The sequence below is a fragment of the Zosterops lateralis genome, assembly GCF_965231275.1.
Source record: "Zosterops lateralis genome assembly, chromosome: 3".
Classification (NCBI taxonomy): Eukaryota; Metazoa; Chordata; class Aves; order Passeriformes; family Zosteropidae; genus Zosterops; species Zosterops lateralis.
This window is the reverse complement of record NC_139764.1, coordinates 17,712,239-17,784,327: the sequence shown is the minus strand read 5'-3', so window position 1 is coordinate 17,784,327 and position 72,089 is coordinate 17,712,239. Positions and strand designations below refer to the sequence as shown.

At 38.1% G+C, this 72,089-nt stretch overlaps 1 protein-coding gene across 1 annotated transcript; it reads right to left on the bottom strand.

The window, feature by feature from the left end:
• Positions 1-17,657: 17,657 nt before the first annotated feature.
• CENPF (centromere protein F) lies at positions 17,658-50,781 on the bottom strand (the record flags this gene model as incomplete). Its single annotated transcript, XM_083858529.1, has 19 exons — positions 17,658-18,188; positions 20,744-20,937; positions 22,213-22,692; positions 23,383-23,569; positions 24,876-25,037; positions 25,786-25,962; positions 26,999-27,139; positions 27,689-29,986; positions 30,493-33,932; positions 34,401-34,536; positions 37,123-37,245; positions 38,764-38,892; positions 40,420-40,545; positions 42,604-42,806; positions 44,393-44,654; positions 47,026-47,117; positions 48,126-48,241; positions 49,097-49,293; positions 50,620-50,781. The coding sequence occupies 19 exons, from the start codon at positions 50,779-50,781 to the stop codon at positions 17,988-17,990; spliced, it is 8,826 nt and encodes a 2,941-aa protein (XP_083714655.1). The 3' UTR covers positions 17,658-17,987.
• Positions 50,782-72,089: the final 21,308 nt, after the last annotated feature.

The window sequence follows — 72,089 nt, the reverse complement described above, 5'->3', positions numbered from 1 at the left end:
TCACATGCCTTTGGGCAGTCACAACAGGAAGAAGGCATTTCAAAACTCTGTTCATAAAACCTACTCTGGGGACCTCCTTGACAAACATGCAATTTACTTTACAGAAAAGAAGCAATGTTTTACCCCTCAGATCTTGAAGACATCACATCAAGCTTTTCTTGTAAAATATAGGTATTATAATCCTCCTTCCAGAAGAAGGAGCTCCTCCCTGAGCAGACCATCAACTAAATCAGCAGGCATCAACAACAAAAAGAGAGAAGGCTTGCACAGGTACTGATATTGATGCTAAAAGTTACACAGTTTTGTTTTCAAACACATCATTTGAATCATAACTGTTTCTCACTGTGCTTTTAAACTTTTTAGATTTTTAGAGGATGCGCATATTAGACCACATTCTGCTCAGTTTTCTCAGGAGCCACTTGAGGTGAGTGTACCCAGCAAATTACAAAGATAAAAGGGCAGAAAACACTGCTCATACAGAAAAGTTGTCCTGGTTACGTGGTAATGAAATGGATAATGGATTCAGTGGCTTTGGGGGATCTTTGTTAAATTCAAAACCAAAATATTCAACCATCTTATGAGAGGTGACTAAGGTTGTAATTGAGAAATCCAGCATGCAGGGCTAGATAGGGTCAACAGGCATCTGTGAATAAAACAGGAACAGCTAAAGTAACTGGTCACTCTGAGAAATACAAATGACACACGATGTGATGTGGAAAACAGTGTATCCCAACACAAATCTGCTCTTCTGAAAGCAGAGTTCTTTCCTACTTGACTGAACTCTTGCTTTTTGTTTGGTTTACAGCCTTTCATTCCATCCAAATAATAACTTGGAGCCCAGAAATGTCCAGACGAAGTGCTATTCACTCAGTCTACAGTCACTGCTGTAGAATGCCATGCAAGATTTTGTCTGGAAGTTACATTGCATTAGTCATCTGAATTTTCAAGATGAATGGTGGATTGATTTAGGAATTTTTAGTGCACTTAAAATTAAGGGCTGCTTAACAATAGCCAAAGCCATGCATGATAGAGGAGTTTTGTATAATTCCTTGGCCCACATGCCTGTTTACAGAAGCCATTTCTACACAGCTCAGCCAAGGAAGCACAGGCATTATTTGTGATAGCCTTGTGCTTGATAGTACTATTTCAATCCTTGTTCCAACTACCAAAACATTCAATTAACAATATTAGCAAGAGAATCTCCTACTCTCACTTGTTGATTTTCTGAGTCCTGTTTCAAAAACACTAATGTATTTTGCATGTCCTTCTAATGAAAGTGCTGTTGTATTTGCATGGAATCTGGAAAGACTGTCAGTTTTGGCAGAAATTCTGGTTTTCTTTATATTTGCATTATTTCTGTCAGATTATACAAGCTGATTTCCATTTCTGCTAACATGAACCTACTCAATAATAATAATACCTGTTCATTACTTACATGAGTGATTGACACCCAAGACATTTATTTCACATGAGCTGGAATGTGATATAGTTGTGATTTTGATATGTTGTGGAATCAGACAGTTTCTCCTGGTACTCTGAATGGAAATTAATAATAATAATAATAATACAAAGATAACTAAAGAAATTATTTACTTTCTTCTCCTTTTCATTTTTGTGGCAGAACCATGAATTGTGGAGTCATGATTCTGAAATGCCACTTTCTCCAGGATTACGACTTGAAGAAGTGTAAATCACATGTTTGTTTGTCCCTTTTAACTAGTTTCATATCAAAATATTAAAGTAGAAATCTAGTGGAAAATTGAAAATATGACACAAGAGCCTATTACCAATGGCTGTATGCAGTGAGTAAAGGAATTTTATTGGGAATAAAAGATTCAGCTACTTGCTTGGGAAATGTGGGATCAGAAAGTTGGAAGAGCTTTTCTGGGTCATGACACCCCTCTTACTGTAGGCAAGCTAAATATGTTAAGACTAATTAATAAATAAACAATATTAAAATTATCTTCTGCTACCTACTTCGTTCACTGGAATCATTTTTAACTGATTATTCACAAAAGGCATGGATCTTTTAGAATAATGAAATTAATGTGTTAAAATATTTTGGGAGTTGATCAACAAAATGGTCAAAATCAACTTATAAGCCTGATTAGTAAAAAATGAAGACTAGTGAATAGATAAAGCACTTTTGTTTAATTAGTCTAAAACTACTGCCTCTGTAGTTGATATTTTAAGCCTTATTTATATTCTGTGTATGTTAAAAAAGATGCTGACAGTTTGTGTGTTTGTATAGAGAAAAAGAGTACCTTTGTTTTCTCCAGGATCTTACAAATGATATTTTGATTAGAAGTTGTTACCAAAAAGAGTAAGTGCTTTGCATTTAATATTTGTTCCTTTGAGAAACAAGATTTTGACAAAACAGTGTAAAGAATTGGTAGTTTTAATGACAGCAAAGTGTAACTTTGATTCAGTTTAATTGGATGAATACTTTTGTGACTGCACTGTATGGGAGCCATGATCTAAATTGAGTTGCTGAATAGAAAACATTCTCAGCCAGCCTCGTATTACCCACTGACTTCTAGTAGAAACATGGAAATATTATATTCACTAACCCTGTTCTCAAGCTCATTCCTTTATACAGGATGGTGATGGATATTATTGTTACAACTGTCTCATTCCAGTTCCCAGCCAAACTTGAGCTAGCAACCCATGGAGTCTTCCCTAGCAAAGTTCATCAGAGCAAGATTTTGTGTTTAGAGTTCTTCCTCCTTCCTATCAAAGCAAAATAAATAAATGCAATGATTGCTTTCTTTAGGATATGTGCAGTCTTAAGTTAATGATCCACACATAAAGGTTAGAGCCAAAAACACATTATGCAGCTGGTGACTAAACACAGCAACTTTTTCTGTGCTCATGTTCTGTACATTCTAATAGTAAATCAACATGTTTCTACTATTTAGAGAGCTGTGATAAACCACAGAGCTGTTTATAGCCCTACTAAAAGTGACAAAACTGGGTGCCCCTTTCCTAAGCAATTTCTTGCCTGCATCTTAATTGGAAGAAACTCCTGCTTTGACAGAGAATTTTACCTCAGTATTTAAGATTTTAAGTGCTTTGATGCTAGAGAGCTGCTGACCCCTCAAAATCAATCCAGCTCATCCTAACACCAAGGTATTTCTTTTTCAATTTAGAGGATTTGAGTTAAAATCTTTAAGCCCCTTTTAAAGGAAAAATAAGTGGCCATTGACAGAAGTCATTAGTTTGTTTTCTGAGAAATCTGTTAAGAGTTCCTCTCCTTCCTTCTAGGTATTTCAGTTTTCAGACAAACATAAGGTCCTAATTAGAAGTGAATTTTCTGGATATACTGGGAGGAACACTAGCAGATTTGAAAGATACCAATTCACTTACATTGAAAAGGTCACAAAGTATGGGGCCAGCCCATACATACAGTAAAAAAAAGGTTGAGGGTTTGTGTCCCAGCTCAGGCCTGCAGGGTGAGAAGACTGCTCTGCTGGCTTTAGAAGGAGATGGCTTGGATGCTGTGTTCTCCTCCCTCAAAAATAAGGTTTACTAAAAAAATGTGAAAAATCATTCCATTGTGTTCTCGGATCAACTCTAATAACAGAAATCACTTGCTCTGCAGAAGAAAACTGGACAATCAATAATATCCTTTCATTTCAAGGTACAAGATGAATTTCTAAATAGGTTTTATGTCAAACTAGGAAAGAGACACAACTAATGGCCTTAGCTACACTGCAGGATTAATATTATAGACACATTTTAAAGTTTTCATTTATTTAGGCCAGTATTCTACAGATAAAATCACGAATGCCCTCTCAATTCTAATATACAGTATAAAACCAAACCAGCTCTGCTGAGCCTTCCAGCTCGTTGCAGACATTTCTGCATTGAGTTAGATTGGTTTAGATTTAATTGTGATTGCAGACCTGGAGACCAAATTTCCCTAGTCAAATAGGTCTTTATTTTTACCAGTTCACACATCCTTTGCTCATAGCTGATCATGGCTCTAAAAAAGTTATGGAAAGAACTTTCTAAAGAGCACGAAAGTCCAACCTTCAGTGCTTGCCTAAGATGTTACTGAAAAAGAAACCCAAGAACAAAGAGATCATGCCAATGACCTTCAGAACCTAAAAAGTGCTGCCTAGAGACAGTTCCAAAGCCCTCTTTGAGTAGTACCGTATGTTGGACAAATGAACAAGAGCTATAAATTCATCTAGGAGGCTGCTTGCAGTACTGCCCAGCACCCCCATAGCCCCAGCAGTGTCACTCAGTCAGTGTGATGGGCCAGAACTTGGCAGTAGCAAGAGGGACTTAGGGACCACCAAAACACAGAGGGGGACTACTACATTGTGATGGGGAGCATCAGTACTCCTTTATTTTTATTAAAAGTGGAAGAAGAAATTAGAATTAAGTGCATTAAAGTCCTTCCCTAACATAGTTCCTGCCAAAAGCATGCACTTGGAATGAGAATATTCAACCTTAAAATGGTTAAGATTTTAGTTTTTAAATCCACTTACAGGTGGATGGGGAGGGGATGAGGCAAAAGTGGAAGGTTGGGATGTATTTAAAGTGACCTGAAAAACAGGCTGAGTAGTTATTTTTCATTTTGAAAGTATATAGACCTTGAAAAGTTGAAGTTTTTTGCACTGATGTTCCTTTTTCTTTTTTTTTAAGGGCATTAGAAGATGTATTTCAAATGCACATTAAAAGTAAGAGGCATAACCTTGATGAGGTGAGCAAAAAACATCTAATATTAAATATTCTGTCACCTTCAGTAGAAATGTTGTACATCAAGGCTGAGCAACAATTTATGGCAGATCGACTACTATGTAATTTTAATAAAAAGCAAGGAGAAATTCTCCCTACCAAAGCAGCAGTAAGGATGTTTTCCATAGAGGGCTGGTAAAGAGAGATTTTTCTGTACATTTTTGTGTATTGCTCCAATATTGTTTCTAAAAGACAGATAATGTAGTTAGCATGCAGAATGGCTTTAATTACATAAAACCTGTTCACAAAGAATGTTTGCTGCTGCACTTTTTTTGCTGTGACTGCTATTTTCTGAAGTAGACCAACAAAGTAAGCTTGGAGGCTGTGACTGGATCCAGCAAGAAGACTTTGTGATTTAATAGCTTGAATTTAGGAGTTTGGTCACCAGAGCAGAATGTTAAACTCTAAGTCCAACATTAAGCCTCCCCAGGTGGTACCTGCTGAGAATTATACACCTCAAAATGCTTGTCTGAATATCTCCCACGCTGAGAGGGAAGAAGCCTGTGGAGAAACAATAAGAAATGCCAGGTACAAATACACAGCCACAGTCCTGTCTCTCCTGTCTGCAAGTCTGGCACCTTATCTAGGATGAGAAAAAGCACATTTGCCTGTGTTAATCTAGGGTTTAGAGCCCTCTTCTGAAAACAGAGCTTATAACTGCCCTTTGAAAAATTGGAAAGAAGACACTGTTTTCCTTTTAAAAGTCATTCTCAGAGAAAGTGGCGTTAGTGGTGTTGGCATTGTCTTTGCTGCTATCCCAGTTTGGTTTAAGCACATGACCTTTCTCAGACTCCAAAGGCTGAGAAGTCCCAAATCTGACACTTCATGGGCAAATGGCTCAACTGGGCTTTTGAACTAATTCCTCTAGGTTAGACTGTGGGAGCAAAATGAGGGACACGAGCACTGCAAACTGAGGCTGCAGCACTGATTTAAAAGGCACTAGGTTTTTCTGCTTCCCAATAACTGATAATATAAATGACTTCTTCTTTACAGACTCTGAATTAGAGGGGAAAAAAGAGATAAAACACATTCCCAAGGGCCTGCTGCAGAACTGTGGGCTCCACAGAGGGTGCAGCAGTTCATTCACAGCCTTCCTTGCATTGCCTGCCAACTGCTAATTGGACGGGCCCTGCCCAGTGCACAGGGCTTGGGGCTTTTTCATCCCATGCTTTTCCCGTGTCCCACAGGGACTGAGCCTGCTAATTCCGGCTTTGAGAGGGGTTTGATGCTTGAGTTCCCCTCTAGATCTTACTTTAAAGGCCTCTGCACAAAATGACATTTTATTGGGTCTGATGATCCAAAGGTTTCACGGTCAAGGACTTGGAGATTGCATTCTAAAGCTCATATTGCTGCAGCAGACTCAGGTGGGAACATTTCTGAGAAACTGTCAGAGTGTGGCTTTTAAACAAGCTACCTTGGCTTATTTGTATCTGCAAATTTGTAACCATTATACTTTATACTATATACATTATACATTATAGTGTTGAAGGAATTATAATTCCTTCAACACTAGGCATGTGGGAGTTGCACACATGATTTGCACATTGAATAAACAACAATCAAAGGAATTATAAAATAATTAGAATGCGGAATGTTATTTTGTCTTTTAAAGTGATACAATTAGAGGAGAGGTGGTGTTTTGGTAACTGTTTAGTTGCTGGACTGACAGGCAGTAGGTGGAAAAAGTGTTTAGGGAATGATCTGAGTTGAAACTGGTGAAATTTAAGTTGGTTTTGTGGGAAAAAAAAACTCAGCAGCTGCACCTCAATTTGAAAGGATATGTATTTTACATCTGACTAGAGGATGCTGAGGCATATTTGTAAGGTCAACTGTTGCCTTAGAGATAGAGCTGAGAAACCTTTAATAGGAAACTGAAGGTACGTGACTGCTTCCAGAAGGATGTGTTTGTAAGCAATAGCAGATTTCTGCTATGTCCCACTGCAACATGTTTGATATCTAGGAACACATTGTTCTGCACCTGAGTTAAGCTTAAGCCTGATGTCTTCCCCTTCAAAAATACTGAATAAATATTTTAAAGAAACTCAGAAAAGAGGAATAAAATTGGCCAAGAACTGATTTAAAGATTATTGTTAATCATATTTGCATGTTTAGCCATGCATCAATGAAAGGAAAAAGAACCAAACTACCTCTGAAGAGGTAGAAAAACACAGCACACACAGGAAAAAGAAGTGTTCTTTGGAAAGATAAAATAAGAAGTATAAGCATAACATATACCACAAGAAGCTTGTGAGCAGTGACATTTATTAGACCAGGCACAGCTCCCACAAGGAAAGTAATGGAAGCTGAATCACTTTGAAGCTTTTAAAAGTGGATTGGCCAGTGGATGGAAATTAATTTCATAGTGAGTAGACTTTAGTCCTGCAAAAATATATTTTTATCTTTTATTTTGTTGTCTTCAAAACAAACTCTTTATTTCCTATCACTATTTTCTGGATCAGACAGACAAAATAAGAAGATGGAAACACATTTCAAGGTGTTTGCAGTATCTTTTTTCTTTTACCCACACTGGATGCCTGCCAATTTTTTATTTGAGCACTTCCTTCTCTGGGCTCTGCTCTTCTGTGTACTTGCTACCCAAAACCAATACTCTTCTCTCCAAGTTCCTGCTGGCATTTGCTTCCAGCACAGTGTCTAAGATCTGCTCCCTGAAACAACCTCCATGTTGGTCTACTGCTTGTTAAATATCATGAGGATGCTTAAACCCACCCAAACGTGTTGCCTGACCCACTGTCTGTGTTTGTCCACACACCATGTCCGAGCAATCCTCACCACTTAGTAGGAAATTCACTGCTTTAGAACCTGCAGCCTCTTCTCCAGCTTTGAGAAAGAGAGTAGCACCATTGCTTTTCCAGGGAAACAGTCACACACTCAACAGCATGTTACATGGGGACTGAGGGAAAGAAGAATGCAATTAGTTGCCTAATTCAATTAGGAAACAGAGATAGAAAAATATTTTGTTTTAGAACATGCAATCTCAAATAGCCTGCCCAGAAGAAAGCATGCACCAGTCCTTCCAGCAGAATTTATTTTTGCTGTTCACACTGTTTCACTGCCTCTGCAGACTGCATTCTGTGGTCCACTTAGAACTTTTCAGCTGAAGGTTCTTTTCATCTGGCCAGCTCTAGATATTTAAACATTGTTTTATGATTCACCATGACAACTTTTTTTTCTACCACACAAATTAAGAAACTGAAGAGTTTTTCCAACAAATTTTTACAGAGGAAACAAGTTCCCCATTTTCTGTAGTAATGAAATGGTCTCCGCTCAAAAAAACTTGTAAAAAATGAGTTTATTATCTAGCCACTTGCTTGGATCCAACACTCCAGAGTTTTATACCTTTAGAAGTGCAAGGATGACATATCTGCTTCAGAACCAGATCCCATAGTCAGATACATTTTGAGAAGCTATCAATTCCATAAAAAATATTTCTTTAAAAAGAAAAAAATGCTGGTCCTTGCTAAGAGGTACAAGTAAAAGGGTAGCTCTTATAATGCAAGAAAGTGGAAAATGTATCTCCTGGGCTTGAAATAGCCACTGAAATGGGTATGTAAGTGTATCATTTCAGGAAATTGATGGGAAACTAACACAGCATCTGCAGGGGTGAGGGATCCAGTGCCCATCAGTCTTCCAATGAGCAAACTGTTCCAAGTAACTTATTTCTGGGAATTTTATCATATAAAACCAAAAAGCTTCTGAATACACAAAGTAATATCTTACACTTGCTATATGCCTTTGCTTTTAGGAGGATCATAAAGTGTTCATTTTCAAAAAAATACAGTGTAATGACACCAAATTTTTTTCTCAGGTGAGGGAAAGATGGAACACATCTGATAAATGGCACCCTGTAGTGTTACCAAACATTTCAGGACAGGTACCTAGAACAGCACAGGCAGCTGAACACCACAGTGGTGTGGAAGCTGAAAAGCCACTTTATTCAACCAAATAAAATCATTTCCTTTGATTACTGTGCAAGTATGGCATCAGTGATAAGACCTGGCAGAAAGTGTCATAGGGCCTTTCACAGCCATTAGTGGAAAGGTCTATTTTCACATTTCTAAGGAAAAAAAAAAACAACCTTCTTTTTGATGTACCACACCTCAGCACTATCTTGAGTCATACTGAAGCAGACACAGGAGAAAGCAATCTCTGCTTAATCCCTGGCATTATCTCCTACATGTTCTTGGCCCTTCTCTGAGTGCCATACCCTTTCTACTTAGCCCATGGTGCCTCATGGGACTGCCTAAGGAGACACATCACAAACGACTGTGGTTTGGGATGCTAATGTAATAATTAGCAGCTTAATCATCAAAGTGAATAAGCAACTTGCCAACAGTCCCTTTCAGCCCTGTGCACTGTTACCATTTAAATACAGCTTTTTGTAATGGACCACAATTAGATACTGCACATGGGAAAGTTTTAAAAGTAAACCAGTAAAAATGAAAATGACTGCTCTGAAATGAGCACAGCACCCAAGTTTATTCTTCTCACAACAGAAAATGTCAGCGATCTGGTATGTGGAAACTTTCTTCCAAACCAGTACTGACCCAGCGGCCCCATCACAGGCAGAAGGGGAAATGTCCTGTGAAACAAGTTCCCTTACCCATGTGATTTAAAGTAGGAATATTCTCTCTTGGCAAAATTTTAGAAATTCCAGCATGAATAGTTTATTTCAGTTTCTTAAATTTCTTCTGAAGTTTCAACTGGATGTACTAATTTCACTGCCTGCTCTGGCCATTTATACAGCAGTGCTCATCCCATTTCAATTGTACATTCAGTGGTGTGCCTGCAGGAACAAATACCCTTTTCTTCAAGTTGCATATGTAAACCAGAGTTTCCAAACATGAAGACAACTGGAAAATTGGACAAGTACCTCACAGACACAATTCACCTCACTACCAGAGGACATGTGTACAGTAGATTCTTCGCACCTGCATTAGTTACTTTGGCCATTGAAACCAAGCCTAACCCAGACCATGATTTAGTTATAGCTCACCAAGCTTTAAAGTGATGTCTAGAGGGGAAACTCTCATAGATTCACACTTCACTCACCTAGTTAAACACAGGATCCAATCTGATGGCTCAGCACTATGCAGGCCTGGCCACAAACTCTCACACTTCCTGGCCTTCCACAGCCTTGGCTGCTATACTGGATTTTTCCCTTTTGTTGAAGGTCCACTTTAGCAGTCAAGTCAGACAAAAATAGAACAAAGAAGATATAAAATTACCTTCCAATATTTACAAAGAGCAGCCTGCAGATAGATTTGAATAACTTTTATATTAGTTCAGAAATTTTTGTGAGAATTTCTTTAGAGTCATGGAAGAGGTTTTAAAATTGCTCTTTTCACTTTCTTGGATATTTCTTAATGACTATCATAAGACATTAAGGGCATAAACTTCTCAAAAGAAAAAAATGCTGAAGACTGCAAATCTCATCAGTCAGTTTAGACAAAGCATGTGCATGGAGAAATCCACTGGATTTCCAATCGCAATCCAGTCACAAGTTTGCTCCATATTTTCTGAACACTAATATTCCGAGTAACAAAAGTGACATCTTTTGAAGCACTGGACATTTTGTGTTTCCAGCTCATGGAGAGTGTCCATTATCTTTAACACGTTTTAACAGAACAACTAATTTTCCTTTAAAGTGGTCAAGATTGAATAATTGCTGTAATGACCTTCAAATTGAACCAGTGTAAAAATTTTTCCAGTCAGCTCCTCAGAGTCTGCCCATTTTTTTTTTTTTTTTCCCCGTTCTGTATGACAGCTTCCAGGCTACATTTCAAGCCATGAATACCCATGGATCTTCCTCCATGGAACAAAGAGGCCATCATGATTATCATCTCTTAATAAAGCAAAGCTCAGTGAGGGTGCTCTAGGAATCCTAATTGATTAAACTATAATCCATTTTCCCCTTGATTCATTCTGACAGTGACATTAATAATTTTCTCAGTCTTGAGGAAGTCAAACCACACTGGTCAGGTGCTCTCAGTCCATTCTGCAATCATCTGCCATTCAGAATCCACTCTTGTACTTTCCAAGATAAGTGAACTGTTTGCTTGCTTACTAACTACCTGCATTCCAGACTGCTGACTCCATATTTCATTAGCATTTTCCCTTCTCTCAATACGATTATACTGGATCACTGATGTTTTTTTAATTCCAGTGGTCTTGGCTCTTTCTAAGGCTGAAATAGAGAAACACATGAGGTCACAACAAAATATGGAAAAGCACCTCTTTTGCTCCAATGAATTCTGGATGTTCAATTCTGGTGTCTTACCTATGAGGAACCTGAGCACACAGTAGGCATAACCTTGGGCTACATGTAGCCACGATGCTACATGTAGCTATGTGCCACGATGTAGCAATCTTCCACATTATTCTCACACAGAAAAGGTTAATTTGGGCTACTTTATGCTGTGTGTTCCATGGAGCACTACTCCATGGGAGCTTTTTTTAGGCAGGCACTTCCCACAGAGCACGCTCCACCAAAAGGAGGGAGATAAAGGTGAGAGCCAAGTGCTTTCTAGCAGTTACCTGCACTGTAGATGCCTAAGACACCCCTGTAAAGGCACAGAAGTACCACAGATGATGATCAAGCACTGCTCATGCTGCAGCAGCTGTGACCTGGAAAAGAGGTGCTTGTTTCTAACCTTTTCTGGTATTTAATGTAGATGGGAACTGCATCTTCTAAAATGGGATTTTTTTCCAGGAGAATTTAGCTAAAAGATAAGCTAGACTGCAAAATCCCTTGCAAATGGAAGACAAAGTCTCTAGGACTTGAGTGAGCTACAGGAAATAAATGAATGAGGTAGTGGGGACAGAAGTGAAACACCTACTTAACTGAAACCTCATTTCAGTAGTTTTCTCCAGTTAATTAAGTATTGAGGAAAATGGATGCAGAAAGTACATTTTAAAGCAATCAAGTACTGCCAGAAATCAAACCAGCAATTTGAAAAGAGAACAACACTGCTCTCTGGCATCTGACAAAATAAGATATTTGACAGGGAACAATATGTGCAGTACTGGTTAATTGGGAAGCAAGGAGAAGAATAATCATAGCTGCATTACTGAATTTATAGAAGTGTCTCCAGTGTACCACAGGGATGATGTGAATTTGTGGAATCCTCCTGCCTGCTACTGCAAGCCAGCAATCACTTACATTCCCATCAACATTTTTTTCCAATGTACCCTAGACAGCAATGCAGAAATAGCAACTGTGGTGGCTGAGCCCAGGAGAATTGCCTTTAAAATTACTGTAAAATCCCTCACTTTCCTCTGCCAATGAAGAGATATTGGATAAAAAACAAGTAGGGAAGAATTAACACTTGGTCTCCTTGGTTAAAGCTCACCAGAGTAGGGTACAACCCTTTCCCAGTTATCTGAGTATGGAATATGGTGATTCCAGCACCAGTTCAAGAACAGGTTAGGTTGATTCTGTGTTTTTGCAAATCATCAGCTTTAGAGCAAAGACAAGACTAGTTTTCCCATCTTTTACTTCTAACCTGTAGCTGGACACCATGTAGCCAAACACCATTCAACCCATAGGCTCAGCTACATTTTGGAAGCTCTGGCAGAGCACTCAAGGCTATATTGTCTTCCTGCAGCTGGTTCACTGAGCTTCCATTTTTAACATGCCATTTTAAGCACATTAAAATGATGCTTTCAACACAAAAGTGCTGCTTTGTCAAAGAAGTCAGCAATGGGGATGGAGACATCTGAACAAACCAATCACTTGGTACCCTTCCCACTCATACTTAAAGCAGGGTAAGTAGATGTGCACTTTGTGGGAGATTCTTATTTAGATCCTTTGATATACACCAATACTTTCATGTGTAACTGCCTTCCTCAGCAGTAGATTTGCTGACCTGAAGATAATATCAGGAGCCAGATACCAAACACTTAGACAAAAAAGAGAAGTAAAAGAGCAGCTAACCAAGTTAAACAAGCAGTTAAGCAAGTAGGAGATCTGGGAATGCCAAAATAGATTCTTTCCTTTGTAAATGCTCACAAGAAATTAAAGAGAAAGAAAAATCCCATAGGATGAAGTATTGGTCTTCTCCATTACTACTTCTAGCCTCCATGATCGGAATCTAAGGTAATTACATTAGTCCAAAGGTAAGTTAATCCAAACTATGCTCCCCTCAGAAGAACTAAAATCTTCAATCTCTCAGTGTCAGGCAGTGCCTAAAACCACACATAAGTTTAAATATCAACAACAGTGCTGAAAACAGTATTTTTCAACTTGAGGTCAAAAGAATACAGAACACTTCCCTTTCTCTATACTGAAAAAAAAAAAAAAATTAGGCTGTCTCCAACCACAATTAGTAGCTTCCAGCTTCCCATTTTGCCTCTAAAAGAAAAAAATCAGTGATCAGATGGGGATACGGTCTTCATGAAAAAAGTCAATCTTCCTTCACAAGATCAAATGTATTTACACTGTATTTTATGTGGTACTCAGCAGGCCACCTAAATAAAAGAGCCCTGAAATAAAAGAACCTCTGTATCCAGCACAGAGCAGATTCTCACTAAGCTTCCATCTGTTTAATTTATGAAGCACAGTAGCAGAAAAGCAAAATACAAAGAGCTGCTGATTTTTCTATGCATCCATCAGACCTTTCACTGAAGTATTTCAACAGCTGTATTGTCAATAGAGATCATGATTTGTCTGCTGTTAAAAAAGCTTCCAGGAATAAAACCATGCAAAAGCCAAACAAATTTAGCTGGTTTATAGCTACATCCTGTTTTTCTATGTTCCATAGAGTTTCTGAACTCTACACTGAAATAAGTGCTTGGGTGTGTATATAAGTATGTCAGAGAATCTGCACACAGACAACTATATATAATATATATATATATAATAAATATATAATATATAAATAAATTATATTTTTAAAAAATTTAGAGGTAATTTCCTATCTCCTGTCCCTAGAACTATAGATAGACTAGTCCATATATCAAGCAAATCCACAACATTGCCTTTGAATATTGCTACTGCAGTCTTCTTTCCCCATAGTCCACCTTGCATCTAGTTGTCAACATCATTGAGTTTGAACAGCTGCTTTCAACTGCTGTTTTCTGCAGAAAATTACTGGCAGCCTTTTGTAATTTATGGCTATTGAGGATAAGATGGCCAAAGCAGAGATAGGTGGAATCATTTTAAGGGTTACACAGCTGAAATCTCAAACAGCAAGAACAAGGCACCTGAAACTAGTTCTGGGATAAATCTGGAGTGTTCTCTGGCACCTGAGCCATGGAGTGGCACTGAGGGTTTTTTTTCCTACATTGTTCAGCAATGTTACCCTGTGGAAAGGGAACTTGTTTGTCATGTGTTATTATAAGGAGAAGTTTCCCATTAGATGTGTGTTGCACTTTTATCATTACCTTCAAGGATTTAGGGCACTATTTGCTTTGTTGTTCAATACACTTCTGAGACCAGGCACATTTGGATTCATTATTGCTCTCCCTGGTATTTTTCTTTCTGCTTAAAAGTCTATTAATTTACATCAACTGTAGGGCACACTAACAAAATTAGCTGGATAGTGAGAGTGTGATTCTTCTTTCAGCTCTATTTCTCCCTCCCACTGGCCATCACTGGATGAGCAGACTCTTCCAAGTGGTCCCAGTGAGCCAACAAACGTAGGAATGGCAGCACTGTCCCCAAGGGTGGAACTGCAGGGCAGTGCAGAGAACTCATGACCACCCCTGCAGCCAAGGGGGCTCCACAAGTCAGGGCAGGATCTGATATTTTAAATTGTGACACCTGAGAGACCAGTTCAAACATTGACCCTTAAGAATCAAGGAAGAACAGCCAACAAACAAATCTCTTTTTATGTTTTTCTTTCGTTACTAGATAAAAATGAGAAGAATAGTTCAAAGTCTGAAGGAAGAGCTGAACATCACAAAAAACCCAGACCCTTCCATCAGCTGTGGGAGAACATGGCAGAAGGATGACAGCATTCCTGCAACATGCTTTTAACATACAGCTCTGGGCATTTCAGGGAGCATGCAAAACCACTTGGGACAGCAAACTAGATTTTACACAATTACAATGTAAACCTTGGGTAAACAGCAAAGTGAAAAAGAGATCCAACTAATGCATCTTCCTGTGATGTAACACAGCATCACTATGGCAACAACCAGGTTAGCATGCTAAGAACAATAGCAGAGCACCAAAGACATTTTTACAGGGACTTTCAGTCAGAATAGAAAGCCACATAACAAGTGTCCTTTCATTCATTACAGAGAAATGACAAAACACATCCTATGCAGTCCTACTACGAATCCCGATGAGGCACTCTGGTTTTTTTACTCTGCATGCTTGATATACAGATAGGTTGGAAATTATGTTCTTGATAGAGCTTCCCTCTGTGAATTGTGACCTGAAGTCTCATTAATTTGCAAGGGAATGTAGAATATTAAGTCCCACTTTCAATATATTTAGGCATTAATCTAAGACCTCTTTAAAATCTTAACCTACATCAAAAAGTTAAGATTATTCCAATACACACTAGTTGCTAAAAATCCCTTTCAAATCTTTCAAAATGCAAACATTTCACACCTAATGAAATCTAAAGGCTTATAAAATACAAATGCAGCCAAGTAGGAAAATATGTAACAACTAAAGTCTCAACGTTTTCTTTTACTGATGATAGTCACTTCTTTTATTATAACATAGTTGCTCAAATTTTTCTGGTTAAGATTAGACAGCTTTCTAAAGATAGATGTTTTTTCCACACTCTTCTCCAAGTGGGACACTTTTCAAGGCATCAGATTAAAATAGAAAAACAATGATTTGGATAAATAAAACACAGCAGTTTTGTTTGGGTTTTTTCTATTATCAGCTAATAAAGCCTCTTCATACCCATGCTTTTACCTCAAGACACTTGATTTTTTTTTAATTGCTGTAATTCCACAGATGATCCCTAAATAATTTCAAGATACAAAACTTGGTCTGAAATAATTAAGCTTTTACGAGCTTTGACAGTATCCTGACATACAAGGAGGCAATAAAATGCATCCTTTAAGGTGGGCCCCTTTTAGTGTCTTTGGAAGATGTCTTCAGGCATAGTGCCACAAGGGTTGTTTTAATTACCTAACACTTGAGTTAACAAACAACTTAAGATGTTTAAGAAAAAGCCACAAGATCTACTGCTGTGATGCCAAGCACAGGTATATCTATCTAGTTACTGAAGGATAGCTTACATGGCAAGATTTTGATTTTTTGAACAATGAGAAATATTTTCATTTGCCTGACTCTGTTACACATATTTGATACAAATAATTGAATTTCTTTAAAGAGTGTTTGGTTAGACTGATGAGTAGATCATTTGTTCTCCTAAACTGACTGCATTCTAACTGACAATACTGTAAGAAAGGCAGAGTAACAGAGATTAGTGTATGTAAAAAAGAGAAAACCACTCTGCTTTGAGGGTAAAACCAAGCTTGAAGTAGAAGGTATCATTACACTTTGAAAGTTCGACTTGAAACAAAAATAATCTCTTATTTTGAGAAATCTTTTTCAAAGAGTAGAAAACATTATTACATACTTTTGTTAAAAGAAGTAACATGTTTCTGACACAGTAACAATAACAATGTGAAAATGCCTCTCTGCTGTACAGCTTGGAGCTTTAGGGCACTACTGCTTATGTACAAGAGCTTGATTTCCCCTATATCTGGCCAGACCAGGCCAGGATAATATTAATTATCAGAAACTAATTTCTGTTTAATTGGATGATGACTGATGTGGTTGATGTCACCCTTTTTCTATAAGTGTTAAATTGGTCTGTGCTGCTGAGCAAGCCCAGTTAGACCTTTAAGATGCACAAGCTGGGGTGAGCATTTTTGTAATGAATCATCCTAAATTCAAGTGCACTATCATGAACTGGATGGAGTCACTTCTCTTGTATTGATCATACCAGAAACTTAAACAGTATTTGAATGAAAAGGAGGTAATCTAAGGAATTCCATACAGATATTTCTTGACACCTGACCATTTTCCAACACATCCAGTCTCATTACATCAGGTACAGGTCTTGATTTTCATAGAGACAGATTTGAGGTTAAGCATTGTCAAGGTAAAGGGTAACTTGCAGAGCAGCAGCAGACAACCATTGCTGGTAGAACAAGAACAAATTTGTTGTTACAAGGATCCTTTCTGGCCTGGTACAAAGTGCTCACCCTCATCTTGCTGAGGATTCCTGGCTGGCCAAGGGCCATTTGGCAGATGTGAGGATCAACATAAGATGTTCAGCTAGGGAAGTACATTGTCAGATGCTTAGTTTCAGGGAAAAAAGACAGTCCTCTTTGGCTTTGTTTGAACCATGTCTCAACCCTATTTGTACAGTATTATTCCATTGGGGAGAAGGGATACCAACACACAGGACATTAGACCTGTGCACTGGATGCACATTCTGGCTGGTTCTATATTTTTGTCTTGTACCTAGAAAGTAAAATCACTGCTTCATTTTGAATCATCCAATAGTGTTTGCCACATTGTTCCTGGAAACTGGTATTTTTAGATACTTAAGTGAGTTTATTTTCTATTTGTAAATCAACCGTTGGTACACAACAAAAATGGCAACAATTAACTACATGGCAACATGAAGTCATTTTTTCTATGGTTTAATTTTTTTTAAGATTTATAAAAAAGTATTTACAGAAAATGCTACAATCATAATTCTACAATTACATCTAAGAGGAGGTTATAGCCAGGTGGGGGTTGGTCTCTTCTCTCAGTTAACTAGCAGTAGAACAAGAGGACACAGACTTAAACTGCACCAGGGAGGCTTAGGCTGGACATTAGAAAGAAGTTCTTCACAGAAGGAGTGATTGGGCACTGGAATGGGCTGCCCAGGCAGGTGATGGAATCACCATTCCTGGAGGTGTTTAAGGAAAGAGTGGATGTGGTACTCAGTGCCATGGTCTGGTTGACAAAGTGATATTAGGTTATAAGTTGGACTCAGTGACCTCCTCAAAGGTCTTTTCCAACCTAATTAATTCTGTGATTCTATAAAAAGATCAATTATATCTGTTCATTATTATTATTATTTCACAAGTTTGAGTGACTATTGGTATTAGTAAATATTCACAAAGAATTTCTGCAGAACCCATATACACTTATTCATTGGAGAAGTGAAAACGGTGCCCTCCATACAGTTCAGCTATTTATATTACAAACTGGTTTGGATCACCAATTACTCTGAGTAATGACTAAGTCAGATTTACTGCACCTTACAATTCTCTTTTTGGTCATCTTGCTCAGATAATCCTTGTTCATTTAGGGATTTTTTTGCTTTGTGTATTGTACGACTCTCCCTCGTATTATCAGAGAGAGGTTTTGGGGATTGTTTATGCAGGCAAAGCGGTGACCTTGACGTGGAATTCGTCGGTGGAAAAGCTTGGGACTGCTGCTCATCGTTTTCCTGTAACACAAACAAAAACATTCTTGTTTACTGGTAATGGAAAACCATATTAGCTTTCTGCCTTGGGTCAAAAGACTTGCTGCAAAAGACTAAATATTGGGAATTTGCAAAAGACATAGACATATTGAAAGCAGAAAAACATATTTTTAAGGCACTTATCACTCTGAATACACAACACAGTGAGGCTTGATAACTCTTACTTTGTTGTGGTATGAGATGAAATATCTGCTACACTGCTGGCAAACTATTTTCCAGGAGCAGAAAAAAGCTACATAAGGAACAGACAGTACTAGTACTCTTAAGCTGTTTACTAAACTACCTGGCAGTGTGTACCAAGAGCCGTATTTAATTTTTTCTGTACATATTCTGCAAACATAAAGCATAAGTGTCACTTTTTTTGCTGACATCTGGGCAGAACCACTGCTTTCACATTTTGACCGATGTGCAGTCAAAGCACTCAATTTAAATTCTGCATTAAACTCACAGAGAAAATGAATAAATTTGCATATGAACATGACAGGCACTTTTTAAACACCTTGAGAAATTTGGAACAGTTTGAAACTGGGTATTTGAAATAAAGTAGATACAAGTACCTGTCAAAGAGAAGGAAACAAGGTTTATTTCACTTTGAAAACAAGACACACCATTTACTGTATTAATATAAAGCATGAAACAACATGTTTTAATGGTTTCAACAAATGATGAAACAATATGAGCAATTCCTCCGGAAATTCCCAGATGTACATCATCTTGAAATAAAACTAACACACATATTCAGCAGTGTCCAAGAGAGAAGGGCACAAATTCCTGGAGCTGATGGCTTTTGCATATTTACACTTGGGGGGAACAAAACCAACACTGAAATCTTAATTACTGCAATCTAGTTGAAGGTGAGGAGTAGCCTGTCCTTGGACCTAGACAATATAAGTTTAGGCAAAGAGGAGGAATGTTTGGGAAATCCCTTCTCCAGTTAAATTAGAAAATACTATTACTGATTAATTTTGATTTGCTATAACCCTGACTATGCTCAGCAAGAGTCTACAACAAGCTTACACCATGCTGGCAGGTGGTTACTACACAACTTTCTGTGATAGAGGCTTCCTTTCTTTTTTGCACTACTCAGATTCTTTACAAGCAACACCATTTGTTTCTAAGGTTGTAGGGAAACAGACATAGAGTATAAATAAAATTTATTGGCATCACTTAATGAAACAATAATAAAACACAGACCTCCAGGCAATGTCTGTAAGAAGCAGCAACTCTTGGCAAGTGGGGTGATTATCCCTTGAAACAACATACACAAATCCAGCAGATTCACTCTCACTGCAAAACACCAATTTCCTATTGCTATAGCTCCAAAAAAAATATGGGTCTGATCTGATTTGCTTCCACAATGGTGCTTTCTGGCCTCAAAAGCTATACATCCACTAAACTATGTGGCATTTGCCTTTACTTACTTTTGGTATCTTGCCAACATACTCTATATTCTAATACAAAATAACTTTTTTTTAAAAAAAAAAAGAAAAAAAAAGAAAAAACCAAAAAGTTACGTGCAAGATTCTGGTCAAAAGAATTTGACCACAAAAGATTGTCAAAAGAATATTTTTGTGTAACCTGGCAAACTAGAAGGATTTTTGTCTACTGACATATTTCTGTGTAGCCCTAATACAAAGAGCTAGCAATAACTATTCTCTTACTGCCAAACTTGAGATAACATGGTTACAAACTTTGGGGGACATTTTGGATGGCAAAAAGTTTATTTCTGTCCTAAAGTTGGAACAATTTTCTATAATCTGCAAAGCATTTGCATCATCTTAGAAAGAACACATTGCTCTGATGTACTGTGAAACATTCAGCAATGTGTCTATTACTGAAAATACAAAGTTGATGTAAACTTCAGTTACTAATGTTTTCTTAATAACAATCCACTTTCAAAACATAACTGTGTCATATTTATTTGTTTTGATAATATCAAAATTTGGTAAGGATGAGCAAGCTAGTCTAGTGGAAGGTGTCCTCATCTGTGGCAGGGAGGTTAGAATTAGCTGATCTTTAATGTCCCTTCCAACACAACCCAATCTTTATCATCCAAATGTTCCCTATTTACATGTTTAATAGCCTCTCAAATATCTGTAGTTGTTCTATAAATTCCAAGAAAAGCTGTTTGCAGAAAACTGCAAGCTCAAACTCCCAGAGGTTAGTCTTTTTGATGGTTATTTTCTCTGCAACCTAAGAAGCCACAGTATAAGGAATATCTGCTCTTTATTATCCATTATAAGAAATTGAAAATATACCTGTATTGAATTTACAGTTCTCACTGGTTGTTCCTATGAGCTCACAAATACCAGCACATGAACAATTTGCAGATTGTTACTATGGTCAAGACCTATGTCATGTTTCAGCCATTCAGTATTTATGATCTTCTCTCCACTCTATTGTTGAGGAACATAAAGAATGATACATCCTCAAATTTATTTGGCAAGATGAATACATTTAGTGAATGCATTTAGTCTTCCCCATGACTTTCATACCCAGATAAAATTTTTCCAGGTTACCTTTTGTGGTTTGCTGCCACCAGGTGTTGAAGAGCAGCGCTCACCAAGATGGCCTGGCCTGCACTTCTGTGAGTCCTGCGCAGGCAAAGGCCTTTTCTCACTTGAGGAAGCCAGACGGGGACTGGATCTGAGGTGCAGGGTTGTTCTACGTAAAATGTAAGGGCTGACCTTGACACTGGGGATGTCAGCAAATCCTGAAAAATAAACAGCTTCTATAAAAACCAGCTAAGGCAATCACACTTCCTCAAATGGATTTCTTTTTTCACAATAGCAGTAAAATAGCTGATTGAAATAAATCATCTGTTCCACTGGAAAAAATGGAACAAAGAGATTGCTGAATAGATCTTGCATATTCTAAAATTCAAATGCAATACTTGGATATCACAGAACAACCATTGATTTACAAGACCAATTCTATAGAGGAAAAAAAAAATCAAAAAAATGTTTGGTCTTTTTCTTTACAGGTACATTATTATGTGGAGGGTAATTTCAAACAGAAAACCATACTGGTTAATTCAGGATACCGTGGCATGATGCTCTTGATTTTTAATACTTTTCTCTGTGTAAAACTATTTAATTATAGACAGTTTATTATCTCTCTATCTAGCCTAAAAGTCAGACATGAACTGGCACATATATCCTCAGAACAGGGCTATTTTTAGCAGATATAGTAATGCTAGTAAGAAAGTGAAATGCAAATAATGATTAGCCTTAGAAATCCTGACTTCTGGGAATGACCACCAAAGCTGAGGCTATTCAGTATTCCTATGGTTTTGTCCTTTAATGATGGCAATTACATTAATTATAAATAGCAACTTAATAATAGGTAGTTGAACTGGATATTTTTCAAGCCCTGATTTGTGCAGTCTTCTCAGTTACCCTCTGCTGCAGTGAACCCTCACATGGAACACCAGGCTACCTAATTTCATGGCATTCATTGCAGATGGAAAGTGAGCTCTCATGAAGATATTAACGTCTTACTGCTGTGGGCAACCAGTTTCAACTCAGGGAATTTTAGTCAATTTAATGTTTTGCAAATTAACACACTTTTAATTACTGGTATTGAAAGAAATAAAAGAACACAAATAAACAAACACTTCAGGAACACACCTGGGCTTCCCTCCAAACACCAATACTCCCCAGTGTCTGGTCTCCAGTTGCCTCACTGCACAATACACCTGTGAGTGAGGTGATGGTAGCACAGGAGACTGCCACAAGCATTTAACTTTTAGCAGAATGGGAGTTATTAATCCAACAGAAACGTGTTCTGCTGGTCTAACACCAGTGCTCCACAAAAGCTAACTTGGCACCAACTGCTACATCTCTCATTGACTCCTTTCACCTTCCATCACTGTCACCAAAAATGTTTGTATAGTCACCTCCTCAGAGTGAAAGCCATTCAACAAAAGAGAAGAGAAAAGCACACCTGCTGTGCTCAGAGAACATTTGCCTTTACAAGACATAAATACCTTTTTGCACTATTTCTGGAAGCCCATCCAGCTCAGAGTCAGTGTTTTCCCGAGCCTGGAGATTTTGAGAGATATCACACTTCCTTTTCTTTTTCAGTGAAGTCTCTGGAGCAGGAGATCTTGGTTCTCCATTTTCTTTCCTGCTGTCTTCACATCTCTGCCTTTTACTTGAAAGCTTAGTGGTATCTTCATCTGACCTTCTGTCTTTGACAGAGTGTTTGCTCTTCTCTGTTGATGACTTCTCTGAATGCAGCAAAGGAGTGCTGACAGCATCACTTGCTCCCTGTTTCAGCTGAGTACTCAACAAACTGACTTGTGTTTTTAGCATCTCATTTTCTTCCTCTAGTTTATGATATTTAACAATTAGAGAGCAATATTTCTCCAAGTTCTCATTTGCTTCTCTGGTCTTCACTTCTGTAGATTCCTGCAATTCTTCCAATTTTAACTTAATTTCTTCTGTAATGGCATTATCATCAGCATCTTTCAAAGAAAAAACACAACTACTTATATAACTGACATAATAAAAGATGCATACGTAAGAATTTATAATGCAATGGCCACACATAATTTAATTACACATGTTCTGTAGCAGTGCAACTATAAAAAAAATACCATGAAACAAATTCAGTAATGTGATAAATATAATAATATCCCTGTTAAATAGAGAACAAATATGCAAATTTTGAAAAGAATTCTTGACCAGTGCATGGGGAAAGATTTTCCCTCTCATTTTGTAATTTCTGAACACTCCATATGCACCCTTAACTGACTTTAAGCATCATTTACAGTGCATCTCAGGAAGTGAGCTAAAATATTAAGAACTAAGCATGAGAATCAGAGGGAAAAGGCTGCTGGAAAATGATAAAATAACTTGCACACAAAACTTACTTAAGAAAAACATCCCTTTTCTTCAACACCAAAAATGTAACATTTAATATATTTATTCAGAACCTAATGTTGTTTCTGAGAAGAGAAAACAACTTTAAGAGAAAAAAGGATTAGATAGATTTTGAAAATATTCAACATTTGCACTTGTAATTTTTTATCCTAGTTAAGAATAGTTCTCTGTATTAGAGCTGCATATGCAAGTGGGCATTTTAGGGAACAAGAAAGTTTTACAGATTAATGCATCACTAAGAAAGCATTAAGACTGAATCTAGATTCAGTTACCTTCTTTGTTATGCTTTGCCATAGTCAGATTTTCCTTCTTTAGCATCTCATCATGTTCAGCTAGTTGTTTCTGCAACATTTCCTTTTCCTGTTCCAGCTGCTTACAGGATTTCATCCACATCTGCACTTTACTGTGGGCATATTCATTTTCCTTCTTCAGCTGAATTATAATGTTACTATTATCAGCCTAAAAAATAAGAAATTTAGTTATTTCACCAGAAACATAATTCTTCCTTTTAAACATTATAATATCAAATGGAGAAATAGAATCACTGAAGTTGGAAAAAACCTTCAAGATCATCAAGTCCAACCTTTGACAGAACACCACCAGGTCAACTAATCCATAGCACTAAGGGCTGCCTTGAGTTGTTCCTCAAACCATTCCAGGCACCACAGATGGTGTGACTCCACCACTTCCCTGGGCAGTCCCTTCCAACGATTTACACCGTTTCCTATAGCAAAGAAAATCTTCACAATGTCCAACCTGAACCTTTTATCCTCCCATTGGTCTGGTACCAACCTGCATGCAAATACCACACAGTGAGCACAACTAGGAACCTTCTCTGCTCCACTGACACTACCATGGGTACTGTTTTCTAGCACACAACCCACAGGACTTTATCCTTGGACTGCTCTTATTAACCAAATTAACACCACAGTGGAGAGCCGTAAGAATAAAGAACCATTGAGCAAGATGAGTGTAGTTTAATTCAGTGTTTACTCGCATGTGAATTGAATTGACTGTTTCTTCAAGAGTGCATTTAGAGAGACACTAATTCCTGAATTGGGAGAACAGAATTGGAGCCAGAAATTGATCACAGACTGAAGCAGCACAAAAAAAAAAGACCAAAATCACCCAGAAAATAAGAATAAGGAAGGGATAGGATTATTGGTACAGAAGTTCAGTATATGGACAGTGAAGCTTTACCTGTGCTACTAAAAAGCAAACCAAGAACATGAAGAACTGTTCCCACTTATCAGTAGCTCACAGTTTGTGGAGCTCATATTCCAGCATCCCTGAGAACAATTCTGTCAGAGAATTACACTAGTTAATAGCTGTAATGGGAATTCTATATAGAATGGAACTGAAAAAACTGAATCAAGAGCAATCTATCAAGACTAATGCTTAGGGATAGACATTGGAATATTTTACCATCAAAGTAATTCACAAACAGAAAATTGAGGCACTGCAAAGTCTCTGAGTTAATTCTAACCAGGTTTTAGCTCAGCTGCAATGTTCACTATAGTCAACAGATTGCTGTGTTTAGGGTCACAGAAACCAGTTCTAGGTGATCTCAGTCATGGAACACAGAACGGAATTTTTCTAATGTACATTAATAGTAACAATGTTTTCTCCAGGCTCTATGTTCTCTTTAATGAAACAAAGGCTGTACCAAAGTCAAGCCAAAGTTCTGGTTCCCAATCCTATGTTTATTTTACTACACAGTGTCTGGAATCTCATGTAATTGGTCGTACTTAGGGGTTTTTCTTACCTTAGTTTTTAGGAGTTCTCCTAAGGCTTGATTAGCTTCTTTAAGGGAATTATTTAGCTGCTCTTTATTTGACTTCAAATGCTCAATTTCCAATTTTTGTGAGCTGATAAAGCACTCCAGTGAACTAATCTTCTCATGACAGGCCTCAATTTCTACTTTATTCTAGAGAAAGAAAATGTGCCTAATTACTATGGTACCAAAAGGACACTGAGTTATATTTTAAAGATGTACCTAATAGCATATCATAAATCCACAGGAATTCCACAGCAAATTTAATAGTTATGTTTTGAGGACTTTAAAAATGAAAGGGCAATTTGTGTCAAGTATATATTTTGAATACTAGAATCTTGCCTCTAAGAAGTCTGTCAAAAAAATCCTTACTTTTACTATAAATTGCTGTTACATCTACTTCATATTAATAAGAATGAAAACTACTAGAAACAATTATAGTGAGTTATCTGCCAGTGTTCTACTCGCCTCAAGTAAAATTTCACAGGCATTTCTGCAGAATAGTTGATGGCTCTTTGCATATAGCACATCTGACAAATGTATTTCCAATAAATTTGTCCTTATATTGTGAAGTGGTTAAATTTTCTTCTTTATTCCTACCAAAACAACCATTTCCTGGACTAAACATACTGTTGCTTTCCCTTTTTTAAGGTCATAGTCCCAGCGAATTTTTATATAGATTAAATGCTTACTGAGTTGGGTGATAAATTCAATTTGAAGTGCTCACTATATGGAAAAAAGTTAATTTAACACTTACTAAGTTCCAAGGTAAGTATATGTAGATTTTGGAAATATTGTTAGCAAAGATAAATTCTTTTGCAATAGGATCAGCAAAATTTTGTAAAATACATAGAACTGAATTAAAAATTCACAGCACTACTCTTCCTATTTTCTGATTTACCTTTCGGTTCGCTTCTGTCAGAGCATCCTGATGCTCTTTCTCTGCTTGAAGTAATCTGTCTTTGTATTCTGATGTTTCTCTTTTAATTTCGCGTTCTTTTTCTTGTAGTTGATTCTGGACCATCTCCAAACTCCTGGCCAGTTCATTTTTTTCTGAAGTTGTTAGATGCAGCTGAATCTGTAAATAGTAATAGTACATTCTTTGGTATTTGGAATTATCTCAATGGAGAAAGAGTTTACCCATTAAACTGTTTAAATCGGAAGCATCTTTGAATTTTCAAAAACAATTAGGTAAGAAAAAGATATTTAACAGTGGCTGAATTCACTGTAATCAAAGAAAAGAACATCTGAACACAAAAGGTAGGACAGGAAGCAAAGGAAGGTTTTCTTAAAAGAAAACAAGTGCAAGTTAGCCAATAGTATTAAATCAAGCAGCACTGCCAAAATCAAAGCTTAATATCTTTAAATGTTGTTCCCCTTGAGTCTGACTTGAGAGGTTAGGGGTCACTTTCCTCACCCTCTTTAAGATGACAAAACTTTTTAAGCATTTTCATCCACTTTTATTACTAGTTTTTGGACAGCTGGCCTGTATTTCCATTTAGGATTTCTGAAAGTTGCAGAAATCCCTGTTCTTTTCCCACTCAAAATCCTCAATGCCACAATAGAAACAAGTCAGTGGTTACAGAATTGTGTAAATAAAGTCAGGTCAAACGATCACAAACTGGTTTGAAGACATAATATTATTCACAAATAAGATCTGAAGTTGTCTAAATTATTAAATAATCTCTTAGAATTAAATGCAAACAAATTAAAAATAAAGGCTCCAGAACTGTTTCTTCCTTGACTTCGTCCTGAATTACTTCAGCAGTACTGAAACACTGAAAGTAGTTTCGAAAAATGTTTGATTTCTTATCTGACCTCCTCAGTCTGATGATAGAAAGCCTGAAGTAGAGAATCTCTCAACATTGAAAAATGTCTAGCTAGTCAGCAGCGGCCTTTATGCCAAGAAAACATAGTTCGGATGGAAGGAAGAGGGGAAAAAACTATTAAGTAATCATTTTATTTCAGAAGAGAATATTGGATTTTTTGAAGTTTGGAAGCAATAACCTCTAATACTGTACATTATCACAGACTCTCTTGACCAGACTCCACCCATGTATTGTACTTGAGCATCTGGCCCTCCACACAAAAATATTGCAGATGGAGTAACTTACTTTGTTCTTTTCTGAATGCTCTTGAACACATTGCATTTCTTCAGCAAGCCTATTTCTTTCTTCCTGTAATTTGGAAATCTTCTGTTCAGTATTATTTAGCTTGACTTGCAGCTCAAATTGACTTTCAGTCAGTTCATTTACCTGAAATAAAATTTTCCAGAATTATTTTTAATACATGTGTCATGCCCTCCAAAGAATGTACTTACATGTAACAAGCACTTTCTAAGATGGATTATTTTATTCCCATAATTGGTCAAGTTTTAAGCAAGAGTCACAACAGGGTAATGATGTTTTCACATGGCAAGTGCACTATTGTTGTTTCACTTTCTTTGGAGCTTCCAGATATGATATGAAAACTCAGCCACCAAGTACCAACTTGTTCTTCCTCCCTTTCTTCTGCAGGAAAGAGGAAACTATCCCACATTACTTGATTGCTTAAACTTCTATGTCTACTTTTAAGCTACCTTCTCATTCATCCTACACAAAACAATGCCCTGCTTTCCAGCTTGGTAACTTCAATGAAAACTTATGATTGTATGGAAAATCTAATTTTAAAAATAGGATGTTTCCTGCAAAAGTCTGAGGTTAAAATTATTTAAAGATTTAATTTATTAAGGAAGTGGTAAACCCAGAGGACACTTTATCCTCACTCCTACAAAGGGAACTCTACCCTAACGGAAATCATATTACCTTTTTACATAGAGTGTTCTTTTCACAAAGTGTAGATTCCAGTTCCTTCTCAAGGTCCTTATAAGACATTTTTAGAACATTCAGGATATCCGGAGAGGTTTCACCCTCAGAAAAATGATGCTTCTTCAGATTCAACTCAGCAATCAGTTCCTGCAGTCTCTCTTTTTCCTGGTGCCAGCATTTAAGTTCATGCTGCATGTGACTCAGCTGCAAAGATAGTGCTTCTGTTTCTTTCACCTGTTTTTCAAGAGCATCATTTTCCTCCACCTTTTCAATGAGTTTTTGTTTACAGTCCATTACTTCTTGAACAAGTACTTCCCTTGCTTGATCCAATTTGATGTTTTCATTTTTTATTTCCTGACATTCCTGTAACAGCACTATTTTATCTTGCTCAAGATGAGCCACTTGATTAATCAAGACTTGCTCTTTTGCTCTAGCATCTGCTTCCTCCTTGCATGAAAACTCTAATTTCTCTGTCATATCTTTGAGCTCAGATCTCAGCAACGCCACAGTATTTTCAAACTCATCTTTGATTTGTATCTTTTCTTCCTCCTTTTCTTCCAACTGTTTTGCTGAAGTCAAATTTGAAGACTCTAGTTCAAGGAATCTTTCTTGTATGTCTTTTAAATCTTTAGCCAAACATTCTTTTTGAGAGGTGAGGACATCAATTTGTAAGTTAGAACATTTCAGCTTTTCAGTCATCTCTTCCATCTCTGTTGCTAATGTTTCTGCCTCTGCTTTGGCAGTCTCCAACTCAATAACTGTATCTTCTAGATTTTTCTCTGACATCTCCAATTCCCTTTCAAGCCTCTCTATTTTATCCTGAAGAGAGTCAGCTTTCCGTTCATTGTCTCTCAGCTTTTCAGCAATGTGACGTTTTTTCTTCTCATCAGACTCAATTTTTACTTTCAGCTTCTCAATTCCACATCGCAACTGGTCTGCTTCTTTCTGTGCTGCGCTGAGTCTTGCAGCAAGTTCTCCTTTTTCCATTAACAAGCCCTCCAAAGATTTGGAAAGCTTTGAATTTTCCATTTCTGATGAAGCTAATTTATGCTGCATCATTACCAACTCTCTTGCAATCAGCTCTTTTTCTTTCTTTGAATCTGCTGCTTCATTCTGGAATTTTTCTTTTTCTAAGGTGAAAGATGCAGCATCATTTTCTAAACTTTGCAGCTTCTGAAGAAGACAGTCTTTTTCATTCGATAACTGATTTACATCAGATTTTGCAGCCTCAAGCAAATTTGCTTTTGTCCTCACTTCATCCTCTAACCTTCTAATGAATCCAGTAGTATCCATTTCAGTTAACTCTAATTCTTTTAATTTCTCTTGTAGCTTTTGATACTTCAGATCCAGTTCTTTTTTGCTTTCAGATAAAATACTCAGTTCTTGGCCAATATAGTTTCTCTCAGCTGTGACTGAAACAAGGTGCTTTTGAAAGCTAGAAATAGTTTTCAGATTAACTTCTCTCTCCCTTTCTAATTGTTGACATTTTGCCTGAAGCATTTCAATGTCATGCTCTATGAGCAAGCCATGGTTCTCAATATTAACTTGCTCAGATTTTGGACTCCCCCGTTCATTTTCAGCTGCAAGAAATTGTTCCTGACCAGCTGTCTTGGTCATCTCTACATCATGAAACGTGTCTGCTGCATTAGGCAATCTAATTTTACATATCTCCAGCTCAGACTTTAGGGTCTCAGGTTCTTTTTCTAATGAGACTACTTGAAGAGATAATTCCTGCTTATTGACAGAAACTGATCTTCGGTTTTCCTTTATGCCACAGTTTTCTTCTTTAGCAGCTACAGTAGCTTCCTCCAGTTCTGCTAAAGCTGAGCTATTTGAAATTATTTGTGCCTCTTGGAAGTTCATCTCTAAGTTTGATTCCTCAGCTTTTATTTTTAAATCAACATGGTTTGGGTTTTTTTCTATCCCATAGATCAGCTTCAAATTTTCAGCAGTCTGGTGTTTTGCCTCTTCCCGAAGCATTTCAGTGGTTATTTGATTTTCACAGAAATACCCAGCACACAAAACCCTACTGCTGGAAAATGATAATGCGCTGGCACGGTCTGAGGGGCTGGTTATTCTTCCTGATGTATTTTTGCACTCACGTTCTCCAGAAATTTTCTCAGTGTAATCTTCCATTAATCTTGTTTCAACAGTCTCAGTTTCATTTCCACACACAGAGGCATCTCCTGCAGCCATTTTCTCAATGGGGATTATTTTAAGATTATTGTTTTTCAGAGCTGAGTTTTCCACAGGCACTCTCAATTTATAAGGACTATTGTTTTCTTGTTCTATGTTCTGCAAGGAATAAGAATCAATCAATTAAAAAAAAAGAAAAGGAGGGGGAGGAATATATATAAGAAAAACCAAGGTAAGTTTTAAGATTTTAGTTAAACTAGTAAAGTTCCTGTTCTTATGAGAATAAATAGATACTATCCCTCCCTACTTCACAGTCTCCTTTCTTACAGAAAGGATTGACACTTATTTATACATACATCTCTGGCAAAAAAGTTTTACAGGTATTGATGGAGAAATTTCAGATTAATTTGCTGAAAGGCTATGTGCAAAGACAGTTCTGTATTTTGGGAAAACAGGTGTCTACATGACAAAGTGAACTATTATTAGTATTACTAAAGGGACAAAGGTTACTGCTTGAGTATGGAATATTTTTCTTCTTTTGCTAAAAAATAATACTGCTTCTGTGGGGTACAATTTTAAATAGATTTTACTGCAAAAATTCTTTTTGAGTGACCACAAATCAAAGGAGTTACATTAAACTCATTTGCATGACAGAAATTACTTACATTTTCAATATCTGTGCACAGCAGTGATTGAGAACTTAAATCAAGGACCTGTAGTTGGAGTCTTGCTGCTTCCAGCTCCAAAGAGAGATTCTCAGTTTGTTTTCTTTCTGCTGCCAGTTTGCACTCCATCTCCATAGTCACATTATTCAGCTTCTGCTGCCATTCTTCCTTTTCAGATAGATTTTGCTGTTTGAGATGATCTATTTCTTTCCTTTCAGAAAGTATAACTTCTTTCAGCTCTTGTATTTCCTCATTTTTCATATTCTCTTGAACATGAAACTGATCTTCAAGCACCTTGATGGCCTTCTCATATGTCTGACAGAGCATCTGAAGTTCTTCAATTCTATTTTCAAGGTTAGATTTTCTTGGAGTAATACTCCTGAACCCTCTAACAGGGTCCAAATTGTGATCATTATGACACTTTTCAACCAAAACTTCTGCTGCATCCTCTGAAATTACTTCTACAGAGCTGTCTGTCTGATTAATTTCCTCTGTCCATTTGCATGAACCATTGTTACGGGAATCAACCACCTCACTCACTTCTAACGAACAGGGATTTACAGAAAGGTCTGAGGAAGAATCCGTGGCCTTGGTTTCATCTAATTTAGGCAGCGTGTCATCTTGGCTGGATGACAGTGACACTTGCACAGAATCTACACGAGCACTGCTCAGACTTGTTGACAACAAAGAATTTTCTGCTTTCAGTATTTCAACACAAGACTGCAGCTCACATATCTTTGAGCTCATACTACAATGCTGTTCATATAATTTTAGGTGTTCATTCTGGAAAGTCAAAAGCTTGTCTCTTACTTCAGCAAAATGTACCTTAACTTCTTTGCTGGACAATTTTAAATCTTCATAGTCAGAAGAACTACATTCTTTAAGTCTGAAGGATATTTCCTTATTATCAGGACACATTCTCAACTCACTGTTATCACTTTGATCCATCAGTTCATCAGGAAGAACAACTTTCTCAGCTTTTAAATTGCTATCTGCATTCATGATATCATCTTTATCTTCTTCCTCAATACTTGTGGTACCATTGGTTTTTACATCTTTGAATCCAGAGGCTAAAGCAGTGTTTTCATTCTGCAACCTCTCACACATCTTCTCAAGCTCACTCAACTGGTTTATTGTTACCTGCAAAGAGGATGCCAGCAACACTGATGAAGGATTTTCATCAATTCCTCCTTTGCCACAATCCTGGGAAATGTCACCACCATTATACCCCAATGAGTGGCCATCTTCCTCCAATGCTGTGAGTGAAGAATCTGCAGTTTTCAGTTCTTTAACAGACAGCAGTTCTTGCTGCAGTCTCTCTTTCTCTCTCACACTTTTCTCAAGTTCTACTTCCATACCTTTTAAAGCAGTTTCCAGTTGCATCACTTCTAACCTGCAGTTCTCTAGAGAGAGTTCACAATCCTCAAAATCCATTTGAAGAAGCTCAAGTTTAACCTGATATTTATTTAGCTCAATGTCCTTCTCTTCCATGGATTTTCTCAACTGTTCTGAACAGAGTCTCTGTTCACAATTAACACTGCACATTAGAGGTTCATTTTTTGTTGGTAGTTCCTTCCCCAATTGCTCCTTTTCTTGAAATACAAAGGCACATTTCTCTTGCATTGTATTTTGTGTTTCCCTGACATTAGGCTTTTCTTGGCTTAAACAGTCAAGCTCCATAGAAGGCACGTGTTGAATGTTGGAAAATTCTGACTGCAGTTGCTGAAGTTCATGAACCAAATCCTTTTTTACTTCCTCTGAGGCTATTAGTTTATGTAAGATATCTTTGTTCTCACTAAGTACCTGTTTCTCTTGTTCTAATTTTGCTCTTTTTTCATCTAATTCAATTGTCTGCTCTCTCAGAATGTTCATAATTTTTCCATTTTCTTCTTCTACTGATTTATACTTGGCCTGCAAAACTTCAAGCTCTGTTTTGATTTCTTCAGTTCTTGACTCAATACGCTGTTTTTCCTCCTCATGTTTTCCAGACATTTCAGAAATTATTTCTTCTCTTTCCTTTAAACTATCACAAATATTTTTATTTGCCTCCAGTAAAGTTATTTGTTCTTGCTTTAAAGCACTGCTTAAATCCTTAAGGACTGCGTTTTCTTCAGTAAGTTCACCAATTTTTTTACTGTATGAGCAAATCATTGAAGACATGTCCTTCTTCTCTGAACCCCATGTTTCAGACATGAGCTTCAGCTGTCTTAGTGAATCCTCAAGCAATTTATTATTGATCTTTAAATCCTGAAGCTCAATTTGTCTGTTTTCTAATCTTTCATTCAGAGCTTGCAGTTGCATGTCCTTTTCCTCAAGAATAGCTGTAGTTTTTTCAACTAATTCCTGACGTGCTGAAATATCCACTCGCAAGTTACTGATGTGCTGCTCGGTTTCTGTCACGAAGTTTTTGTGCATCTGTTCTACTGCAAATAACCTTTGTTCTGTTTCACTCTTCATTTGCAATAAGTCTTCATACTGCTGCTGCTGATTTGAATTCAGCTGCTTTTGAGCCACTAAAGAACTCTCAAGAAAAGAGATCTGCTCTTGTAAATTGGCCAGATCCTTAGTTTTTCCCATTTCTAAAGGAGCTCTTGCACATCCATGATCTTCAATGTTTGAGTCAGTTGCTGCAAATGGTGTATTATCTGAAAGAGTCTTATCCTGTCTGCTTTGTAAATTAACTTCTCCATCTTCTGTCATTTCTGAAGTATCTTTTGCTTTTACAAGACAACAGATTTTTTCATATTCACCAAGCAGGTCATGATAGCACTGCTCCCTTTGCAGTCCTTGACTTGCTGCCAGCTGTAGCTTTTCTTCTACTTCAGCAACTTGGTTGGTGAGCTGGAGTATTTTACAGGACATATTTTCTATCTCTTTGCAGTACTTTTTATCAGAACATTCTGCTTTCTGCTGAAGTTCATCAAAAGCTTTTTTTTGTTCTTCTAATTCTGCACTTTTACATTCCAGCATACCTTTAAGTTCTCTAATCTCTGCGGATTTTCTCTCGCTTTCAGTTTGCATCATTTTAAGTTTCTCACTATGTTCATGATTTTTGTTTTGCTGACTTTGAAGGGAGCTCTCCAAGTCATTAATATGAGCCAGCATACCTTCCTTTTCAGACTTAAATTTATTTATAAGATGATCAGTTTCATTTTTCCATTGAGAAAAAACAGTTGCCTCTTTCTGCAATTCTTCACATTCTCTCTGCTTTAATTCAAGGAGTCTCTGCAAAGCTTCTAATTCTCCCTCCATCTTACTTATTTTACAGTCTTGTTCTTTAATATGATTATCTTTTTCCTTGAGGAGACCTCGGGTAGACTCCTGTTGCTTTTCCATGTCAGCTAAAGCTATTTTCAGGTTCTCCAGTGAGTGTGAGTTCTCTTGCCTTTTAAATTTCTCTTCCAGTAATTTCAGCTCCACTTCCTGAACAGCATTCTTATCTGTAGAAAAAAATACCATCAAATCTTTTCAGGCAAGTCTACTGAAAACTGTCTAGATGAGGTGTTTCTATTAACTTTTACTATTTTCAATTCTCATTCTACTGCAAAGTATTAATCTTAAGTTATATCACTGAAGGATGTTTTTATTACTTTAGGCTATCAGGTGCTACATACAGTCAGCTTTCCATAAGGGAACTGCAAAACAGAAGTTTTCTATTTCAAATAGGTTCTATGAAAACAAATTTGCTGATAAGTTCGGTACACTTTGATTATTTTCTATACAGCATATCTTCAGGAACTGAACATGTTCATAGACAAAAACTTCTTTTCATTGACAACAAACCCAGTGACCTTAAAAAACACTAATCATGTCCCCCAGCAATATTTTTTTACTTAAATCACAACGAAACTTACAGCATTGCAGGAAACATTCAGAAAGAGTTCTGTAAATTCAAAATCATAACTCACTTTTCAACTCTTCTGCAAAACTCTGGCTTTGCTTTAGAGATTGCTTAATCTTATTTAGTTCTTCTTCAAGCTGGTGGATCTCTTGCAATTTCTTTTCAAGTTGACAGTTGAGAAGATTTTTCTCCTGCTTCACTTCCTAAACCAAAACCAAATAAGGCCATTTTTCATGTAAATTGATAAGAAGATAAATGGACTCAGTTCATTTAAAGATATTCCATTAGATCTTGTTAAGACTTTGGGCATCTATGCCTGGGTTCCTAAGCACTGCTTGGAAACACAGGCTGAATTTTTTATCCTTAACAAATTGACAGCACCTGAGAGATGCTGGCAGTGGATGTAGTCAGTTGATCCTTGTTACCACAGAAAAAACAGCTCCACATGACCTCACAGAGAGAGACAGGACAGGACAGATTCTACAAAATCTGAGCTGATGAACTCAGACTACTTTTCCAAAGCAGCTTGGTAAACAAATCCCTGCAATGGCATCAAAATTAACATGAAATATATAGGTCAGATTTCAGCTGTCATCTCATGTAGAGACAAACTCTGTTTCCACTAAACATCAACATGGCAACACTGGTCAAATTTTAGTTAGAAGTACTTACACTTTCAGACAGTTACTTTGCAATTAACAGCACTTTCTACCAAACAAATTGATTTTAAAAACTTCCAAACAAGCAAACAAAACACACTATCACCACAACTAAAAAAAAATCCAATGTAACTACATTGCACCCAGGAAAACAAATAAGTTATTTTAAAGAGACTCATGCTTATTCTCCAAACTCCTGTGCTCTGCATAGTTCTGGCACAGAACCGTCTTAGCCTGACTTGAAACAGACTGTCAATTATTCATCACTTTACTACTAGCAGACAGTCATTCCTTCACAAAAGTCAAGCTCAAGAAATGGAAAGGTCTGAATGAAAAAAATTTAAAGCTTGCTGGCATGGCAGGGTTTTGCAACAACATAAATAAATTACCCTCAGAACACGACTAAAATTGTCACTGTCACTAACAGTTGCCTTCTCTTCTACTCACAGCCTTCCCTACCCACAGTTTAAAAAAATCCAGTCACATATAAATTTCAATGAATAAGTTTTCTAGCAATCTTAATAAATTTTCAAAGATGTCCAAGCATCTAAACCCCTTGCATTCAAAGCTGCATGCACAGTACATTAATTAAATTAAGCCATCCATTACAAAACCTAGAGTGATCTATGGAAAGAAAAACAAACAAGTTTAAGGAATTAAAATGGCTGAAAGGTCCAACTATTTCAATTCAGTGCAAACATTCCCAATATCCACAGAATGATACGTTGGGTTAGAAGGGAACTTAAAGCTCATTCAGTTCCAATCTTCCTGCCATGGGCATGGACCTCTCTTGCTAGACTGGGTATAGAATTTTTTCCTAGTGTCTAATCTAAACCTACCCTCTGGTTGAAACCAAATTCCCTTGTCCTGTCACTACATGCTTCTGTAAATAGTCTCTTTCCATCTTTCTTGTATGTTCCCTTCAGGGACATGAAGGCCACAATTAGATCACCCCAAAGCCTTTTCTTCTCCATAGTGAACAAACCCAATTCTGTCAGCCTTTCCTTGTAGGAGAGGTGCTCCATCCCTCTGATCATCCTCTTGGTGGCCTCCTCTGGACTTTCTCAACAAGTCAATGCATAAGAGAGAGCCAGTCAGCTGGGCCAAAACCATGCAGTGCTGTTCTAACAACAATCACATTCCAATAGCTGGGAATGTTTTCAGACATTGCAATCTGCCAGTAAGAGCATACCTAAATTTTCACAATTTACTAAACTCGTACAAATGCTTGTGATGATCTGAACAAACCTCACTATTTTTACTTTAGACTTTTGCAGAGAATTTTGAAGGTAATTATTTGGCAGAGACCATGTCAGGTTATTTTATATCTGCTGATGACAACTGTCAACAAGCAAAATGGGAGTGTTTAACAAAACCAAACCGTGACACAGATTACATAGGTATCCAGCTGTTTCTCCTGCTTACTGCTGATTCACCAAAGAATGGAAAAAATTTGCATTGAGAGGTCTCTAGTGGCAAAACCGTAACAATTTCATATGTAGCTGTTCTGGATGCCAACAAAGCAAAACAAGGTAACTGAGAAGACAGATGAAACTTTAAAGTTAAAAAGTTTGCCCATGTGCAAGTGAGGTAACATACAGAAACTTCTCTGAATTTACCTTCGTTTGGGAGAAAGTTTTTCCACCACTGTATATTTATTGGACTGCTTTTTCTAAGAGACATGCATATTTTTTTACAAAGTTTTTGTACAAAATCACTGAGTTTAACAGTATGAATCAAAGCAGCAGTCAGTGGTTCTAGAATTTACTTTCAAAATCAAACACTCATTTTATTACTATTCAATTTTCAGAACCAAAAGCAAAAATCTCTTGAAACACAATTTATTTTTTTTAAATAAGTCCAACATGAATTAGAACCATATAATCAGCATTACAGCAATGAATCCCAACCACACAGCTAACTCCAGAAACAGCACTAAATTCCACAATGTTAGGGAATTCCTCATTTTTTGTTACAACTAAGATGAGTTATTAAGATAGTCCATGAAAGTGCTTAAAGATTGCTTATGGGGAAAAACACAATTGTGAGCAAATGCTCTACAGTATTAGGTGTTTACAAATTGCTGATTCATGGTATTAATTCTGCCAAATACTCCTCAGCACTGCTCACCTGAAAGCTTCTTGTCAAGTCAGCTTCCTTAGCCTGAGCTGTTGATAGAGCCTGCTCTGCTCTGCACAGCTTCTGGGTGAGATTGCTGGTGTCATGTTCTAAGCGTTGTTTTGCTGCCATTACCTGGAAAACCAACATTGTAATCAAAGGCGCAACTTCTCTCTTTAAACTCCTATTCTTGAACTCAACGTTCTGTTACAAAACAAAATTACACTATTTTATCCCAATGAACCCAAGGGTTGCTTTACTGTTGTGTGGAGAAAAGCTGCATATTGCCTTTCCACTCCTTTGCTTCCGACCAAAAAGATGGGATGTCTCTAAAATACACACATTTCTAGACTGTCTGAATTGAGATTAATTCATCCTACTTGCCGCTACTTCATCACAATGATATCTGTAGGATAGAAATGAGATTGGAATACAACTGCTTATTGAAAAGCTATGTGAATCAGAAAGTTAGGACCATAACTGCAATTACTGCTCTGTTGACACAGATGTTAAAAAATGAACAGGTTTTAACTCTTCCAAAAGAGTCAGTCCTGAAATGCTCAAGATCAAAAACCAAGGAAATTACACTAGTGGGTCAAAAAAAGAGTCTATTCCAAGGTCATCAAGTAATAAATTACCTTTCTTTGAGAAGGAAGGTACTTATTGTTCTCTCAAACAAAAAAATAAATTTTTCAGTTAGCATATACAAAAGAATATGCATGTAATAAAGAAGCCTCCAGTAAAACTTTTGACTGAATGTAGTCCCACAGCTATATTTTTAAAATAAAACAAGCCTGCAAGAAAGTTTTAGAAATTATGTTTCTGTTCAGGCTGCCTGCAAATGGGGCTTTTCAATGTAACTTTCAGGAACTTGTGGCCCTTTTTAGAAATCAGCTCTGCTGCTTGAGAAATGCTCTTAAGGGGTTTTGGAGGCTTTTAAATATTCTTCTTTTCTGGTCACCCACTACTAAGGCTTGTGCTGCTTTCTAACCTACTTAAAGTTGGGAGTTATGACAACTAATGTGTTTTAATAGCTAGCTGCTGCCAAAGCTGTGGAAGAGCTCCTTCATACTGATCTCCTTTACACAAGCCATCACACTCATCTGATTTCGTGCAGAACCAGTTCAGGGAGTTAAACTGATAGCAAACACTTGGTTCTGTATACACATATGCTAATTTAAATGTAGTATTTACTTTGCTCTTTCATCTCCTCTATCAGCTCTCTCCAGGATCACATGAGGGGTGCATGGCCAGGGTATATGAAAATGGGACTGTTTTTCCAAAAGGCAAAGACCTGTTGGTCAGTAGCTCTATCATCAAACTACACCTCTGCATGGTTTATTATTTACATGAAGTGTCTTGTGATCAGCCTTAGCTGCTCCTTCCTCAGATTTATTTTACCTGCGCTGTCTGCATTTACATCTCCTTCCCTGGGAGGCCACAAACTTTTGAAAGCCTATAATTCACATTTAAATACATAGTGTTTCGGTAAGAAATGGTAAATACAAAACATCTAATATATACTGTAAAAACATTAATACAAGGCTCCACATTAATTATTTTCTTGCTTTATGTGTAATTAAATTAAGGCAGTGCTGTTGAGACAACTAAATACCATTCTAGTAGTGGACTTTAATGCTAAAAAAAGCCTACTTTATCAAATTCTGCCTGCAGAACGTTGAAGTCATTTTTGGCTTGCTGTAGCTCCTGATTCAGTTTGCTTCTTATCTGGTTGCACTGCTGATCCAGTGTTTGCAGGGAACGCTGCTGACAAGAGAGTTCCTAGAAAACAGTGGCAGAGAAGCAAAGAAATTAACACATGACCACAACAAGGCTCTATTTTAGTTACTGCAGAAATAACAACCGATTTTTATCATCAGGTACTGCCTGCTCAGGGATGCTTGTCTTACAGAGCAAACAACAGTTTACGACCAGCTTTGATTCATGAAGCAAAGGCCACATAGGCAAGAATGACATTAACCCAATTTATGTCATCTACTTAAGAACTTAATTACTCTAACATTCCTGTCACAGAAAGGGAAAAAAAATGAATCTAAAACTAATAAAAGAAATAGGGTTAAAATTTTTCATACTAAAGGTAAGTTTCACTTAAGAATTACATTACAGTACAAGTGGTCAAGTTCATCTCTGCTATTACTTACTTACCATACTATAAGGTTGGTTTTTTCCCCACATTATTGCACAAATTTTGTGGCAAGAAGATGTAATATAGAGCCTTTAAATAGGACCTGACAGACTAATATAAATAAATGAACATTAAACAAACATTATAAGAACCTGTAACAGCTCCCAATCCTAACCATTGTAGAAAAAAAAGAGAGCTGGAATTATTAATGGCTTCTTAATTAATGGCCTCGCTGAACAACTTAGAATGGCAGTATGTTGGCTTACATATTAATCTTATGACAGCATTTTTTTTAGCTAGCTAAAAAAAGGAAAACCAGGAGAGAAGGTTCATAGGCCTTCAATCCATCTTTTGATTATTACAATGATGCTACAACCAACCAAATACAAGATCAGTTGTTCCAATTTACCACTTCTAGACAAGGTTCAGTATCAATTTGAGATCCTGAGGTAGCATCTAGACTAAAAGACACTGTAAAATCAGTTTTTCACTCAAGAGTGCTGGTAGCAGCACTGTTTATTGGTTACTTCACCAGAACTCCTCTCCCAATTATCTTATCTATCCGGACATACCTTAAAGTACTATTATCACTATTAATGTTGTTAATACTAAATATAACTTCATTCCAGAAAAAAATTCTGGGATAGTGCTACATTTTTTCTCTCTGCAAGAGAGAAATAGAAGACACTTATGTTAATGAAGGAAATGAAAGACGCTTATGTTAATTGACTATATTAACATCTTCTGAGCATGAACCAAAATTAGAATAATAGAAAAATAATCCTAAAGAAATTATTTTCTTCTGTGTGAAATGCATGTAAAATTAACTCAAATTCCACAGAAATAAATGAGTTTGTTACTAAGTTTGAGTTCACATATACATAATTTTATAAAAAATGGAGCCTAGTTTCTCATGGATTTGTGTCTCATTCCATCTCTCAGACATGTTCTCTATTGCCCAATGAATACAAACATAATCCTGCACCTCTCCAACAGTCCCTCCCCACTATTGCAATGTTTGTTTTCTATTTTTTCAATTACCTTTGCAACTTCTATCTCTCTGTCAAATGTGACTGCAACTGACAGAAAAGCAGATACACAACATAAGCCAAGTGATTTCATCTCCTCGGGAAGTCAAAGTTAAGAAATTCTCCTTGCCTCACCTGTTGGTATTCCTTTTCCTTTGCCTTTATTTTCTGTTCTAAAGCCTGACGAGCGCTCTCAGCATTTTGTCTTTGGCAATTCAGTTCTTCTGACAATCGCTTCACCTTTTGCTCCAACATTTGGACCTATAATAATTTAGTTATCAATCACAAGTGTTAAAGGTGCAAGTGATGTTTCATTTAAATATGTAACCTCTCACATAAAAAAGCCACTGCTGTCAGCTACTACAATTGTTCTAACATCCATATAACCACAGTAATTTTAGCTAGTGCCATACAAATCCTTAGCAATCCAAAGTACAAAACTCATTCATTCTCCCTTATGTTAGGGAAAAAATGTGTATAGAAAATTTTGTATATACGTATTAGGTGTGTATGCGTATACACAAGTGTATACACTCACAATAATAAAAACATCTTTAGATTATATATAACACATCTTTATATATATTTAGATTTTTTTTAAAAAATCAATGTTTTTGACAGTCTTCAGAAAGATGCTGCATCTGGCACTAAGAATAGATTGTATTTTCAGTACATCAGATTGCTACCAACTAAAGAGTGACTGCTAACTGCTAAGCAACTACATGTTTAGATTGAAAAATAAACAGATATTCCACTGAATTTCAGAGTGATTCAGCAAGTTGATTTGGACAGAAAAAAGAAACAACTATCTTAGTTTATTATAACAGTATTTTCTTCAACTTAAACTTCAATTGAAATAAAAGCAACAGTAGGTGATGTCTAGTTTCACCTCCATGATAACTTGTTATTTAAGGCAGTTGATTAAGTCAATATTATGTCACCCTAGAGAGCAAACCATTGTTCACCTAACTTTGATTCGTTAGTAAAACACATCTATTTTCTTAAGCCCATGGAAAATTAACAAGGGAAAAATTAAATACATAATAGCCTAATCCTTTATGAAATTGAATCAAGTCATTTTTGGAATCAGATAAATTAAAATTAAGCCCTTTTCAGAAAAATTGAGTTGTCAGACTCTCAGCTGTGTCTTCCCACAAACTCACCATGATGACAGTGCCTTTATGAAGTCAAGGGACTATGTCAGGTGTCAGATTTTCCCCTGCCTAACCAAGACTTCCTCCAAACTAGTTCCTCATAAAATTCTCAATAGGCAAATGTTACTGTCTCTCTGAGAAGGCAAAGTGATCAAGGTTTACATGCAAAGGTTTCTTTTTTAAGGGGTAATACAGGAGTTGTGGGAAACATTAGCTCACCAATAGACTTAAGTAGTATGCACAAACTTGCTGACAAACATGGGTCATTATTCTACAAAGAGAAGATACACACACAAACATTTTTTTCCCTTTGCTGTATATGAATCAAACTACTAGAGAAAAAAGTTAAAAGATAGATGAAAACATGGAGATTCAAGGAATTATGACGTCTGCGCATTAATTTCAAATTTGTTAAGTGTTGTGAAAAGGAACTTTAGGAAGTTAATGCAACTTGATTAATCAAGGAAGAGACTTACTTGTTGCCTACTGCAGTTTAAATTACTTTAAGCACTGGCATTCTCCTTTCGTGCATGATTATGAGCAAAAGCCTGAACCATTTCAGATTTTTATGTGTAATTACACACACTCTGTAAATTCTTCACTAAGCAAGTTGTACTATTCTATTGATTTTTACTATGAATTCCAACTCCTTAGAATTAGGCTGTGAAATTCCATTTAGAAGCTGAATATATTCTTAATCTTGCATTGCATTTTTACCTAGACATTATTTTAAAAAAGCAATTTACAATACAAGGACTAAGCCCCCACAAAATTCTGCATTATAAGCATCAAATTCTGATTTTCAGACAAAGATGTGACAGTCTTTTTCAGGTCAGAACTTGCCACCAGATGTCATTATTGCTCTATGTAACTTGATCAGTAACTATTTTTCAGAATTTGAGCCAATCTTACCCGAGTATGAAGATTATTTCTTCAAGTGGTGTAAGAATCTTTTAGAAAATGGGCAACTGCTTACATTTATTAATATTTTTACATATAATACATATGAAATTAGCATATACTTCTCCAAACCTGATCCTAAATAAACTCTCAAAAAACTTAATCTGACAACCTCGGTTCTTACTAAATGGCTGAAAACTGACATTTAGGAATACTGGCAATGAATTGTAAGGACAGGCAGAAGATGTGTGAGGAAACATTTTACCTGTGTGGTAGCTTGATCAAGTTGTGTACCCGTTTGAGTCAGCTTATCTCTGGTTTTGTTCAGAATTTTATCTTTCTCGGTTAATTCCAACTTCAATCTGTCCAGTTCCAGTTCAGTCTCGTGATGTTTATTCATATGGGACCTCTTCAGTTTTTCTTGAGCTTGCAATTGCTGTTCTAGGTCTTTAATAATGGAATTTAGTTCTGAATTTAAAACACAGTAAAGATTAAGGATACTTTCTGCTTTGGAAGGTACCTCCTCCAACACACATCTAAGTATTTAAAATGTTTGATAACAACCCAATCTCCTGACACAGGCAGACACCCTGTAAAGTTGTCAGCAAGCTGAAACAAGTTTTAACAAGTCTTCTACTATGACAACAATGACGAAAACTATCAAGAGTGAAAGACAGTTGTCTCTAAATCAATAATTCCTATCTCATGAGAAAGAACACAAACATGAGACCTCAGGAATAAGTGCTGCAAAGGCAAATACAATTTGTTCCTCTGCAGGTTTATTTTTGTTTGGTTTTGTTACTGTTTTTAACATGCAGAAACATGTCACTATTATATTTTTTTTTCTCTTCATAAGTATATCCACTAGAAGCATTTGCTTGGGGCAACTGTATTTCCAAAAGATTTTTCAACTATTTGGCAACTCTAATTGTCCCATTTAATATTTTAATCTTTTCCCTGTCTCAAAACTGCATACATATAAAACTAAACCAAGTAATATTCTCACAGGATACATCAGTAAGAGTTTATCTTCCGAAACCTACAACACAGTAGAAAATGTAAGTCAGCTACAGGAAGCATTATCCAGAATTACTATTGTCTGGTTTTGGGTTTGTTTTTTTGTTTTGTTTGTTCGTGGGTTTTTTGTTTGTTTGGGGTTTGGGTGTTGTTTTTTTTTTTTTTTTTTTGTGGTTTTTTTTTTTTTTTTTTTTTTGTGGTTTTTTTTTGTGGTTTTTTTTTTTTTTTTTTAAGAATCCTGTCCTCTTGATTCTGAGTTTGTATGGATTCCAAGTTGAAAAGGCCACCAAAATTGAAGCTGCATGTGAGGTATTTGAATGAAGAGTTTGGAGAGTACAGGGACTTGTAAAACAGTGGAAAAGCTGTCCAAAGAATAGAAATGGAAAGCTAAAGTGAATGCTCAACATATTTCCTATCTTACAACTATCAGGTATCAGGAATGATTGTTTCTTTATGTCAGTATGTGCAATACAAGACCATATCTTGGGTTTTGATTGTACTTTTTGCAGCATACCTAATTTTGTGCTTCCAGTAGCATCCATCATGGATCAACTCAGTTATGCACTAAGCATGTTCAATCATCAAATTTTTAAGACAGTTATTGCTCAGTCAAAAGTATCAATAGTATAGAAAAATAAGGAAACAATATAATTGAACTTCACAGTGAGATGCAATGAAATCCTGGAGTTTATGCTGTTTTAAGAAGTTCGTTCTATGAGCAATTTGGATTAATGGGAAAAGGCATTTTTCCTATAAGATGATATCCCCTACTCAGCCCAAAAATACAAACTGTTCCCTTCTAATTTTCATATCCCTTATACAAAAAATACCACAGTTCGTAGGTAAATCTTTGTGTATGGCTAATCACTGAAAATACACCAGAAGCCAACAGGGCCAGCTGCCAAAGGCAACAATGAGTATCTTTCTCTTTTCCTTACTAAAGCACTGATTTCAATAGCATGCTTCTATCTGCACACCAGCTTCCATGCAAACATACAGGAGACTGCCTCAGGGTCCTAAAGAAATGCATTGGATACCTTGGTTCTGTGCTCTCAGCTGGATCATGGAACTCGAGTTCTCAGCAAAGCTGTCATCAAACTCATTCTTCTCTGATAGAATACTTGAATTTGTTTCTTTATCCCATGGAAAGGAGGATGCTGCAGAACTTCCCCTTGCAGGTGTCTCTTGGCTTCTAGCTGGTGCCTTTTCCTGTTGCCATGAAAACACGGATGAGGAAGACTGATGCCGAGCAATCTCTCTGTGACTCAAAGAGCTTTGAGGATGAGGCTGATTTATTTTCTGTGTCCAAAAAAAGAAAAGGATTTAACTTTACACAGGTTCCTTATCCAAAAGATAACAAAACAACTGATTTAATATTAAGTAGCTAATAGGTCATCATCATTTCACATTGTTATCACAGCACCTACCAGTGCAAAGTCCTGACGAGTCATTATTTTCTGTGCTATGTAAATTAAATAACTTTAGCCCAAATAGCCAAACATAGCTGATACTTATAAATACAAACCAGCATATCAAAAAAGTATTTTGATCCGTGTATCTTTATAAGTAATGCATAATTTTTTGTCTTTTTCAAGAGAGATCCTATCATTTAACTCCTACATTTTTTTTTAATCAAAGCCTACATTTTTGCAGGAAAGTGAAGACAAGTAAGTTGGAAAAAAAAAAAAAAAAAAAAAAAAAAAAAAAAAAAAAAACACCACCAAAAAACAGCCCACCAGAAGTCTAGACTAACACATCTGATATTTGACCAACATTTAGTTCTACTGGAAAGAAACGGGTAAATTCAAAACAGATTTAATTATTTAAACTTTTAAATAGAGTACTCCAAAATTGCTATAATAAAATCTGCCAGGTACAAGCTTTCAATATTTTCCCATAGAAGAATTAAACAGAGGAAAAAGTTAATTTTTTTTTGTCCTTCTTAAGTGGAAAAAAACCCAAAGAAAGAAAATTTCAAGCAGTAAAGCCCCTATTGTTTTTTTAACTGGATTTTGAAATGCAGATCATTTTAATTACTTTTTCTTAAACTAAATCCCTAAACCATGTAAAGCACTTCTCAGTCAAACCAGAGAATATGCTGTTATCTAGGCACAGCTGTGCCAAGACCAGAAATCTACATTACATTGTCCAAAATGCTGTGTCCAATCTTGTAAAATAACTTGTTAACAGACAAAGAGGAAAAGAAAACTAACCCTACATGCAGTAATCATTTCCCCTATATGCCATTTAAATTTATATTTTCTGAGACAAAAGTTTAAATTCAGAACTAGCCACAGGGACAACCAAATGCTTCCTGGAATCATAGACTTGGAGTCCAAATGTATCAAGTATTCCTTTTTTAAATTATGTTTTCCTGATGTATTACTTCACTTTTTTTTAAAAAAAAGAGCTGAATTGTAGTCACCCATCTTAATTATTGCAAGTGTTGCAAAATACTGTGTGGTCTTCAACCATATTATTCGACTCTTTTTCAGGACATTAATCAATATGCTGATACAGTTCTCTTTACCATGCCTTTTCAGCTCCTCTCTTGACCAGTCCCCAGTAAAAATGGACCATTTTTTGCCACTCTGCACTCAACCTTTTCCTTTAAATTTGCAAGAACTCCCTTTATCAAATTCTTTCCCTTTCATCAGTGCATCTCCAATATTATACTGAGTTGCACTTAACTTACACATTTTCTGATTTGTTTTTAAAATAAAAACCCCAAAAGGTCTGGAAATATACAAGGCATGATTTGCCTTCATCAATAAATGGTTGACCTTTTCTCCATATGCCTACACACTCTTTAATAAAGATATCATGTTTTGTTTCTAACAACTTCCCCAGGACAAAAAGTTGGTCTGACTGAACTGTATTTCCAGGAAGCAGGACTGTAAGTGCTTTTTCCTAATGTCATCATCCCTGTCCCCTTCCAGTGTCAAGAGAAGAATGAGGCAACATTGCACATTGCAGTAATTCAATCCTGCCCTGCAGTGTCCCATCAATTAATGGCAAATATTCTCTCTATCTGGTGATTTATTTTTTATTATTTATTTTATCAATCCATTTTAAGACTACTTCCAATTGAAGCTGTGCCACAGATTCAACCCCAATGAAAAAAGGGTCTGATATAGAAAAGTTCTTAAACCTTTACTTGCTAAGTACCAAAGATAAAATTATTTCACATTTTCTGCAATGGCCTTTTCCTTGAGGGCTTTCACATCTTATTCATCTCGTTCTCAGTTATTAGCTAACAGTGTTCCTCCTTCCTATATGTTTGAAAGATTTATGGGTTTCTCTTTTCTAGATGTACATTATTGCTCACAATCTTTTTCAAGGCTATTTTATTATCCCATTGTATTTAGCTTGGCATAACTGGCACTGTTTTCTCTTGTCCTTGCTCCCAGGAGACTTCCAGTTTCTGAAGGACATGTTCTCATTTTTAATGTCCTTCTTTCCTGTGCCATTCAAAAAGGATGGCTTTTCTGAATTCTCCAAAATTACTTCTGAATGGCAGTACACATAGATTAATTCTCTCTCTTTTTCTTTTGAAATTATATTTTATGTGATGTAGAATATTTTTTACTAGTTTTTCATTTCATTTTCCAAGTTCAATCAGTGGTTACTTTCTTAGATATCACTCAAACCATTCCTAAGAGAGACTTACCTTAAGCTGGATGGTTCTCAGTTGTAATTCTAGCTCTATATTTTCTTGTACTTTTTTCTTATATTTTTCTTCTAGTTCTTCAAACTTAGCATCTACAAAAACATGATGAAAGGTCCTTCATAATCTGTCTTAGTCCAACCAGTTTTTCACCCAATCCAGCCAGGTTTTTTTACCCCTATGGGTCTCCTTTCCAACTTGATTCAATGATCTTGATGAATTTAAGACTGCAGTTTTCAAAGGAAAATATCTCTCCAGGAATAAAATCTTAAACAAAGTTAGGTAAATTATTTTTATCTTATCCCTGTTTCAGGAGTTCCATGCTTAGTGGAATGCTTGACATTGCCACTAACTGCATCCCTTTTGAGACATACATAAAAAAAGTAAAAGGCACAGGACTGTAAAAAATTATCTCAGATTTCCCACTGGAGTAAGATTGAGATGCCAAACTCACAGAACACTTGCTCATAGCATGGAAAGAGGTAAATAACATGTATAATATTGAACATAGAGTTTTTCAGCATAAAGAGTATAAGGGTGTCTGGCTACAGAATTCTCCACTTAAGGAAACTTCCTGTTTTTCCAGCTCATTTGAATATTTTAAATCCTTTTGATGTCACTAATTTGAAGATAGAAGTGATGCTTTGAAGTGGATATAGAGCATTAATTGTGTAGGTTATCATGCACAGTAACAGTCTAAGCAAAAAATAATTTTCCAAAGAAATAATACATTTAACTGTTGACTACATTTTAGTTAAAGTAACTGTGGTAAGGGAGAAAGAAATTTGCTCCCCACAACATGAAGGGAAGAGCTGACACCAGGAACAGGAGTTCAAAAGACTGCTGCAGTTTATTGAAGGATATTCTATTACTATTCCATGTCCACCAACGTAGCATTAAAAAGACATAACATTTGTGATGTGTTCAATCTGCACTAATAATTTTTAAATTGAAACCTAGGCTGGCACAAATTAGATACTCTCATAATAACTTATATAAGAGAGGCTAGGCAACCCAGTACAAGTGTAATGTTTAAAATACTCAACCTTCCAGGAAAACTGACAGTCAACTATCTGTGCTGGATGAAGAAAAGGATCATTTACCATTATTAGTTTGAACTGGCGTTAAAGGAGCAGTAAAACTTTTCTGTGGAGTGCCACTGAACGATACATCTCCTGCAGTCAATGTTTGCTGACTCCTCTCAAGCTCACATTTGCATCTGTTTAGGGAAGAAGCAGCAGCATAAATTAATAATGGAAACTAAAAATTTAATTAGCTATTTTTAAGAGCCTAACATACACTAATAAATTATATGATTCTAAGAACTTAAAGAACAAGTCAAAACATGTCCACTGAAAAATTCTAGGTGGTATAACACAAAAATATGAACGTATTTTATTTAGACTTCCAACATATTTAGTCAAGCACACAGGAGTCAAAGCTAAAACACAAAATCACTTTTATGATGACATTTTTAATTTTCCCCCTCTTTTACAGCTCAATGCCAAGAACTCCTCTCCCAGAGGACCATCAGTTGGGCTGAAGTGGCAAATGACCACACACCAAACAAAATGCAGACAAATACAAAATCACAAATGGTTGCCGAGAATGAGGTACATGCAGTAATTGATATTTTGTAATGAACACTTATGTAAAATAATATAATGGGAAGGGGCAACTCAACAAACCAGACTTAATTTTGGGAAAAGATAAATGGAACACATATCCTCAGCCCACAAACTCTTTGTCCCAACATTTGACAGCAGATACAGAGAACATTAGTAAGGTTCTATCAACCCTCTTGAATCTCCCTAGATTCTTCACTGATGGATCTCAGCAACTCGTTGCACAGAGTTGGTGTTTCTACATGCCATAAATTGTGTTGTATTATTTCTCACAGCAGTGAAATACCTCAACACTCTTTATTTTTCACAAAAATCAAAGAAAAATTAAAATTAAAAGAGGAACACAGCTTCCTCTTTATTTGTTTCTATTAGGACATGTATGAGGCAATAGCAAAAAAATGACAAAATAACCATGGTAAATATGTTAGAGACATACAGCAAGTCCTCACCTTTTCAGTTCTTGTTCAAGCCTTTCAATGTCTTTCTTGCAGGAATTCAGCTGACCTGACTGAATGCTGACCTGAGATTCTTTTACTTGAAGATCATGTGAAATTTTCTGCTTTGCTTTCTCAAGATTATCACACAATTCCATCAAGCTCTGGTTTTCTCTTTTTAGTATTGTAGATTCATTTTTTTCATTTTCAACCTAGTTAGAACATAGAGACATATCTGAAGTTATCAATTCCTCTCTATACTTTGGTGCATTTATCATTTTAGTAACACAAAATTTACATGCTGTTATTTTCTTCCTAACACTTCAAAATCCTGACAGCTCTAAAAACCTCAGATGTACTCATTGTTTAAATATTCTTGGGTGTGAACAAAACCCACATTTCCTGAGATTCAACTCAGTGACATTAACAGTTTCTATTTATTGACGAGATATGAGCTCTTCAAAAAAATTCATCAATCTCTAAATATTAATAATCATCATTATTAGTCCACATTCTTCACTGATAATCTCACTTCCCCTTCCAGCCTGTCTTCAGCAGCCAGAATACCTTGGCTCACTCCACAAAGTGTGCACAATAATTATCAAAGGCCACAGGTTTGAAGACTGAGTCTGGCAGGAAAGATGTCCTTCTTCTCCCTAAAGGAGCATTATCTTTGGCACAGTGCTTTTCTTTTGACTGAAAATTGTATTACCTGCTGCTTCTGAGAGTTTTAAAGCACCCCTTCTTTTTGTTTGGGGAGCACAGCAATTCCTTGGAATGGCTGAAACAATTTCCTGGAAACTGATGGGGAGAAACTCAAAGATAATTGCTAGGCTTAAGGTTTTCTAGGAAGTTGTAGCCATCTAAAAGCAATAACAAGCAACCTTTGTAAATTGTCCATGAGCTGTAGTCAAGTATTACAAAACAAAATTGAACCAAATGGGTCACTCCTGATCTGAAGCATATCAGGACTCTGACCAACCAGGTCTTTAGTCCCCTGGTTAGAGGACTGACAGGGTAGAGTTAGACAAGGTGTAAAATTATAGCCCTGAAAACAAAAAAACCCACCAAATCCTAAACCCCTAGTCTCTACAAAGAAAAAACTAAGGAATAACATAAATAAAGATTATAGGTATCTGTAGGCAAGGTGAAATAGGAAGAGGCTGCCAACTGTGCAGCTCTGGTATATAAAATAGGCCCAGTTGTTATAGATTTTAACAGCTATAACAATGAAATGTTTATTTTCCTAATCATAAAGAGCTGTAGAAAAACCTCAAAGTACACATAAATGCCTAGAAATAGACAACCATGCCAAACAGGTAGGAAGCAGGGATTATATTAACAACCAAATAGAACTAAACATAGGGAAGAACATTACGAGTATTAAGCAAGATGAATATAAACAGTTTATAATTCTGTGATACCTTTTCTTTCACTCGGGGAAAAGACGCAAAATGCTAACCCATTTCCTAACAACAACCACCAGAAAATAAACTGTTATGACAGTGTTAGGCATGGATAACGAAATTTTGGGTTACCTTCTGCTTCTGTTTCTGCAGAGCTGCCTCCAAAGTCTCTAGCTGGTATTGCCTTTGCTGACGCTCCTTTTTAAGCTTATCCACTTGACTTTCCAGCTCATGGATCTTCTGCAGGACTCTGGGGGAGAGGCCCTCCTTCCACTCCTCCACAGCCCAGCTCATACCGGCCGGGCTCTTGTTTCACATCAAATGGACAGGGTTATGCCTGAAACACAAAGACAACTACAATGAGACCTTCCAAAAGGTTAAGTAACCGTCCCTTTTAAAGAAATTGCATTTTTCAAGCTTAGCAACGATCAGAATACAGCATCCCACAACCTTACAGGCTTCCTGAACCAAACAAAGCAGCACCTTAAAATTAAAACATGCCCTATTTAGTTTGACACACTTCTGTGCAGTTAAGAGCAGATCGTAAAACCTGGCTCTAACGAATCTCCTCACAACAACGGGGTTTATACTCTTAGCGCTGCGTTTGACAGCTGCACCTCGGGTGGAGAAAACACACGGCTCCGTACGAGGCGTCAGCGACGCTTCTTTATTTACTTTTCAAAGCAACGCGGCCGAGCTCGGGGCATCTCAGAGCAACTAAAACTAGAGACCAACCAACGGCAGCCGGAGAGAGCCCTCACGGGGCAGGGGAGCTGCCTGTCAGCGCCGCGCCCGACCGCTCACTCACTGTTCAGCGCCCACCGGAGCCCGGCGACAGCGACTCGAGCCCGGTGGTGCCTCAGCCCCTCACGGCCGGCCGCGATCCCGCCGCGACTCAAACCCGGCACCGCCGCCCCGCGGCCGTTTGTGCCCGCCCCCGCCATGCCGCGGCCCCGCGCGCTGATTGGCCCGGCCCCCACGCCGCTGGCCACGCGGCCGCGGCCTCACCGCCAATGGGAGCGCAGCGCGGCGCCGCCTGCGCTTCTGAGTGGCTGGTTTGGAAGCGTTCAAATTCCATTGGAGGCGGCGGCGCAGGCGCGCGGCGGCCCCGAGGCCGTTGCCCAGAGCTGGGCGGGGCGGTGCCCGCAGTCGGGCGGGGCGGGAAGGGGCTGAGGGTGGGGAAAGGGATGGGGATGGAGGCGGCAGTTGTGGGGTGTAACGGCGGTGTCACATGTCCAAACCCACTCTCCTGACCCCAAAGAGAGCCTGAGTTTTGAGAAAAGGAACGGCCACGCGCTGCCCTGGTCGTCACCCATTCACTGGGAAAGATAAACAGAAGGATCCCTAAGTGCTTTCGTATTCAGTTCTGCTCCCGGGCCTTGGGGATCGTTTTTTTCTTTAGTTTTTGTTTTGCTGGGGTTTTTTTTTTGTGTGTGTGTGGTTTTTTTTTTTGTTTGTTTGTTTTTGTTTTTTTTTTTTTTTGGTTTTTTTTTTGGTTTTTTTTTTTTTTTTTTTTGGTTTTTTGGGGTTTTTGGTGTTTTGTTTTGTTTTTGTTTTTTTTTTTAAGGGGAAGGGGGGAGGCAATTTACGCCAATATTACAAATCTTCCACTCAGATATACAAACATAATCGAAAAGCCCCAAATAGTTTGTTAGTATGGTCTAACACAGAGCGTAGAATGGACACGGCAACAGCGAAGGCTGAAGGATTCTAAAGTTGCTGTCAAGTTCCCTGGGTACCTGTGACTGGTTTTTCAAGGCCTGTGGTATTCCCCTCCCTACCCCCCGACCTGAGGGGAGCTTTGGATTTGAAGTTCCTTTCCTACAGGAAAATGTTCCTTTCCTTGTGATTCTATAATCTGATTCTCACTTTACCTGTTTAAATGTCCTGCTTCTCATAATCCTTCTGAGAATATTTACTCAAGCATGGTTCTTTTAATCATATTTAGGAAATCGAGTTAAACAAATCTCCCCTGAGAAGTTGAACAGCTCACCAGTCGGCTGGTGAGAGCTCTGATTTATTTATAAATAAATATGGCACAAAAAACTTGCCAGCACATTGTTAAATAATCTCCAAACTGTGTCGTGAACAAAACAAGCCATTGCACTGATGGAACTGGTCCATCATAAATACCTCTTCACAAATAACAATTTTAAAACCCCAGAACAACCAAACAGGCTAGAAATTTCCATGGTGAACTCTATGCAGGTGTTCCTGAGGGAACAGCACAGAACAGCAGTGGAGCGGGAGCTACTTTAGAAGAATGGAAAACCCTCACACAGTACTGCCAAATAATTAATGAAAGCTGAGAACCAGTCTGAACTGAAGGGAATCCTCTGTGTGGTGGACAAGGGGCAAATGTCCTTTAATAATAAAATACTCATTATATGCTACTTTCAGTAAGTCTTTCCTACTGGACAGTAATAAATGCTACTTAATCGATTGTAGAAGTTGAAGAGTTTTCATTTTCTACAGATGATATTACTGATGGGCATGGAGCTCTAGCATTTAAACCAGTCCATCATGATTAATCCCTCAGGGAAAACTTCAGTGAAACAGCTTCAGCTTCCAAAACTGGTGGCATATTTTCCAGAAAGGGATGAATGAGTAGAGACAGCCTCCAGCATTCTTACAAGTCATGAAAAATGAAAATCAGCTGGTGTATGCAGCGCTTTTAAGATGCAGTGTGATTAATATCTGGATAACTGAGGCTAAAGGAAGGGATCCTGGTCACTGTTGTCAACCTAAATATGAGAAAACACTTCTTCTGAAGCTGATTTCTAAGAACGGTCAGGTTTGTACTGGGTTAATGATTTACAGATTAATTCTTTCATATTTGAAAACATTTATGTAACTGTTGCAGGAATTAACTAATCATCATGAAAGATAAAAAAGACTCATAAGCTGGAGCTTTATCTTTTGCCACATCAACTTATTCTGCACAATACGTTCGTTAGTGTCAAGACATTAATTATCATAAGTAAATATGAGAATAAAAATATTAGTAAAAGCAAGTTTGAATTATGAGATACAAGAATAAAATCAGATACTCTGAAAAAATAATAACAAGTTATAAAGGATGTTAACAGCAGCCATGAGTTTGTCAAACACTTGTAATTATTTTCATTATTCTCTACTGGCTAGAATTCATAAGTTTTTTTTAAGAAGCTCTCAAAATCCCCTATTTTAGAGTTCCCCATGATTTTGAGCAAAGAGTATCTCAAGTCTTGTGAATTGGTTTTCTCTGTCCTTGAAATTCCATTCAGCTTTTGCCAAATGCCAACCATCACCATTTACGTTTTCTCACCTGCATTCCTTACTGCAATTTCTAGTAAGGGACCAGAACAGTAAGTAGAATACAAAAGCCACTATAGGTTAAATTTGTATTGCTACACCTTATGTCAGAGCATGTGATGGAACAAAACCAGAATGGGAAGAAAGGAAAAGAATATCTGATGAGAAAATCTCCCCCTGCTTGGATACTACAAGAAGCAGAAAGCAGATGGAGCTTTTCCTCCATATTCTTCCTTGCTGGACTCAGAATCCATCAGGAAAGGCCAAATTCATGTAAGTGTATATGTAAATACATATTGCACATCAAAGAGCACTTGATGAGCTGGAGCAATCCCATTCACCCAGGGAAAGAGATAAATGGGCTGAGTACTCTTTGTCTGATGGGGTTCCACCTTCCCAACTTCCCTGTGGAGGCACCAGAGGCAGACACTCTGCCAGGCTGGGTTTGAAAGAGAACATGGATCATTTTCCTTAGCCTCACCCAAACCCCACCCTATACTAAGTGATGGCTCTTGCCTCTGGAAAACAAAATTCCCCGTCTCTGCCAATGCAGGAAAATAACTGAGAAGAGGGTGGCAGTTTAGGTGTCAGTACTGCAGCTGCATGGTTAATTCTGCACTAATAAAAACCAGCGAGCCACTGTTGTAAAATACATTTGGTTGTTTATACACCCTTAGATTCCCTATTCTTCACATTTTTTTTCACAGAACACACAGCTTGTTTGCTGAACAGAATGAATGTTAAGGTGGATGCCATTGGGGTGCATAGAGAACCTTACACTTTAGATTTGTCCACTGCCTTTTGCTCTTTAAAAAGTTTGAAGGGACCTGCACAATCTTTTTTCACAGTTTGTTAACAAAATCACAGACCACAGCATATCACAAATTGTAACTCTGTTCCCAGAGGAGATGGAGGTGTTTCTTTAGTGAGTATTACAGTATTTTTTTATGTACAAATTGAAACTGTTACTGAAGGGCCAATGCTGACAGCTGTGCTAGGGTCAATTGGATGAATGTATTAGTGGATCAAATACCTACAGTTGCTCTATTGTTTGGGATCACATTGGCTAGTACAGCCTAGTGAACACCAGTGGGGAGGTTTCCTAGTACTGAGAAGGTGACTGAGGTTACCTGGCTTGTCTAAGGTGACACAGTGAATCACATGCAGGTGCTGGATAGGGGCCCACAGGTGAGGCTCCTGGCAGTTTAAAACACCTCCAGGCAATGTTGCCACACTGCCACCCTCCCTTCTGTCCCCCACCTTGCCACTGCTTCTTTTTGACAACTTTGGTACTGATCTGAACTGCCAGGTGAGAGGGTTAAACAGGTAAGGGGTATTATGTCAAGCAAAGACCTTTCTGGTAGCAACAGCATGTACACATATATATTGGGTTGCAAGCTCCTGCATTGTCTGGTCAGATAAATGCCTGTCCCAGCTCAGCAGGTGGAACGGGGATATGCAGGAGAGAGTGAAGAGGGCTGTGGGGACACCAGCTCAAATGAGGTAAAACATCCTGTAACAAGACTCTAAGTCCCTGTGCTCTAATCCCTCTCACCTATCTGTCACAATGACAGTAAGAAACCTTTACACAATAAATGAATTCTTGTGTTTTATAACCAGGGTGTTTTACAGGGATAAAACTATCTTACAGCTTCTGCTTTCAGCTAAGTCCCTGATATATTTAGGGCAATTACTCTGAATAAGTTTAATCACAGGAAAGTATTCTCTGACCTTTACACGCAGTATAATATTATTGTAATTTTTTAATAATCTACAAACTTCTGCAGAAGTGTTAACCACTGGATTTAAAGCTGCTGAGCATTTACAAAGATAGACCCACTACCACAAACAATAGTATTTTATTTAACCATATAAAGGATTCAAAACCAGGGTGCTTGTTAGTTGATATTAGCAAATGTTAGTTTTGTTACTTGTTTAACACTTGTTAGTATAACACTTTTTAGTATATTGGAAGAAACCAAACATCTAAAAGGAAATATTTTTAATGTAAGTGAACACACACCATCCTACTTGAAGATGGGTTTGCAGCAATAGCAATAGTTACAGTAGTGAAAATGTATTTGCCTTCCTTTCCTGTTCTAAAAATCTTATTTTCAAACACTATGAGTATATCCATTAGCATAATGCTTAAAGGGCTGATGTACAGTTAAGAAAATGATAAATAATTACAGCAATTGCATTTGACACATCAAGTCCATATTGTCTAGGGCTTCAAATTACCGGTAACTAAACTGTAAACAAGATTGGAACACTTTTTTTCTTTAATGGTGTTTTCCCTCTCTTTATCATTCTGTTGCCAGCTAGAAATGATAATACCAAGCGAATGTTTCATGCTACATAGGTTAACACAAAGAAACACATTCATTATACAATCAATCACTGTTATATCTTGTGGGCAATGAGCTATCAGATTTCAAAGCGCATTTGGTAAGATGGGAACATGTATGCTTCCTGGTCCACTATTCCCTAACTTTCATGGATGTATAGCTTGCATCTCCTTTGGCCCCCACTTTTGTTGGAACTGTATGATTAACCACATACAAGTACATCTACTGTGAATGTAATTCTCTTCTAATCTGAGAGAAAAGGAGTTAAGAGAGAAGTGTACTACATATAAACTAAAAGATGTACTTTTTTATAGCCATCTCTGACTCACCTTTACCACCACCTTTTTAAAATGAGGCATTTAGAAAATGCCAGCTAGTAAGTTAGGTTACTTCTATTTCTTGTCAGACCTCTCTAAGGTTTGTTTTTTTTCTTTGGCTTACATTCAATAATTTTCTCCCTCTATCACCTTTTACTACTTTATTAACTTTTCTTTTTCACTGCCTTTTAATTTCCCTTTTCTGCAAAGGCCATCTCTCCCAGTAGTAGCCAGCCATGATATCTGCATGATTGCCTTCACAAGTCCAAGTTTTGCTTCTTTGTTGGCTTCTCTATTCTTGATCATTTATCTTCTATAGATTCTTGATTATTTATCATGGCTGCTCTTGCTATGCTTAATCTTCAGTTTGAACATCCCCTTCCTATGAACTACCCAAATTAAAGTCTTGGGCTCATACTTTGTTCCTCCTTTGTTATGATCAGGGATGCACATAAGAATTCGAGTTTTGTTCCTTTCTAATCATTTGCCCCAATTTTAGCTTTTTCTCATGGCAGTTAATTTGTGTTTCCATTATTTTTTGAACATTCACATTGTCCAGGAAAGATACAAATTCATACCCTTTGGAAACACCAGTTTTGTCAGTAATTACTTTCACCTCACAATATGCAGTATTGTATCATTTAAAGAAACTCCAAATTTCTGCTTCATTCACCCTTAAATAAATTCCACCAATCAGGACTGTGTTTGGCATGATTTTTCCTTCTGGCAAAAGACGACCTTGACTGACTGTTGACAAATGGGTGTACCTTCTGAAGTACTTGCACAGCGGGTCTCTGCATTTGCACACGCCATTCACAGAGGCTGAGGTTGTGTCCACACACTTAAAAATAAATGAGGCTTCTAAAACAAAAACAATATGAACAATATAAACTTTTTTGGTTTGGTTTGGTTTTTTGGGGTTTTTGCCCCAGAAGCGGATAAAGACAGCTCTGTACAAACTTCTGCCTCATGGATTGTGTACAACAGATCTCATCTGGATTTACATGGGACTGCTCTCTTTGAATCCCTATAGATTACCTTGAGCACAGGTAATTCTCTCAGGTACTGGATACTCTTCTCCATGGCATTCCACCTGCTTGGGCACACTACTAGATCATCCTGGAAAGAATACCTTTTCCTCACTCTTAGAACACTAAAGGACATGTTCAGCACACTGAATTCTTTCATGTATCAGATGGCTTATCTGCCGCTATCTCCTGTTCAGCTTCCAATTTCTTGCTCAGTGCAAGACTTAGAGAAGCCTTTCCACTCATCATTTTTGCTGTTAAAAGATTAAGTCTTTACCTCACTTGTGTCCTGCTGACTGCTTGCCATCTGACTTAACCTGGCCAGGTCCACAGTGTGTCTGCAGCTTGAAACCCAGGATTTAAGCTGAAATATTGGTCTTCCAACACCCAAGAATTCATTGGGAGGAAATTCCATTGTTATTTACTATACACATATATTTGTAAAATATGTATATATGAATTTATATGTATATGCATGCATAAAATACTTTTTTATGCAGTGAGATAATGAAGAACATCCCTTACACCATTCATGACAAACTAATCAAATCACTTATTAGCCTCCACCTATCTTAATGTGGTCTCTAAAATCCTCCAGTGTTTCTCTGTGAAAAGTTTGATTATTTTTGACAAAAGTACACTTCCTTATCCCACACTCACCATAACCACCACAACATTACTTCTTTTTACAGGTAAACTCTACAGGGAGTTTTCAGTCACCCAAAAAATTGTAGTAGGAAACCCATCCCCAACAGCCAGAGTTTATGAGCCACTAACTGAAATGATCCAACAGACTAAGTCTGGAAGGAGGAAACAACTGCTCTCTACATCTTAATGACTTGGGTTATCATTTTATCTCCTCAACTTTTCCAAGTCTAAATGCCAACAGTTTTATTGATATTTCCTATACTATTTTTGTATTAATCCTTTCCAGGAAAATGTTTTTATGTATTTCAAGTCTTTCCAGAGCATCTAGCTTATCGCATAAATGACAGTCAGCATAGAAAATAATATTTATATATATACCTCTCAGCATGCCAAATTGCTCTAACTCAGAGCAAGTTCACTGTTTGTTTTGACCAAAAGTGAGAATAAGAATCAGAGCTCTTTTAGAAACAATATAAAGATTCCAAAAAGCTGAGACCTATCTAGGTGAGGCTTTATTCTTTTACAGTACAGTTCAGAAAATTATTTCAGAAAACTTTAAAATCTGGAGTTTTGGAGTGCTTTCATAGCCAAACATGGTCTTGCACCCATTTCAGAGAGATAAGCAAACATTAAATGGCTCAATTCAAGTTACACAGGTTTGAGACAGTCTGAACCCACATTTTAGATTATAACATTAGCTCTTTGCTTTCTCAAGAAACCATTTACCTCTCAGTGGTGACAAAGTATTTTCAATGGGGTGCCCACAGTCAGACACATAAATCTATGCTGAGATGCATGAAGATTATCAGAAGTGGGCAGATGCTAAAGCATCTACAAATCAGTGGCGTGTAGTGACTTCAAGGCACAATGAAAAACCAAGTTCTGCTAAAAGCTAGTAATTTTGGGGGGGGGTTGGGTTGGTTTTTCTTTTTTCAAGAGGCCAGTGTTTTCAGAAATTTGAAGACCTAATACTGATGGCTTAAGCATTAGCTTTCATATTTGCAGATTCTATGTTGCCAAAAGATGTAGGTCTGAGCCTCATATTAAGTGCCAGTAAGCTCTCTTCACAGGGTAGGTAGATGAAACAAATCCTTTTCTGCTGAAAACCAAGGAGAACTTTCAGGCTCAAAAGCATAAACAACAGTGGACTGAAGGGAGGAACAAGAAGGATGAAACCTCACAACCTGAATCTGTAATTGGACAATTAAACCCCAATATGCAGTGGACCAAAACTGATAAAAATGTAAGACCTCGTGGCCAGTCAGCCATTCGTGTGTGGCGATTTGTAGCAGACTCTGGGTGCAACCTTGGTCAGGCTTCTGTCCTGCCCAAGGTGGATCCTGAAAGCCTTTCAATAAATACCTACTTTATTCTCTAGCTCTGTCCAGTCTCTGTTTCAGGTCAGCATTCCAGGCATCAGTACCATGCTAAATGGTACATTCTAAAATATCCAAGTTGGTAATCCATGGAAACTGTAAAAATTAGGTTCATTCTGTGGTTGGACAGCAGTAACAGTTACATAGTAAGCCACATTGATGGTCCCAAACCCCTTTGTAATACTGGCAACCATGGAATCAAAAGTTCATTACTTTATTCACAAATACTAAAAAAAAGTTTTTTGTTTTACTGGCATCACTTGAGAGCTGAAAAGAGACACAGGTATTAAACAAGTCCTCAGGCAGAATACAACTCTAAGCAAACTAAAATATTCAACACAGCATAGTTTATTTGCACAGATAATCAACCAAGACTTTTTCTGGACTACAAAATTGGGTGCTGGCTTACTTGTGATAAGCCATAGAGTACTGTAACATGTTAGCTCATGTTTGGTGGCAACAGGTTTGTTTTCCAAGGTTGTGTAATCCAAATTCCTTTTCTAAGAGATGATTTTGAGAAGCACTATTAAACTGAATAATTAATGATAGCACTGAATACTAGAGAAGTAATTTTTTTTTTTTTTTTTTTTTTTTTGTGGTAAGCTTCAAACATTAAAAGTATCAATTTATAAAGAACTAATATGATTTTAGGAATGGGAATTGCTGCTACTGCACTAAGTTTCTACTTACATTACAATCAGGTCAGTGTACCCAGCTGTAGCACATGACAGAGATTTTAGGAACACAGTTAAGGTCACATTTACAATACAAATTGGGAATGTGTTGCAACTGCATTCTTTGATTTGATTGTAATGTAGATGACTGTAAAACTAATTAAACATCATCTACTGTTCACAGGAGAAACCACCAGCTGTTGCTTAAGCACACTTTAAAGACAGTTTTGTATGAAACAGGTTATGACTTGGTTTCACCAGCCAACAAGGACTGAGATTTTTCCATGTTATAACAAGATTCTTTAACACACTCAAAATATGTTTAATAAAGGTTTTGCTATCAAGCTGCTAAGCCACTTCAAAATTCCTTGCACAGTTTCATAATAAATGTCTCCTATATTGTGACATAGATAAAGTCAGTTTTCCTCTCATGATAGTTAACCATTTGGCCAAGCTGAATGATGTTGGGCTTTATTTTCACAGGAGCTTCAGAAAACATTCAGGCCTACCAAATCCAAAATTTGAGTAAGAAAAATAAATAATGTCTCTCTCCTATATATTGCTTTCATCTGGAAATCAAAAAGCACCTTCTTAAGATCACTATCATTATCTCAATTTTCAGACAAGAAAACAGACACAGGGATGTGCTGATACATGCCCAACAACAGCCAAAAAACTGGTAGCTAAGGTAACTGAGGTAAAGTACAATGCCAGTGAGTTATTTCCCGTTTGTTGAGATGCTTCTATTTGTATGTTATTTGGATATTTAATCTATTTTGTAGAGCACTTAATACAATAATCCTGTTGATACTGTAAAACGATCCAGTCTAAAAATTTAATTATACCAGAGCAGAGGAAATATTTTTGAGATAGACTCCATAAGTCACTACAGCAAGTCAATAAAAATCTCTAAATATAATTCAGAGGTAAATGTTTTCAGGTAATAATTCAGAGGTCATGTTTTCAGGTAAAAATAATTGCTGCAAAATTCCCTAGCAGCACAGAAAGACAATACATAATCCAGCCCATATATGACTGATAGAAGATTACCCATCAAAGTTTTCTGGAAAAATTTGAACCAGCACAGGTATTTGGAACCAAATCAATAATTTGTATCATTTTTACCTCCAATTCTTGAAACAGTTTGAGTAACACCTAAGCTGGTTTTAGTCTTTTTTTAAATCACTCTCCAGCTAGCAGATAAGAATGGTTAGTTTTAATCCCAAATTCATATACTCCTGACTGCTCTTGAGGAACAAAGATATATGCAAAGATTGCAGGTCTAAATGGTCCTAGAAAACTGTAGGAGCACCAACACAGCAGATTTGCATATGGAAACCTCTTTGCAGGGGCTGGCTATAATGCCTGGAAAGTTTGGTGTTTTAAAGCACCTACTGCTACAATCTCTGAAACTCTAATACAGATATTAATCACTGCATTAAGTAATCTCATGAAAAGTGATGATCATCGCCATTCCCAGTTTCGGGAGCTTCTCTTCATTGGGTAAATTTGCAATGCATTTTATTTTGTGCAGTTTATTGAGCTGACCTTGCTCTTGCTGAAAAGCAGTATGATTTTACTTATTCTAGTTAATTTTATTTCTTCTAGGGAGCCCAATCCTGCAGGTAACCAACACGTCAAATCCTCCCCCCACCCCAGATCTACCCATCCTTCAGCATGTCAGTGATTCTTGCAACATCGTTTCCTTTGGAGTTAAGCTCCCTAAATAAGTTTACTTCAAATGCAGAGAGACCTGAGAAAGTGAAAGCGACCAGCTGCAAACCAGGAATCCGACTACAAGGCTTTAGGGAGCCAGTACACCACCTTGAGGCACAGATGCAAAAGTGAGTATTTACCGTGTTAAAAACAGCATCCTTACACCTGGCCCATCATGGGGAGGACAGGACAGGAATCAAGTTAAACCCTAGTTTTGATGCGTTCTACCCTCTTTTGCAGCTTTCTACTCAGTAAGGTAATCCTTTTTCTGTATCAGTTCAGAGCACAGCAGCTCCATGATCCATTTTATCATCTAATTCTGACACTTGATATTTCTTCCACGTTGTTACACTAAGCTCTCGTATCTACACATGGTCAAGTACACTTCAAGTTTAAATCCTAAATGGTGTCACTTCTTAGTGCCTCAGTGTAGCCATATGTAAAATGGGGATAATTACTTACTTCATTAAGGTGTGGTGCTTGTAAAATGCTTGAGAGTCTCAGATGAAAAGGAGTGCTTGCAAAATGTAATTATAATATTATTATGCCAGAGGTAAGACATAGGCTTGTGATTCCATGTACAGTGTTTTAATACAATTACTTATCTATCAAAATCAAGAATCTGTGCTATTTCTCCCTCTCTCAGCTCCTGATCCTCTTGCCATTAATAATCTGAGTAATCCTGACTCCAGTGAATCTGCTCACTTACTCCTTCAGTAAGGTGTACAAGAAACAAACAGTAACAGCAACTCAAAACCAGTATCACTTATCATTTATCTCTATTTTTAATAATTTCCCCTGTTTGCAAGAGTCCTTAAGTTGCTCAAAGTGTCACAGTTGTTTTAAAGGGACACCTGCCTCTGACATTTCTGTAGATGGTACTAGAGGTATTTGTACACTTTCTAGAATGTGGATTGGTTTGGGAATGTGGATAATTTTAAATATGTGCAGCTTTTAAGGCAAAAATAATTTTGCAAATTGCCCATTAGCTATGATGCACAAGAGCATCTACACATAATTTCTAATATTCACATTGCTCTTAAGTGTACTTAATTTGGTGCGATGTATTCAACATTGTTGGTAGCCTCAACCTTCCTGACAATACTCCTACAGCGTGATGTGTTCCCTGCTCCTTTTGCCATTTCCACCAGGCATCAGATGGGCTTTCCCACATCTGCCAAGTTCTGGGCATTTCATGTAATTACAAACCACCAAGTTTTACGCCAACTTCGGGTTTTCTTCTGTTTGATTTCCAGCAAAGCACAGAAGCACGACGGTGGCATCATGAGTGTTTTTCCATCTCGGGTATTTTACCCTCTGTGCAGCTGGAAGAGCAGGGATAACCACTCTTCTGGAAGCGAGGGCCACACACTAAGCAGGAGACCGAAAGGGCTGAGATGGGAAGAGCAAAAGCAGGCACAGGGAGGAATGGCGAGAAACGATGCTGCCGCACAAGGCTGCGGGAGAGGGACGGGGAGTTAGGAAAGGGCAGAAAAGTGATTTCAGAGAAGCGAGGCGGCACCGCGCCTTCCTGCGGGAGGGCTGGAAGGAGGATCTCAGGCGCTTCCAGGCCCACGCGGGCAGAGCCTGTTGCAGCTCCCCGCCTGCCCCTTCCCAAAGTCTGTCTGGGGATGCTCCTCCTGCTCTCCCGGTGCTCCCGGGCGGGCCGGGCCGACACGTGCGCGGAGCCCCACGGCGGGAGGGCCGGGAAGGGGCCGGGAAAGGGCAGGGAAGAGGCCGGGAAGGGGCCGGGAAAGGGCAGGGAAGGGGCCGGCACCCGCACCTGGCAGCTCTGCCCTCCTCGGGAGAGCCGCCGCCGGCACCCGCCCGGATTGGCAGGAGCCTGCGCCCTCCTCTTCCTCCCTCCTTTTCCCTCCTCCGCGGGGTGGGTTTCAACCCTCCTCCTCCTTCCTTGGGGAGGGGGTAAGAGTTTAAAAAAAAACCCAAAAAAACCACAAAACCAAAAAAAAAAAAAAAAAAAAAAAAAAAAAAAAAAAAAAAAAAGGAAAAAAAGAAGGAGAAAGAGAAAAGAAATCCCAAGTCGCGTCCCCGACGTCTCCGGGCCCCGCGGCCGCAGCGGCCGCCCCACATTCCTGGCATTCCTGGGCCGTGACTCCCCGCGCCGCCCCGGCCCCAGCCCGGCCCCGGCCCCGCCGCCTCCGGCTCGCCCGCCCGCCGGCCCCGCTCGCCCCCGCGGGACACCAGTCCCCTCCCTCCCTGCCTCCCTCCCGCCCTGCCTCCCTCCCTCCTTCCCGCACCCCGCGGCCGGCAGCAGGAGCTCGGGGCGCCCGGCCCTCCGCGCCGCCACCGGCGGCCGCAGCGCCCTCCCTCTCTCCCTCTCCCTCTCTCCCTCTCTCTCTCTCCCGGCCGCCCCGCCGGAGTTCCCCGCGCTGGCCGGGCCGGGGCGGCGGGAGCCGCTCTCCCCCCGCAGCGCCCGGCGCCGCACAAAGCCCGAGCCGCCCCGCAGGTAAGGAGCCGCCGCCGGAGTTCGCTCGAGTTGGGTCGGGAGCGTCCCCGCGCAGACTTTGGAACAGCCCGAGCACTCGGAGCCTGCGGTGGGCAGCGTTTGCAGCGGGCTAGCACAGCTCTGCCGGGCGTGCATCGCTCTGCGAGCCACCAAAATAGCCCCGCGCTTGGGTTACAAATGCCAGGCGGTGACCTGCGATAAGCGAGCCCCGGACGGTCCGTCCAGCCCGCGAATTTAATGTTAGACACTCGTATATAACACGGCATTTGTCTAGTCAAGAGGTATTTGTAAATAGCGAGGAGCGGGCAGGGCTCCGCGCTGGGCTGCCCCTATTTACATCGCGGCATGCCCGTGTTTGCCTTCCCCCCCGCCCGGGGCTTTACCTTGCTCTTTGTTAGTTACAGTCAAGCCTAAACTGGCCGTCTTCGGCAAGTCTGTAACTCCGCCGGCTGCTGCTGCTGCAAAGATCGCGGCGGGGCAGGGAAGAGTGACATCTGCTCTCGCTTCTGATGTGGCGAAGTCGATGAATTGTTAAGATCTCAAACCGGCTCACTTTATTGGGGTGTATTTGGGACGAGAGTTACATAATGTATGTGCGGTATGTGGATGTGATGTGTGCCGGAGCTTTCTTATCGAGTATGTTTTATCTCTCTGATTTGCACAAAATACTCATATGTTTCCATTATAAGCAACTCTTTGGTTGTTTGTAACTTTAACAAGGTGGGAACAGTGACCTGTAAAAGGCTCAGATTCAATATGTTGTTGCCCAAGAAGTTTTCTGCGATTTTTGGCATGTAGCCTGGAACCATAGCAGAAATGCTTTTACCAGAAGCCAGTTCTTTTTTTCTTTAAACTCTATGCAGGTAGTTGCTACAAGGTTTGGTTGTTCCAAAAGCACTCTCACATTCTTCGGATTTTGGAAAAATATTCGTATAAAATGGCTCCCCCCCAAAAGCACAAGTCACCACCTGCCAACTCCCATATTATGAGAGGAGAGAGCTCTTTTTGAGGAGGGATGTGAGGGAAGGCAGTCCCAGCAGGAACTGTGTTCTTCTTGTCCAGCTGAGGATGTCCCATCAAATATGAGTGACAAAATGCAGATTAAACAGCTTTTGCACTTGTCCTCTGGGGATTTTGTTGCTGACGTCTAGTACTTGTTACGTGGTATGAAATAGAGTGTGTGTTGATATTATAGTAATGCCAATAAGCTTTAGGACCTGTTCTGTTATTGGCAGTACTTGAACCCTTTCTTGTATCTTTGGAAGGCTGTGCCAGGGTTACTTACAGACAGAGGGCACTTGTGTATATCTCACAGGTCATGATACAAAACTTGGGAGCTTTGCAAACTTACGGGCTGAAGCACAGTCCATCAGCTAAAAGATAGTCCCTAAAGATAGTCCCTCTGTGGCAGAGCTTGTGGGACATCAGTTCTGCCAGTGCATTTGTGTGTGAGAAGCTGTAAAGCATGTCTGTCTTGATGCATCCTCAAGGAATCCAGTGGTGCAGACCAAGGCCAGAGCGAGGGCTGCTGGGCTGATCTCTGTACCGAGCAATATGAGCTTTTGTATGTACATTATATTTAGAGTTTTACACGTGCCTTTTAAATGTTTCTGTAATAGTAGCAGAAGTAGCTTTGGTGCAGCGTTGTTCATGAGAGTTAATTAGCAACCAGTGTTAGTACTAATGACTGACTTTTCTCCTGGTCATTCTTGTCCAGCAGAAGCTCATGAGTCAGTTATTGTAACTTAGGCATGGAATGGCTTTCTATGAAATGCATCTACTCTTATCCACTTAGCAAATTGCTTTGGCCAACAGTGGCTCCTCCAATCATGGAGAAAATATTTTACATATATACACACAAATAGAGTTGTGTGCATAGTTCTGATAACTCTATGGCTTCCTTTTTCTATGTTTATTTGATGCTGTTGAGCTAATCTGCTGCTCTTCATTCTGTTTCTCTTTATATGCAGTGAGGCTGCGTTTGATTAATTGTTACTTAAGTAGCTCATTTTAATATGAATTTACATTTAGGATAGGTATATGCAGTATGAAAAGTGTGGATGCACTCCATCTCCTCAGCTGGAAGCAAATCTTCTGTTGCAAGGGTTTTTCAGCTGAGGGGGGACTGTATAAACTGCTGGTAGTATACAACAGGTACAAAGTTTTCAGCATGCAGTGTTGCTCAGCAGCATAAATGTCTTAGCCCTGAAAAGACCCACCCATGTGCTTCAATTCACGTTCATGAGTAGTGCCTTTGAAACCATGGGATTTCTTTTATATATGTACTAATAAACATGTGTACATGTCCTTGCAGGAGTCAGGCTATAATACTTAGTATGCAGCATATTTGTGCGTGTGTATTCAGCTCAGTTGTAAGAAGATTTCAGTAAAGGCCTAATTCTTATGCTGAGTAAACACCATAAAAGTATTTTTTGTCTAAGTCCACTGTGAAGTACAGCATACCTTCACCTATTACGCTTTGTGGAGTTCCACTGAAACAGATCCTGATTTTTGAAAATAAAGCAGTACCACGTAGATTTTTCCTCCTGTGAGGAGGGAGTATGGTACAAGATTGTGCACAAGATTCTCTGAAGTTTTATGTGAAAAAGTCAGGTTCCTTTTTTAAAATCTACTGGTTTTCTATTAAGAGACTTCATGAAAGCTGCTGACTTCATGAAAGCTGCTTCCTCCACCTATGAAATTAAAAATATATGCTAAAAATATATGTTAAAAAGTAAGAATTAAAGAGTAGTTCCTAAAGAAATGGAGGTACACCTGAGCTGAAGTCCAGGTTTGTGGTAAAAGTATGATTTTGGTTTCATTGTCTAACCCGTATTCTCCTGTGCCTGGTGCAGGGGACATTAAAACTCAGTGGGCAGGTGCAGCTTCTTTTGGTTGTGCTGGATTCAGTCCATGTCCAGAAAAAGGGTAGCCTGTCCCATGGGGTGCCCTTGTTCTCCTTAAAAACTTTTGGTTTGCTGTGCATGTGGAGCTGAAGAGGTGATGGGTGAGGAGGCATGTCACATCTCTGAAGGGATAGGGCTCCTCACCAATATGGAGAGAGCCTCAGGAGCAGGAACTGCAGTCCATGACTCTTCCCCTTTCCTTTAGTCTGTCGGGAGGAATGCAGAGAAATCAGGAATGTGAAAGGAATTAGGGGCACAAGATTATGGTGCAGCACAAAGCATGTAAAAAGAAGTGCATATTTGTTCTAAAATGTATTTCCTACTTTATCATGGCTGTTCCTAATAAGCAGTTGAATATCTTATTGTCAGCTATATGTCAATACCTAAGTGACTGTAAATTTAGCTAACATTAAGGAGGTTTTCTGACCAAAGGACTTTTCTGGAGGATGTTGGGTATGTGACCTAATACATGCTGGCTTGGGAAGAGGAGAATGCTGACTCCTCTGATGTCCTGTACCCATTGTGACAGTCTTATTTTCTGCTCATGTAAAGAGTTTAGGTACAGAGCTTTGCTCAACACCCAGCATGTCTTCTGGAAACTGCAGCTCTCCTTTCTAATTCTCAATCAGTCTACCTGTCCTTATGACTAAGAATACTTTTTTATTTTGTCAGTAACACTGTAAACCTAAAATTACATTATGTGATGTATAAACACCTCTGAAAAGAGGGTGGTGAACATGAATGTTGGTGATCTAATAAACTAGATGAATGATGGTGTGCCAAAACTTGCTAATGATGCAAAAGTATTTGGATTAGGCAAGGTTGAAGAAGACTGAGAAATTGTAAAGGGAATCCAAGAAAGCTGGGTGAAAGGGAAGCATAGCAGATGATGTTGATAAATTCAAGAATATGCATGTTAGACAGAATAATCAAATTACTTGTTCATGTTACTGGATTGTAAATTTACTATATTTATTAAGGTGGAGAGGAAGATTTCAACAATATTTTATTTGAACTTGCACGCCTTCTTAATGCTTAGTGTTGGGCAGAAGAAAAATGCCACAGATTTTTGCAATACTGTGTCAATGACACAAAGGATGTTATTAAACTGGTGCTCAAATTCACCTGGAATAATCAGTTTGTGGCCTCCTGTCAAAGGAGAGTGATTGAAAAATATTTCTATGAAGCTGAACAGAAAATATTCATGTAGCACTGTTCCAAGGGGTCAGTTAGAGGAGGTAGGATGTAGATGTGCAAAATAATGCTTGACCATTACCCTTTGACACAATGACTTGTTATAAGGAGTAGTTTGAAAGCCAAAGTATATAATACTTCTAAATCACCATTTCTGGTGTATACCACCAAAGGATATCGTATAAACCAAAAGCCTGTTAGGATAAACAAGATAAGTGAACCGTTCTAGGGATGGGAAGAACAGTCACAGCTACAATGAAGAGATGTTAACTGTACTGCTCTAGGGCGTAAATCAGCCCTATCTGACAGGGATTGAGAAATTTCTCTTAGAACAGGTGATGCTTTATGTGCCTGTTGTGATATTTTGTATGTTTTCTTACAGAGTAAGCTGCTCTTAGAAGCAGGATATTGAGCTGATGATTAGACACACTATAGTAATTTAGTTTCTCTATTGTACTGTGAATGATGCTGATTTTAATTACATATTCATTCAGGGAGAATTGAAAGATTAGGGTTTTTGTGTATGTTCAGGTTGCATGGAAAGCATGTCCTGGACTTGAGTCTTTAACGCATTCAAGTTTGATGTTTTAATTTACTGAGATGCACTCTGCTGTGGCCTGGGCTGGTAAGAGAAGGACAGAAGTGATGGTTAGATTCATTTAAAAGATAGATAACCTTGATATCAGTTATTAGTCAATTTGGTTATGATTTCTAGTATGTTTCCTGATGGACAAAGGGTATTTTTTAATTTGGGTAGTTAATATAAGTAGTTTTGATTTCTGTAACAGAATGATGATTCTGTGGCTGTGAGAAGCACAAGGATTGGTTTATGGAGGTAACTACATCTCTTGCAGCTTAGTGGATATTTCAAAGAAAATACTGTCAGAGCAGTAGTGTACCAACACCATGGAATTCTTGCATATCTATCTGCTAGGGGAAAGATTGATTTAGTGGCAGGCATTGTGATTGATCTAACAATCAACACCCCATGTTAGCAGATTAGTGTATGTAATGTGTGACATAGTTAAGAGTTGTCTGTAGAAGTGTCAGGAAACTATGCTATAGCTTAAAGAATAAAAAACCAAGACTTGTGCAACTTTTAGGTGGTCTAACCAGCCAGAATGAGCTGTCTTACAGGCTGCCTGCCTTGCAGCTATCTGCAAAATAAAATGTGGACTGACTTTGCCTTCCCTGTTGGAAAGGCTGAAGCTGTTGTGAAAGGAGCCTTGCAGTGCTTTTTGAACTTAGAAAATAAAGTTTATGGGAAGGCTCTAATTTCTAAAGGTTCACAGAAGTAATGTCCTCTCCTGGGACATCCTTTGGCCATTGGGCTGGATTCAAGGCATATCTCTCTGAAGGACAAAAGGTAGATAGGGCCTTAGCCCAGGACAAGTTGGCAGTGTAGAAGCGAGAGGTTACCAGTGGTTGTTTTAACTTGTGTTTGTGAAATTCTTTCTTGTTTTTACAACTGAGAAAATAGTTTGCATTCCTCAGGTTTTTGAGATTAGCTCTTATCATGGAACTCCCTCTTTTGAGAGGAGGCATTCACTACCTTATAGATAAAATGCCTTTAGGTTTTTATTGGTGATGATAATTAAGCCAAATTTTTGGACAAGCCTGGGCAAAATCAGGGGACTTTGCCAATCAGAGATTCAACAGATAGAAGCCAGATCCTATTTTTGATGTGTGTCGCTGATGCCATTTTGATTTTGACCACTTCACGCAGGACTTTCATTTGTTCTTTCAGTGCAAAATGTATCCTGTTGGTGGCGGAAACCCTGCATTTTCTGGGTATGTGATATGCAGCGCTTATCTCAGGTGCTTTGAAAGGCAGACACTGTGTAAAGGAATTTCTACACAAAACATTGTGCCTGTTGTTTACCAGGACAGAGGGAGAGGAGAGGGGAAAGGAATATATTTAGTGGCTTAATTTGCCCTGTGCTGAGGTGGAGTGAAACTTCTGATGCCTTCAGAGGGAGCAGGCCTTGCAAGTGCTACCTCAAACATAGAAAAGAGGCATTTCAGAGGAAATCTGACTTCTCCCTTAAGAACTTTGTGAAACGACCAATGTGAGCAGACCTGCCTCAGGAAGAAAAATCCTGATGAGCTTTGGGGGTGGGAATTTATTTCAAAGGTCCTGGAAAACAGGCATCTGAAATGATAATAATTTTTCTTTTATTTTTCTTCTTTTTCCTAGTTTGGCATACTTTTTAAGAGCTACTGAATGTAATTGATGGCTATTTACATTCTTTGTAGTGCTGTGTAGATTCAGCCTGTTTAGGAAGATGCTTTGGTGAGCTTACCAGATAAAGAAATCAGCTGCTAATTGAAGCGGATGGCTAGTGCAGTCTGCTTCTGGTAGACAGAAATATTGACAGAGCTTCAGAGCTCTGACAGTTTCAGAATGGAGGGTGGACAGGGCAAGTTTCTGCTTGTGAATAAAACAAGTCATGTAGACATATTTGAGTAAAAGTTCCTGTGATTCCTTCCACCTCTGCCAAGCCTGTGCTGTGGGAATCTGTGACAGCAGAGGAAGCTAAATCACAGTATTGATGTGAGCTGCTGCTCCCCACTTTGTTGTGGTTCTTTTTGAGAGCAGAGAAAGACAATGACAGAGTTTTCTTGCAAGTTCTCTTCCATTTATCCATGTTCCCCTTCTTAACTTGGCACCCCAAAATGCATCTGTGCATAGCTGGAAATCTTGTTTGTAAAACAGATTTGAAATATTGCAGGAGAACATTATCGAGATGTGATAACATTTAGCGTCCAAATGGTAAGTGTGTTGGTTGTTAGCAATTTCACTTCCTTTTTTTAAAATTATCTTTCAGACAAGGGGGGAGATAAAACCCACCATTTAAAGATGAACATTAATTTTTGCTTATTTTAGGGCTTTTTCTATGCAGTTTGATGTTGCTTAACATTATCTACAAATAAGTGTTTAAATACAATGTTCTATATGGAGAGAAGCATCTCAATTCATGAGTAATGTTTTTGCATTCCTTTCCGTATTGTAGAATGTACTGGGAAGTTTGCAAGTAGAAAAAGAAAAAATACATTTTTTGAATTACAGTCTAAGGAAGTGGAGAAGAACTGGTTTAGTGCAATAGGCAAGTGGTGTGTTGGGGAGTGCTGGCATGTATTATAAGGATTTTGGTTTCTTTGGTCACAGCCTGCCCTCTGAAGCTGGTTCACCTTTTGAAAGTTTTTCTGGTTTTTGCATTTGATTGGGAAATTGCCATGTGCATTTGAATTTGCAGATTTATGGTTCAGTAGTTGAGATAGTTGTTTTGGAAGAAAATTACTGATACCAACTCAGCACCTGCTTGACTTTGTGAAGTGATGAGCATTTCTCTGGAGCTGGAATGAAGAGGCACCTGTAAGGAGAATGCAGTAGTTTGGGCTATGAGATCTTCTCTGCTAGCTGTGTGTTAGTTTTGCTTTAGCTGCTCTTGTTCCTTGCTGCTGAGGTAGTAACCTAAAACTGTTGAGCACAGAACGGCTCTGAGTTCTTGTAGTGTACATTTGCATGTAACTTTTCACTGCTGAAAGGGTAAATTATTACTGTGGATAGGTTGAGCTTTCAAAACCTTGTCTAACAATGGCCCAGTTGTATCTTTTGATGTACAAATAGGTT